The following is a 71075-nucleotide window of genomic DNA, read 5'->3' on the forward strand; positions in this document are numbered from 1 at the left end:
GACTCCCATTCCTCTGGAACTGCCAATCAAAACAAACGTCTTTAAGTTGCCTTGATCATGCTGTCTTATCACAGGGAAGTTACTACTCACCTCTGATTTATGACTGCCTGACCTTTCTTTGAGGTGAGTGACTCTCACTTCTTTAGAAGGGAAAGGAAGATCTTTAAAACAAAAAAAATTTACATACCAGGCGGTGGTGGTGGTGGTGGTGCATGACTTTAATCCCAGTATTCTGGGGGCAGAGGCAGGTGGATCTCTGTGAGTTCAAGGTCAGCCTGGTCTATAGAGTGAATTCCAGGACATCCAGGGCTACTCTGAGAAACCCTGTCTCAAAAAACAATATATTTTTTTTTTACATTTATTTATTTTGTGTGTGCATGTATGTATGTGGGTATGTACACACCGTGGTACATCTATAGAGACGTTGGTTCTCTCCTACAGTGTGGGCCCCTGAGATCAAACTAAGGTAGCCAGGCTTGCAAATGCTTTGCTATCTGAGCCCTCTTGATGGCCCCAGGAGAGGAAGAGAGAAACTGAATTTCAGTCTCATGCTCTCCTCTTGTTCTGTATCCAGAGAACATGAGGACCACAGTAATCACAAAGGCTGCAGCTCCAGGCAGGTGTGTTTCCTGAAAGGCAGGGAAGGGGTGGAGTTGGAAATGAGCCCTGTAAGAGGTGGAGGGAGATTGGGATCACAGCATGGCACCTCACTAGCTGAGCCATCTAGGTTAAATACTTCATGATTCAGTTTCCTTCTCTATCAGATGGAGATACAGACAGTGCAGTGCACCCCAAAAGTTCAAGGGCTGGGAACTAAACTACCACATTCCTATGATGTTGCTGTTTGGAGAGGTGTAGACGAAGTCATGAGTGTGGGATCTGTGACTTCATATAAGAAGACAAACCTGAGCTTACACACTTGCCCTCTAGCCACGTGATACCCCTCTTGGTGTCATGGCGTAGCAGGAGAGCTCTCACCAGCTGCAGGATCTTGATGCTGGATTCCCAGGCCTTCACAACCATGATAAACAAGTGAATAAACAAATGCATAATTATTCATAAATTGCCCAATCTTGGGAATTCTGTTACAGAAGTGGAAAATAAAGGCAAAGTTCTTTCTCGAAGACTGTCTATAAAAATTAAAAGACACAACATATATATATGCTAACTAGTGTGACCACAGAAGGCCACAGGAACCATGCATGATGAAATTCAAGGGCCATGCTGAGCCGGCCCCACCCTTCAATGGCCCTGAGAAAGCTGACCTGGTCCCTCATTGGACACTGCAGCAAGAGAGTTGGCCCCAACCCTCATGGGAGAGCTGGCCCCATGTCCTGAGTATGGGAGTATTGCCACACACACCCATATTCGGGAGAGATGGCCACACCCCACCCCACAGGCATGGGAGAACTAGCCCTGATGGCATGCATGGGCATAGTAGAGCTGGCTCTGACCCTTGCCTGAGGTGGGTAGCTCCAGGCCCACACTGGCCAGCTCACTACCACCCAGGCCCACATCTAAGGCTTTGGGTTGGCCTACTCTACATCTACCCCATCTATGACCTACTGGAGCATGTGAAGGGACTGGTCCTTTGGGAAAATATCCGCAGATTCTCCATGATTTGGAGAGGCTGTGGGATATTCTAGAGGAGTTTTGGTGAGGGGTCAGTGGTGATGGTGTACCAGAAATCAGAGGCCTTGAACCATACCAATGACCATTGTGATGAATACTTCAGGTAAAGCTGATTGGACAAGAGGGTAAGCTGTGTGACACACCAAGGCTCCCATTGACACTAAGACAAATGAGGTGTCAGAAAGGTGAGGAAGACAGAGGAGAGAAGAGGGTTTGGGGTTTTTGGGGGGGGGGGGGGGGGGGAGTTAATTTCCTTACATTATTTTGGAGGTGCTGCAAGGGTGAAGAGTGGAAATGAGGGGACTGGAAAATGAGCAGAATTGGGGTGCATGGTGTAAAATTCCCAAAGAATCAATAAAGAAATTATGTTATAAAATATGCCAGTTAATTTCCGACATCCAACAGATAAAGAATTGGAAAAGGTAGTGGTCTTGAGACAAACAATACTGTGTTCTGGGTGTCTGAGCTATGGTCCTGGAGCTTCTGTGGTACAGTACAGGAAGCTTCATAGGGGCTATCGAGAAGCTCAGTGGTTAAGAATGCTGGCCAGCAATCACGAAGACCAGAGTTTGGATCCCAGCACCTAGGTAACAAGCCAGGCATCCAGCAAGCATTGAGGGATCTAACAGACATATCACTTCTGTGAACACATGTGCATATGCTCACAGACACACATAAATAAATCAGTCTTTTTAAAAGATCGTCACATAGGAAGTTGATGCTGTTCTCCAGCTCTTGGCTCTCGTGTGGTGAGATCCTGAACTCTTGGAGGGATCTCTTCAAATGAAGATGGTGACAGCCTATTTTCAACCCATTACACCTGATGTGCTCACACGTCACTCCTGTGACTGTGTGAAAAAAATAAAACAAAACAAAAATGAAAAGATAAAATGCCATGTGAAGAATAGAATGGAATGACTTACTGGCTTACTTTTTTAATTTAAAAGGAAAATTTTTTAAATGAAAAAAAATGAGGGAACTATGGTTGGTATGTAAAATGAAAAAAATTTAAATAAAAAAAGCAAAAAGGTGTTTGCCACACAAACCTAATAACTTGAGATCAATACTCAGAACCCACACTGGAAGGAGATAACTTACTCTATAATGTTGTCTTCTGACCTTCACACATGTGCTCTGGCATGGGCATGCATATGCATACACACACACACATACACACACACACACACACACACACACACACACACACGAAATTAAAAAACTGGGTTTAGGTATTTGAATGCAGACTTTGCTACTTCTTGGAAAATACAAGCATATAATAAAAGGTCTAAGTAACCAATTTGTACTCTTAAATCAGAATGTTCTTGGATTTTTATTCAGGTCTTATCTTTAAGATAAATTATGTGTTTCCAGGTAGACACAGTAGGATTAGAAGTTCAATGTCATTCTTGGCTATATAATAAGTTTGACAAGACTCTGTACTTTCTGTTGCTATGATAAAACACCATGACTAAATGCAACTTATGGAAGAAAGAGTTTATTTGGGCTTATGGTTCCAGGGTGATAAGAGTCCATCATGGTGGGGAGGCCTAATAGTAATTGGCAGGAGCAGGAAGCTGAGAGATCATATCTTCAATCTCAGCCATGAAGCAGAGGGAACCGAATGGAACTAGAGCTGGGCTGCATAATCACAAAGCCCACTTCCAGTGATGTACTTCCTCCACAAGTCCATACCTCCTAAACCTCCCCAAACAGAGCTGTCAACTTGGAACCAAGTGTTCAAATACCCAAGCCTACGAGGGCCTTTTTCCCATTCAAACCACCACAGATCCTAGTCCCCAAAACAAACAAACAAAAAACCCCAACAAAACAACAACAACAAATCTGTAACTTCAAAATACATACTTGTGGAAAGATCAAGTTTTATCAAATGACCTATAAAGCAAAAACAAATGGTCATAATCCCTTCAGTTCACTCAAATGAAAGTTTGGATTAGATGCTGAGGGAGGGAGGGAATGACTTCAGTGTTTGGGATAGAAGCCTTTTTGTGATGCCCAGACTCCCTGAAATTATTCACCAAATTTTGTGTTCATGGGATTATGTACATTTTCCCTAGAAATTTTATCTGTTCCCTCTTGGTTTGTTTGTTTAATGTTTGCCCTTCTGGGGATTAGATTAGCTCAAATAGCAAGGGTCTATGTGTACAACTGCTGTGATCAATAGGGGAAAAAGGAGTATGTTTTCTTCTGCAGCCATGGGCATGTGAGAAAGGATTAGCCTGGCTACCTGACTTTTGCAATTTAACGGATGTATTTATGGTGGAATATTAGAGGTGACTTGTCTTGATCCAAAAATGCTAAATTTTTAAAACCTGGACTATGTTTTCAAAAATTCAAGATGCATTTTGCAAAGCAAGGGAAAATAAATTCAGGCTGCTAGCTTGGCAGCTGGTCTGGATACAGTATTTTGCTCTGTTTACTCTGTCAGGAAGCCAGTTCCATTTGATTAAATTCTGAAATTAAAATGCATGCACGCTGGAAGATAGCAGCTTCATGCTTTTACCCGTATGGAAAATGTGATTAAGGAAATGAACTCAGAAGCTGTAGCGCCAGAAGAGATCAATGCAACAGCTGTATTCAACCAGGCTCAATGGGTTAGACCTTTACTTTATTAAAATGGATGGCTTTAGCAGAGAAACTGTGTCCACATCACAGTACTGTTGTATTGCTCTGAGCTTGGTCTGAGAAGAGAGCCAAGTTGGAGCTGCCATAATATTTGATGGCAGCTGAGCAAGTGCAGATCTGTTCTCACTCCACAAAGCTAAAATTAAGCCAAAGGAGAGATAATTAAAGAATTTATATGCACAGTCTTCCCACATCAACATACTGGATTCTTTTCAAAATTGCTAGTATGTTCTAATTTGGCAGATTTTCCAGAATAAACTACACAAAAGCAATCTTGAAAGCCTGTGTGAGGCGGCAGCATCTTCCACTTTGCCTAAAGTGGAGTGGACTGTGGATAATAATTGATATGTGAAATATTGTTAGAGAGCAGATATGACTAGATAACTCACAAAAAGAATTTCACTGTGCTTAGTTATACAGTTACCATAGAGGAAGAGAGGAGTTTATTAGAAAATATTTAAATTTTGATTGCCAACTCTTGACTTTGGCTATAGAGGGCCTGTTAATGAGTTGGGGGAAAAAAAAAAACAGTAGAAGATGTGAAGTGAGTATGTCCTAAGAGATGCTGAATTAGGGGATAACCTAAGAAGAGTTTAGGCATGGGTCATCATTCTGTACACAGCAGTTGTATACATAGACCTTTCCTCTCTGAGCTGATCTAATCCCCAGAAGGGCAAACATCAAACAAACAAACCAAGCCGGGCGGTGATGGCCCATGCCTTTAATCCCAGCACTCAGGAGGCAGAGGCAGGTGGATCTCTGTGAGTTTGAGGCCAGTCTGGTCTAGATCCAGGACAGGCACCAAAACAACACAAAGAAACCCTGTCTCAAAAAACCAAAACCGGTTGGGGATTTAGTTCAGTGGTAGAGGGCTTGCCTAGCAAGCACAAGGCCCTGAGTTCGGTCCTCAGCTCTGAAGAAAACAAACAAACAAACCAAGAGGGAACTTACATTGTTCTAAAACAGGTGAAACATTTTATATTATACTTAAGAGATATGCAGAGTGAAAGTAAGTTAAAAATAATAAAGCAAGGGAATGTAAGACAATTTTGCACAATGGTTGTGTGTATATGGAGGAGATGCGAGCTGGTTATCACAGAGCGCTAAAGAGGGATTTTTAAAGCATGTTCTTTAAACTGAGAGATAACATAAGTGCATGGACTTGGTTGCATTTTACTCATTGTCATAGTTAGGGTTTCTATTGTTGTAATGTAACACCACGACCAAAAAGCAAGTTGAGGAGAAAATGGGTTTTTTTTGGCTTACACTTCCATATTGCTGTTCACTATTGAAGGAGGTCAGGTCAGGAACTCAAACAGGGTAGGATCCTGAAGGCAGAAGTCATGGAGGGGTGCTGCTTGCTGGCTTGCTTCCGCTGACATGCTCAGCCTGTCTTCTTATAGAACCCAGGACCACCAGCCCAGAGACATCCTCACTCACAATGTGCTGGGCCCTTCCCTATTCATCACTAATTGAGAAAGTGCCTTACAGCTGGATCTCATGGAGACATTTCTTCAACTGAGGCTCCTTCCTCCAATGACTCTAGGTTGAGTGAAGTTGGTACAAAACTGGCCAGTACACGCATCCTCTTTTACATGTAGTAAATACTGTATAATTCATCCTTTTAAGAAAAGAGAATATTAGGAGAAAAACCTCCATGAGAATTTGGCTACTGGCTACACTGAGACAATAAATCATATCACACAGTAACCAAGGGAATTAGCTTTGAGGTTAGGCTGCCTGATCAAATTTCAACCCTTGCTCTACCACTAAATAGTTCTGTGCCGTTGGGCAGTTTAGCAGAGAATTATTACAAGCTAAACACAGGCCTTTGCCAGTTTTACCAGCCCTCCGGCTAAGAATGGTTTGTATGTTTTAAGTGGTGGAGAAAACTACCCTAAACAACGGTAGCCTTGGAGCTGTGACCGGCTTTAGAAGTCTCTGCTACAGGACTCTGTGTGTCTCTAGGCTAAAGCTAAGCAGTGCAGCCCTTTCAACACCAGCTAACAGTCTTAGGGGCTGGAGAGATGGCTCATAGAACCCAGGTTTGCTTCCCAGCACCCAAATGGGGCAGCTCACAACTGCCTCTAACTCCAGTTCCAGGGTATCTGACACACTCTTCTGGCCTATGCTGGTTCCTGCATGCACACGGTGTGAGTAACTGCATACAGGCACACATATGTAAACATCAAAACAAAAACAAACAAAACCAACAGCTAATAGTCTAGACTGATCACAACCTCAAACTGTTCCGGACACTTCTTGTGCCATCAGAACAAGCTACAGCCTCTATAGCCATACTGATTTTCAGTAGATTTATTTTCTGTGCTGCAACTAGAATCTAACAGCATCTTAGGGATTCAGATGAAAGTGCAATTTTTTTTTCATATTTCAAAAGTCATTTAACAGTGCAATTGAGGAGCTTCCACCTAAATGTCAATTGGAAGCAATTAATCTGCAATGTAATGACAGGCTGAAAGGCAAATATCAAGAGAGGGAGTTTAATAGTATTGTCTAAGTGCTTTCCAAGCAATGAATATACTCAATTAAACCATATGCTTGGAGTATTCTTATCAGTATTTGGCAGTATCTATCTGTATGAAAAGACATTTTCAAAGACGAAATACACAAAACCTCATTAAAACTCTGTGTTAACAGATGAGCATTTGCTGCTGATTTGATGTTATAAGGAACACAACTTTGAACTCCAGGTAAGTGAAATGCTGTTCACTGCCCCCCCCCAAGAATTTAATCCTTTTAGAATTACAATAAGTTATATTCAATTACTCATATATGTGCATGTGGGGGCCACAGGCAGACGTCATGTGTCTTCCTTCATTGCTCCCTACATTATTCCCTCATGACAGAGCCTCTCACTGAACCTGGATTTTAGCTAGGTTGGCTGGTCACCATGCTCTGTCATCTGCCTATCTTTGCCCACCAGTGGTGGGTTTACAGCCCCCGTGTAGCCATGCTCAGCTTTATGTGGGTGCTAGGGATTTGAACCCCGGTCCTCATGAGTGCACAGCAAGCCCTCTTAAAACTATTGAGCTATCTCTCCAGTCCCTCAATTAAATTTCATCAGAATAAGTTTTTGGAAATTCGTTCTTTCTTATGTAAGTTCCCATTGTCCCATTGGGAACAATGAGCTAAGTGCAGGGGTGTAAATCCTCACCAGATCAGAGATAATACAAAAGTGTTAATAAGGAACATATATTGTGAGAAACAGAAATGGCAGGCAAAATCTAAGAGAGAGAGAAGAGGGAGCAGCTTGAAGGAAAATGGGAACCCTTTTGCAACGGTGATTTGGCCTTGTTGTGTGGACACGAGCTGGTCAGGTAAGAGGTTGGCATATCATTATCTTGTTAAGTAAAACATTCCACAGCACCATTTGTCCTTCCTGAGCCCAGTCATGGGAAACCAAGATCTGGATATTTGTATAAATCATTACAAGTCACTGGGCTGGCTCTAAGTATCAGAGTCTAATTGTTAAAGATAGGGAATATTTGTTATATGTTTAGCATTTTTGTTTCTACACCTATACAGGCCTTAACTTTGTCTCTTAGCTCACAATATCTGAAATATTTCCTAACTCGTTCTTTACAAAAAAATAGCCAACCCATCACAGGATGATTGTGACAAGCAGATATAGCAACCTCTGTGAAGTGGCTAGCAGCAATACAGAATGGAGCGAGTACCCACATTCTTTACTAATTGTCTATTCTGGGCATGTTCTCAATGCCTCCATATTTTTAAATAAGTATAAATAAGGAAAATGTTACCTGCCTCAAATATTCACGTGCATAAGTGTCAGCTGAAATCTTGGGTTAGGATCTAAGTTTCTGTTATAGTCCCAGAAGCAGGCTGATCGAAAATTAAGCAAGTCTTAAAGCACAATTTGCCTTAATGTTATACACATCTATTCCAGTTAGACCAAAGTGCTAACAAGTACTGTCCTTGTGGCTAGCAAGATGGCTTGGCAGGTAAGAGGTACTTGCCACCAAGTCCAATGACTTGAGTTCCATTTCTAGAATCCATCACGTACGACAGAACTGACTTGAATAGTTGGCCTCTGACCTCTACACAGCTGCCATGGAGTGTTGCATACATATGCTAAATTAAAAAAAAATACTGCCCTTGCCTTCTTGGAATGTTCCTTCTTCAGTTTTGATTCTAAGGAAAAATAGCCTGTCTATGAAGTTTTATTTATTCATTCATTAAACAAGCACTATTTCCTCATGAACATTTTTTTTTTTTTTTTTTTTTTTTTGGTTTTTCGAGACAGGGTTTCTCTGTGTAATTTTGCGTCTTTTCCTGGAACTCACTTAGTAGCCCAGGCTGGCCTCGAACTCACAGAGATTCGCCTGCCTCTGCCTCCCGAGTGCTGGGATTAAAGGTGTGTGCCACCACCGCCCAGCTTGAACATATTTTATAGGTATAAAAAACATCAGTGGTGGCGCACACCTTTAATCCCAGCACTTGGGGAGGCAGAGCCGGGCAGATCTCTGTGAGTTCGAAGCCAGCCTCGTCTACAGAGTGAGACCCAGGACAGGCACCAAAAACTACACAGAGAAACCCTGTCTCGAAAAACCAAACAACAACAACAAAAAAAACCAAAAAAAAAACCAAAACCAAAAACAAAACAAAAAAACAAACCCCAAAACGTAGGCATGTTGAATGCCTCCAGGAAACTTACATTAGATGAAACAGAACAGATTATATCTGTCCCTGGAGCTGGCTGTGAAGCATCATGACAAATAACTGAATGAAGATTGGGCTCCAAGACAAAGGAAAAGCAAAATGGAGGGGAGGTAGTTGCTACACACTTTCCCAACCCTGCAAATTCATATATTTTCCTGTTTAGCTTGGTTAAAAATGGGCTTTTACAATGTATGGAGTCTTGATTAAGTTTAATTGGTAGAAAAAGGGTGAACAAATTAGAGAGATGAGGGAAACTAGGTATGAGGCAGAAGTGAACTCGGAAAGCCACAAGTATGTATATTGGATTGTGCAATTCTTAGTCATCATGCTTCAGGGACTCTGAAGTGTTTGGGAACTCAAAGACAAAATATTTTTCTATGATTTATATATGCCTACTAAAGGAGGGCTGCCCTTAGATATTCCAGGGGGAAATCCAACCAAACCATTATTTAAAAAAAAAAAAGTATTTCCAAGAAACAACTGTACTTATCTGTCTACAGGAAGAGACGCTGTTATTAGTACACCAGTCTTCATCCTGTGTCAGGGGATCTGCAGTGACTTGTTTGTCCTCTCCCACCCACCCACCAGGACATTGACAGGTATAGGTCAATCAATCCTGTGCAGAACAGCTCAGGTTTCTGTACTTGATGACCAAATATTTGCCTAAGAACACTCTGGAAACTTATTAAAATCTTCCCCGCTCTATAATTTTCAATCTATGAGAAAGTTCAAGCTTTAGCACCGTCTCCAGTTGTTCTTACAGAAGAGGATCTCTCTGGGAGGGAGGATGCAAAAATTAAATGCACAGAGAAGCTGTCAAACACTGCTTCAAATGAAGAAAAGCGCCCCCCCACCTCCGAAGAAGCCATTGGAACTTTTAACATGCTGTCACACACTGGGCTGCCTAAGGTCATAAAACATGCACCACTGGCCAAATTCAGTGTCCTTGCATCACTTCCAAAGTAGTCGCTTTTATTTCTAGTGAAGGACTCGAGGACAGACTTGGAGAGGCACTGAGTAGCTGTGAAAAGATAGGGGAGTAAGAGGGAGAGTGTGATCTTGCTAAGTACAAGTCAGGTAAGGGAAGCCATCACGGGGACACAACAAATACACATTATGGAGATTAGCTGAAGAAGAAAGACCTTGCAAATGAACGGGGACAACCAGTAAGGTCAGGTATTGAGGAGCCATATTCAACATTATGCATTTGGTTGGCTAGAAAAAGGCAGTTTTTTACAGAAGACCAAAGATGTATTTATTTTTCAAGACAGGGTTTCTCTGTGTAGGCCTGGCTCTCCTGGAACTCACTCTGTAGACCAGACTGGTCTCAAACTCAGAGAGATCTTCCTGCCTCTACCTCCTGAGTGTTGGGATTAAAGGCGTGGGTCACCAGCACCCGTCTCCAGAGATGTATCTTAATGGGATCTGAATAAATGAACTGAATGTGTGAGACGGCTGGAAAGACACTGGGGTCTTCAGGGAGCACTCTTTTTTGTATTATTTCCCTTTCTTCCTTCCCTCCCTTTCCCTTCTACAATCACTCTTTAAATACCATCTAGTACTAAGGGAAAGTCTCATTGGTCTCCTTTTGTTACTAGTCCCTTCACTGGGCTCCTTAAAAAAAAATTGGATTTATTTTGCACAACTTTGGGGAGCAGGCTCTCTCCTTTCATTGTGGTATCCAGGGATGGAACTCAGGTTGCTCAGGTTTCCACAAGCTTTTACCTTCTTTCAGTGGCTCCACTGGTCTCCTTTTAATACCTTGAATGTTTTTAGAGTTTTAAAAAGCATGCTAACAGGAGCCCACTTCAACACAAGCTGTCCAGCTGCTTAACCCCAAGTGCTTATAAAGACTAACTCCCAAGACTATTCTTTGACTCGTGCTATAGGGTCAGCACATGCATTAGCAGCACTGCCAGGACACTCACTTTGGGAAGCAGCATAAGATAAGGTCTGTTCTTGGGAACATTTACTTGTCCATTTCAGGTAACTTCAAAGGTTTATGTTGGTTCCTGCTTCCACCGGATAGTCTTTGTGATACATTGTAACTTCGACATGTCTGCACATACTAAGAACAAGGATTTGGGCATCCACTGACGCTCCTGTAAAATAATGGAGTTTATGTGAAGGCTCTCTTCCTTCCAAAGGAAACATAATAAACCTTGTTAACACTATTACTCAACCAGAGCCTGACTCCTGATGACCATATACACACCAGAACAGAAATGAAGTCAACTCCCTTCAGCCCTTCCTTGCCCAAGTGCACTTTTAGGTTTTCATGACGGATTTTGTTTCTTCATTTGCAAATCTCAGGGTATGTTCCAGAAACAATTTAATGCCCAACCACCTCCAAAGTGATGAGTGCTTGGCCTGCCATTGTCTTTAATTACCCTCTTTCAAGCTCTACAGTGTCCTCCTTTGCTAAGGTACTAACCTTTTTTTATCATAAAATTTCTTAATCCCTACTTCCCAATGTCTAACTTCAACAGAACGTCTTTTTAGTACAGAATCAGATGTCAAATGGGCAAGACCTGAGTCCCTTTAGCCCTATTTTGCACTCAGAGTATTTGATGAAATCAGGATTCAGCTTCTTCTGAATTCTCTGGCAGCTAACTTACTGCCTTTTGAGGTGGCATTTTCCATTATTAGATAGCTCTACATTTTAGGACTGCGCTATTTTTTCAAGCTTCATTTCACTATCCCTCCCCAGGCTGAAACCCCACAGTATTATGTGGAATTCCCTCAACTATGAGTTTCGATTAAAGCTCTGATAACTTCCTTTTAGGTTTCTGGGATAGTTTGTTATAAATTATCTTCTGAAATATTATCAAGCATGCACAGAGTGATTCAATCAGCTCAACCTACTGATCAACAGCCTCTAGCACGATGCCATGGACTCAATTAAAAGTAGCTAATATTATTTATTCTGTCAACATCTTTCTTTTGGCATGATTTCTTCTCACTATATTAATCACTCTATAGAAATCCTCATCTTAACATGTGGTTCTATAACAATCACTTTGTAGTATGTGGTGATTTTACTTTATCTCAATATTTTAAGTAAATCTGAGTAGACAAGGGTCCAAAAACAAAACAAAACTCCCACAAACTTCCTCCCAATACTACTCTGGGGAACAGTATAAAAATGATCAGCCACTTAAGAGAACCATGATAACAGTTATTACAGGAAGCCATCACAACCAATACCAAAAGGCATTACTATATGCAATGAACAGCCTAGTGTGGCAATTACCTATTAGCTTCTCCATTCAGAATGCATTCATGGCTCTTGAAGCAGGGACGTGTGAAGTTTGCCTGCTGCTGGGTACACACCTATCACTGGGGACCCTTAGGTAGGGTTTCTAGTTCTAGACCAATCTAGGCAGCACAGGAAGGCCCTGTCAACTAAGTTATAAAAACTGTTCCAGGATTCAAAAAGTAAAGACAAAGATTTCAAGTGATCATAGTGAGCAGACCAAATGAGAAGCGACTCTGATGGAGCCTTAAGTCCCACCAGCATATTTTGTGACAGCAGACTCACACTAATAAACGTGGAGTCAATGACATGACACATATAACAATTCACTTGAAGTCTTTGGAAGAGTATGCACATTGATTTAACTTGGAATAGTACTTGTTTTTAGCATGTTTAAGATTGGAGTCTGGGCCGGGCGGTGGTGGCGCACGCCTTTAATCCCAGCACTGGGAGGCAGAGCCAGGCGGATCTCTGTGAGTTCGGATCTCTGTGAGTTCGAGGCCAGCCTGGGCTACCAAGTGAGTTCCAGGAAAGGCGCAAAGCTACACAGAGAAACCCTGTCTCGAAAAACCAAAAAAAAAAAAAAAAAAAAAAGATTGGAGTCTGGCCAGGCCTGGTGGTGCACGGCTCTAATCCCAGCACCTGGGAGGCAGAGGAGGTCATGTCCGTCAGTCCCACAACAGCCAGGGCTACTGAGTGCAACCTTGAGGGAAAAAATTGGGAGTCTGTAGACATTAGTAAAAAACAGAGCTGGGGGGGGGGGTTTGCTGGGGACTGGGGGTAATGTGAGGTGGTGAGAGATGTAAGGATAAAACAGTGTGATAAAGGACATTTGTTTTCACCAACACGAATTCAAGGGTAGTCTGAGGTAAAGAGGAAGGCAGTTAAGAACATTTGAATTACAAGCTTCAGAGTAATCACTCAGGGAGGTTTGTGGAAATCAGATACTGCTGGATTCTGTATTAACTGTTACTCAAGCCGGGTGTGTGGCTCACGCCTGTAAATCTCAGCACCTAGGAGGCACAGGCAAGTAGGCAGACTGATTTCAAGACCATTCTTAATACATGGCATGTCCCAGCACGCCTGGACAAGAAGACTACATTCACAGTCACTTAGAAAATCCCTCCTACATTCTTCTTGGCCCCATATGGATCGATATTAAGACATGCCCCCTAATTATGTAACACTGGCTGGCCTGGAACTCGAGCCTACCTCCCAAGTCCTGAGATTAAAGAGGGGTGTCACTTCGCCCGACCGAACTTTTCTTAGATTGGGTTACATTAACTGCCCACATCAGTGAAGATATCAGTAAAAATAAAACTGCTTCTACACCAACAAATGGTTTCAGGGAGGCCTTGTTTGCACGCTCGGCCAAACTTTTCTTTGATAGGGCTACATTAACCGCCCCCATCGGTGAAGATATCAGTGAAAAATAAAACTGCCGCTACACCAACACATGGTTTCAGAGAGGCCTTGTTTGCAAGCTAAGTGAGTGAGGGGAGGCATTCGTTCTACGTGGAGATCCGGGCTGCGAGGGCATTTCCCAACGCAACCAGACGCTGCTGCAGCTCCCTTCTCAAGAGGTCCAGCTTGACGCCAGGGGTCGGGTAAGGCGAGAATCTGCCTTGGCGGCTTCGGCTCCGGCTGCGGCCACCAACGGGCATTCGACGCCTGTCGGTGCGAACGCTGGGTCGCGCTGGCGGCCGGGGTCCTCCTGGCTGATTCGGCTCAACACTAGTAACCAGGAAGCTGTCTCCGGAGACCATCGCCCACGCCACGGCCGACGGGCTGAGATCGCCTTGGGAGGACCGGTGGGCCACCCTGTCGGCTTGATCGCCGGCCGACAGCGACACCGAGTTCTGGGCCATCTTCAAACACCGCCCGCAGTGTTTGCTTGACGAACGTCGACCAAACCGGGCCCTCGGCAGCGCCGCAGGTCACTCCAGGCCGCGTCGGGAGCAACCGTCACCAGCCCCAGCCGCCATTTTCAGCGCCACGGCGGAAGACGCAGCCGCCGGAAACGGGCGGCTGCTCCCGCACGCATGCGTAGCCGGCCTGCGGTCGCGCGCGAAGGGCGTTTACGTCGTGACGTCTGAACGAGAGGACGCGGGTCTTCGCGAGAGTGCGCAGTAGGGTCGGTCGGTCGGCTGCCTGGCTGTGAGCAGTCAGACTAGGCCCGAGACTGGAAGCGACGCGGTAATGGGGGCGGCGGCCGCCGAGGCCGACCGCACTCTGTTCGTGGGCAACCTGGAGACGAAGGTGACGGAGGAGCTCCTCTTCGAGCTGTTCCACCAGGTAAGGCGCGGGCACGGCCCCAGGGCGGCGGGGGCATTCAAGGGCCCAGCTAAGAAGCGGAGCGCGCCGGGCCGGAACCCCCGGGGCGTTCGGGCCAAAAGTGACGTCTGATGATGTGGGTGTCTGCGTCTCCATCCCGGGGAAGGACCAGGGACCCGAGGCGGAACCTCAGCATTGCTTTTCCTGTCCTGCGTACCTAGCCTTCCCTATGAGTTAATTGGTCTTTGCTTCATCTCACACGTTTCCGCTTTTCTCCTTCTATTTCCGCTTAACTTGCGTATGAAATTGCAAACATTAAAGTGTTTTGTTTTGTTCTTTTCCTTCTTCGAGACAGGGTTTCTCTGTGTAGCTTTGGAGCCAGCCCTGTAACTCACTTTGTAGACCAGGCTGGCTTTGAACTCACAGAGATCCGCCTGCCTCTGCCCTCCCCAGTGCTGGGATTAAAGGTGTGCGCCACCACCGCCCGGCTCATTAAAGTGTTTTAAAAACTCTATAAGCTTAACGTAGGAAAGCAGCATTGGCGTGTTTCTTAAGTCCGAAAAACCTGACCCATCCTGTCCTTCCCTGCTTCATGACTCAGTAGCTGGTTATATTTGATCAATCGACGCGGAAGTTAATTTTTTCAGTCGAAGAAAATCCGCTTTGTCTTGTAAATGTTTTTTTTTCGTGCCCCGAGGAAATGACAGCTGTTGTTTGCTTTGTTAAGACGTCACACAATCATGGGAGATGTAGATACAGTATCATGCTTTCTATTCTTTTAAATATTATAAATAACAATCTCGACTTGAGTCAGAACTAGAATTGTTATCCTTACTAAAAGGGAAGTAGATGGCTGGCCCTTGTCAGGACATCTTGTTTTTAATGAGATCTTGATTACATACTTTTGTTTAAAACTGTGTGTTCTCTTCTTTATAGTATTTGAGACAGAGAGACAGTCTCTGTAGCCTTGGTAGCCTGGGACTCCGAGGCTGACTTTGAACTGATCCTCCTGCCTGCACCTCTTGACTGCTGACATTACAGGCATGTGCCACCGTGACAGGCTTGCGTTCTCATTTATTTCTGAAATTCAGATGTTTTCCTGAAATTGCCGTGTTTAAGTTACAAATACTTTTCTTTGCAGGCCGGGCCAGTAATAAAGGTGAAAATCCCAAAAGATAAAGATGGCAAACTGAAACAGTTTGCATTCGTGAATTTCAAACACGAAGTGTCCGTTCCTTACGCCATGAGTCTTCTCAATGGAATCAAACTTTTCGGGAGGCCTATCAAAATTCAGTTTAGATCAGGTAATGGCTCAGGGATAGTGGCAACAGGGGGAGGGGCTTTTGCTTGTTTGTTTTTCGTTTGCTTTCTATCTTACCATTCCAGTTTTTTGTTTGTTTGTTTGGTTTTTGAGACAGGGTTTCAGGTATTCTAGGCTAGCTTCAAACTCACTGGGTAGCCAAGTCTGGCCTTGAACTCTTGATCCTCCTGCTTCTACCCCCAAGTGCTGGGATTGTAGTTGTTGACTCTGTACCAGACTTTTGTTTTAAAGATTGGGAATAGGGAGTTAATGATGAAAATACTTGAAATTTTGCTATTTCCCAGGGTGCTTTGTGATTTACAAATACTGATTTTGTTGCTCCTCTTCTGTGAGGATATGATAAAGTTTCCATTCATCCAGTCATACTTTATAGTATGGGTATCAGAATACTGTTGCCAGATTGGCTATTTCTGCTTTAAGTAGTATCTTGTTTGGAATGCTTTCTTTTTCTGCTATTACTTACTTAAAAACCTGTGAGCTAGTCTATAACAATTTTAGTGGTGGTTTGTTTTGTTTTAGTTTGAGGGGGGGTTGGTGTTGCTTTTAAGCTATTTGTCTCTTTGTGGGTAATTTAGACTGGAGGAGACATTTCAAATTGTTGATGGACTCTTTGGTTTTCAATTAGAATTTTTGAAATTACCTCATTTTAGGAAGTAGTCACGCCTCTCAGGATGCCAGTGTGTCATATCCCCAGCATCATGTTGGAAATTTAAGCCCCACATCCACCTCTCCTAACAGGTACTGTTTCTCACTCACTATTAAAGTCATTTATCAGAGTTTCGGAGGTAATGACCTCAGTGCACGATTGACTGGTTCTTTTGCACTAAATAAAATACAACTGTAGTCATATGTGTTAAAGACAGGAATTGAAACAAAAAATATTTATCCTAATGGCAGTATACTGTGCACCCCCACCCTACCCCCATCTTTTAAAGGTTAAATTAACTTTATAGTAACTTTATCCCTGATAATTTTTTTTCCCTTGCTGTTTAAAAGAACTGATTAGTGAATATTGACTACTGGGCTGAGTTAATAGAACTGGAGTGTAAATCTACCTTTGCCAATTGTACAGTCATTAGGCTCATTTCTCTTGGTCCTATCCTTTGAGGAAAGAAAGTTGAATAAAATGGTCTCTGAAATCCCTGTAGCTACTGAAGGTTAGAGATAGTCCTGTCTTTACTTAACTCAATTTGTTTTAGATGCCTCACCAAATCCTTTCCATGTATGATGTCAGTTACTGCTCGAAGCAACTATGAAGTAGGATTTATCTATCTCTACTTTGAGTGCAGAAAGTTAATTTTGGCTAACTTGCCCAAATTTGAGCTGTGTACAAGCAGTGTGTGAAGTTAAACCTGGTTGGTATGATCAAGCCACAGTATGGTACACTGCCAAGTGGAGCTTCAAATTGAGATGAACACATGTACTTTGTGGCTACTTGCTTAATTACTATAATTAGTTCTCTAGAGATGTAGAAAGTGCTTTGAGAGAGTTTTAACAGCAGGAGATGATGCAGATGGATGAGGAACTAAAAGAAGCCAGTGCAATGAAGGCAGTAGGGAATTTTGATGAAGTACATAAGAGCTAAGTAAGCATCTCATAGGGCTACAATCAAGTTTGGGGGGGATTTTATCCTAAACAGGAAGAAAGCATTAAAATAGTTTAAGTACAATGATGATTCAAAGTTTAAAGAGTTACTTGGTTGCCGTGGGAGAAGAATGTGTTAGAAGAGACACAGTGAAAGAAATACCAATTAGGAAGCTATTGGCAAGTGACCATGTGGGACTGTTGGATCAAAGTTGGTTTGGATTAAGGCATTGCCAAAGCCAGAGAGAATTGGATGGCTGCTTTGAAGAGAAATGTTGGAAGGAGGAATGATAAAAAGCAATAGTACAAAAACATTGATCTCCCCGTGACCTTTTTTGCCAGCTGAAGTCAATTAGTGGTGTAAACACTTGTCAGTTGGCACTCAAAATGTTCTCTTCAGCCACTTCCATAAAACAGTCAAAGGTATCCTAAGTGGAACAAAGATCTCCCCCTTAGAGTTTCTTGGGAGGGTTGAGTAAGTATACTAATCACTCATTTTAACTTTAACCACAGGCTAGGGAGGATTATTTTAATACGCTGCTGGCATAAAGTAAATTGTACTTTTTGCCCCTCTTAGAATCTGGACACACGATCTCCTCTGAGACCCCCAGAAAAGCTAAAGGAGAGCCCCTTGTTTTTTCCTACTTCCACTCTAATCAACACTAAGATGAGGAAACATGGTTAATTGTCCAAACCTTTTCAATTTAATGTCTCAGAAATATCTACCTAATTGCTCAAGTTAAAATTTATATCATTTATAGCTAGGTGATAAAATCTCTGAATGATGGCATTAGCTTAGGACCAATACATTGCCCTGCTGTCTCTGTCTGCAGTTATATCGGTAAAGGTAGCCATAGTTACGCAAGAGGAAAACTGTGCCGTGTTCCCAGAAAACATCATGTTCAGAACTGTGTTTTGCTCCTAGGCTCCTAGTTTGACTTCTCTAACTAGCCTTTCCCACAGTTAGGACCTGTTCTGCCTCCAGATAATCACATTCCTCACTTTTTACTTTAAATGTCTCCATTTCAGAAAGGCTGTCCTGATCAGCCAACCTAAAGTAGACTGCCCTTTCTTTCCTCCAGCATTTCAGTCATCCAACACATAGGAACAGCTGTGCTTGTCTTAGTCATTTTCGTCATTGAGAACTGCCGCACTAGTGACTGGTGTTGAGTATTTGTTGAAGGATGAGCACTCATCATTCTTGCTTTCTCTTTGCAGCTATGAAAGGACGGTGGGTAACGTGACTCCATCAGCACAGATGGTTCAGAGGTCCTTCTCTTCTCCAGAAGATTATCAGCGGCAAGCAGTAGTAGGTTTTTTTTTTTCCAATTGAGTTGCTAAGACAAAGTCATACTTGGGTTAAAGTATTTCTGTTACATCAGATAACTTTTCACTTCTCAGTCAGTTTTATTACTTTATGTCCTTTAGACATAAATTAACTTTTTTTTAAATTCTTAATACTGTGTCAAATATTTAGACTAACATGATCATTACAGTTTTAATAATTTAACATGTATCTTCTAGATCAACTTACCTGAAGTAGTTTTTGTAATACCATGAGACCTACCCAAAAACTCAAATCAGCTGTGTTTTGATGTTTCTTTTCTTTTTTGAGACAGTCTCACTCTGTAGACCAGGCTGCCCTTGAACTCACAGAGATCTGCCTGGCTCTGCCTCTCAGTGCTGGGATTAAAGGCATGGGCTACCAATGCCAAGCAAATGGTCTCTTTTTGATCAGTTTCTTAGCACTCAGATTGTATGCCACCTTCACAAAGATTTTCCTAGTGAGGGTCTAGTTCTTCATGTGTTCTTACAGTGATTCATAGTATGGTCATATTGAGTGATGTCTTTTATATTCTTGGAAGCAAGGAGTATTTTTGTTCAAGTATCTGTAAGTAGACACTCAAGATGATTGAAACTTTGGTATTGGGCCACATTTAATTACATTCAGTTTGGGATGCATCTGGGCAAGGGTGATTGATTTTGATTTTCCTTTATTCTATGTATCATTGACTGACTAAATGATTCATTGGCTTTGCTGTTAAGTCCTTGCAGTTAACATTTTTTTTTTCTTCCCTCAGATGAACAATGTTTTCAGACAGATGTCATATGTTGGGAAATTTGGTTCTCCACATGCAGATCAGTCGGGATTTTCACCATCAGGTCAATCACACGCTCATACCTTTAACCAGTCTTCCAGCTCCCAGTGGCGCCAAGATGCACTGTCATTACAGCGTAAAAGACAGAATTCTCACCCCTACCTAGGAGATAGACACTATAGCCGTGAGCAACGCTACTCTGACCATGGGTCTGACTATCATTACAGAGGAGGCCGAGAGGATTTCTACTATGATGACAGGAATCCTAATGGCTGGAGCCATGACTATGATAACAGAAGAGACAGTAGTAGAGGTGGGAAATGGCCCTCATCTCGACACTAACAAGCATTCCAAGGACATTGTTTACAGGGCCATTTTAGGCCCTTTTAATTAAGTCGTTCTGGAAGTATTTCTAAAAACTGTACAGAGTAGCCCCACAATTTTCCACCTGTCTTTGAAAAAAAAAAAAATTTGAACCCAGCAGCAGTTTCATAGAGAACTGGAACTGTGGCTCCACATTTGTTACTTCAATTACCTTCCCTCAGGGTTTCAGAAGAGGAAGGATTTTATATAAGAGAATGGGCCACCATTCCAGTCATTTCAGCCTAGGAAAGATGAACTGTATAGGTTGGTTGATTATAAAGCAAATATTTGAGTTATCTCACCCTTTTGTGTTGCAAGGAATTTCTTGGTAATGAAATCATTTTGCTGTATATAGTAGGAAACATCCAAGTTGGTAGTCTGAAATGGCTATCTGCATTTTATTAATAAATGAGAAAATAGAACTTCTCAGTGATTGTTTTATTAACAATTTATTTAAAACAGTTTATTGGTTTTGTTTGGGAATAAATCATATTTTCTAACTCAGAATTTAAGTACAAATTCTGTGGTATGCTCTTGAATTTTATCACAATTAAACATACATTATAAATCTATACTAGTTCATTCTAAGAACTTTAAAATTGTCTCATTAAATTATATTTGATGTATGACTAGTCACTCAGGAAGTTAAATATCTACATGTATATTTTTACATAAAAAGACAGTGTTGATGAAAATTCTTAGAGGAACAGCAATGTTAATACATAGATAAAATGGCAAAATGTGGGATTATAATTTTGAAATTTTGTTTAACAAAACTTTCATGTTTCAAGATCCTGTTGCTCATTCACTGCAAGTCATTTTTACGAATTTATTCTGTGAGAAATGTGGATCCTCTTTATACCACAGCATTTATACTATGTTCCTTTTTTTAATATATTAAATACATAAAAAGAGAACGTGTCTCTTTATTTTGGCATCACTGACGTCGGGGGCTATCCAGTAAGTTAGCAGTGTGCTTTGAATCATGTCGGTTCACACTTTGGTTGGTAAAGATTGTCCATCTCACAGCATCTTCTGTAGATTTGCTTTGATGCCTGGCTAGACTTCTATTACATGGATTGTGTAGAGCACTGTGAACTTGAGTTCCTTTGTCTGCTTTCTACACCCAGATGTTGTAATGTCCAGGCTCTCTGTCCTCACTTGGCATAGGTTAAGGTTTTGTTTGTTTAAAGAAATAGTTTGTTTAAGCAGTTTTATTTCCAATAAGCCTGATATCTCTAAGTCTCTCCATGGAAACTTAATACTTTATTGCACTTTAGCTTGGACTGTCATGTCAGTCCACAGGTCATCAGAAATAGTCTCGGCTTAATGGCTTTTGGGTGCAAGCCTTGGAAGAGCCAGTGACAATTCCCTTCAGTTTGACCCAGTTGAACCAGTAAACTAAATATCTGTACTTTGTAAACAGTCAGTTCGAGATAGCTTCAGAATTCAATATAGACAACAGTTGAAAGCTCCATTACTATAACCTAGGAACCTCTCCTTTATAAAGGATTAATAATACTTTATGTCTAGGGTGTACCCTAAAATCTTAGGAGTGGGGGTATTGGTGTCAGTATTCTTAAAAATAATGTGCAGCAGGGTCGGGGAAACTAAGCCATAGCGTTCCTGTTTAATTCCCAGTGGTTTTGTTCGTTTATTTTTAAGTCAATGGATGGTCTGTATCTTTTACAATAAAATTAGCATAGCAGAACTAAATGATGTAGAAGGAGAGATTTATTATAGGGATGCAAACTTACCCAGGTTTGATTTCGGATCTACTAATGAGCTGGCCAACAGACATTTGGTGTTGGGTCTGGAGTCACCATGGGTCAGTCAGACTGTCAGTTGATTGACAACTGAAGAGCAGCACTGACCAGGAAGGAACTGGAGAAGGCCAAGAAATAACTTCCATCTGTCTCATTCTTAGCTACAAAATTTTCTCTGCAGTTCTGTGCCCCATGTGATAGGAACTAGAAAATCCAAGACTTAACTGCCCACGCAGAGCTAAGCCAATCAGTAAGCGATGCATAAAGTGCCATAATGCCCATTATCCTCCAGTGTCTTCTAGATTCTAAGCCATGCCTGCTGCTGCTTTACTATTATTTTAGTTTCCTTTTTTGTAGCTGTGGCAAGATGACAGAAATGAAGGAGGAGTGTGTGTGTGTGTGTGTGTGTGTGTGTGTGTGTGTGTGTGTGTGTGTTTGTGTGTGTGCATTTCTAGAGAAATTTTCATGTGCCATAGAATGGAAGGCATAGCCAATCAGGCAACCTGTTATTTTTTGTTGGTCTGTTATAGAGTAGGAGGCATGGTAGAACAGGTCCATAGCAGTAGAAGTATATGGCAGCTCCTTGTTCACTTCATGACCATAGGGCCAAGAAGTAACTCATTTAGGAGAAAACATAGGAACCACACCTCTTTTCTCTCAACAAGGGCACTCTGAGGACTGCTGCTTTGGGGTCCCTACCTGGCCATTTTCTATCTCCTGTTCTTTAGACGGTTCTGTTTGGTCAACATTGATATTCTAAGAGTAACTTCCTAGAGTTGAGCAAAGCTCTAGTAAAGACTCAAGTTCTTGAGACCACCCTCAATTCAGATGGGAGCTGGGAGAGCAGAAACTCCCAGACCACCCATAGGTCTGACCAATTGGCTACAAAGTTTAGGGGTTTCCATTATACCTTAAGCGTTGATAGTTTACAACAAAGACTTACCTGGAATTCGGGAAAGAACTATACACAATGATACAGTTTTGCTATAGCAGAAAGGTGAAAATGAAGCTAGTCCCAAAAGGAGATGTACAGGAAAAGAACAGGGAAGTTCTCAGAAGCAAAGTTTCCATGTTGTCTCCCCTCAGCCTCAGGTTGGATCACCTTCCTAGCAAAGCAAAGCATCATGGTTGGCCAGGAAACATCTGAGCTTTACTGTCCATTCAGAATTTTTATTGGAGGGCAGGCAAGATGGCTCCGCAGATAAAGGTCCTTGCTGTGAAAGTCTGACAACCAGAGTCTTATTCCCCAGGAGTGGGCATACACCTCCACACGTGTCCTGGCCCAAACACACGGAAACACGCTAATAAAATTTGTATAGTTTCCAGCTTAGATTACGTTCCATTAAGAGGTCATCGTAATAGAGTTTTTGGCTAAGTGATTGAACCCAATCTTGCTTCTCTCGCAGGAGGTTCAGACTAATATGCAGCTCAAAGCCCCAACTCTGTAATCACATGGTTGACCTTTGCATGCTGGCCTGGTCCCATCCTGAAGGCCCCACCATGTATCACCTCAGTAGCATAAACTTTCAGGGCTCACCATTTGAAGATAGTAATGAAGATACTGGTACAACTGAGAAATTTTAAGAATTTAGGCTTTCTCCCAGAGTTAGGAATAAAAGCCCCAATTCTTTACTTTTCAACACTCACTCAATAGAAACTACTATAGGAGGGACATTCTGGAACCCATCGTTCTACCTTAGCTAAGCTGACAGCACAAAGCTACCGTGGCACCATCAATCTCTCTCCCATACCCTATTATGAAAATACTAGAAACGGGCGGTGGTGGCGCATGCCTTTAATCCAGCACTCGGGAGGCAGAGGCAGGCGGACCTCTGAATTTGAGGCCAGCCTGGTCTGCAGAGTGAATTCCAGGAAAGGCTCCAAAGCTACACAGAGAAACCCTGTTGAGAGAGAGACAGACAGACAGACAGACAGACAGACAGACAGACAGAGGACCTGGGTTAGGGAGTTGACAGGGAAAAGGAAGATATTACTTAAAGGATATTCTGTAATTTTGTTCCCCATTGCTGTGATAAGATACTTGGATAAAAGTAACTTCAAGGAGAAAGGTTTTATTTTAGCTTACAATTCCAGGTTACAGTTCATCCTTGTAAAGAAGTCAGGGCAGCAAGAACTTGGAGCAGTCATGTTATATTCACAGTTAAGAGCAGGGAGCCATGAATTAATGCATTTCTCTGCTCTTATACAGACCAGAATTTCTTGCCTAAGGAATGGCGCCATCCACAGTGGGCAGATCTTTCCACTTCATGTAATCAAGATAATCTACTAAAAACATGTCCATGGTGTAGATTGTTTTAAGGTGTGTTACTTTTGTTTACATTGCATTTGTTTCACTCTGTGAAGCTGTGTTACTTTGCCTGTCTAAAACACCTGATGGTCTAGTAAAGATCTGAATAGTCAATAGTGAGTCAGGAGAAAGGATAGGCAGGGCTGGCAGGCAGAGAGAATATATAGAGGGAGAAAACTGGAAAAAGATTGAAGAAGTAACCAGAGAAGGAGGAAGACATCAGGGGCCAGCTACACAGAAAGCCATGGAGTAAGAAATAATGAAAGGCATACAGAAATGGAGATAGGTAAAAGCCCAAAGGCAAAAGGTGGGGTAATTTAAGAAAAGCTGACTAGAAACAAGTCAAGTTAAGGCCAGGCATTCATAATTAATACTAAACCTCCGTGTATGATTTATTTGAGAGCTGGGTGGTAGGCCCCCAAAAGAGCAAAACCAAACAACAACACCATGGCCTATCCTGATCTAGACAGTTCTTCATTAAGATTTTCTTCTGGGGGTGGGAGGGGTGAAAATAGGGGAACCCGTGGCTGATATGTAGAACTGACTGGTATTGTAAAATTAAATAAAATAAAAAAAAAAAAAGATTTTCTTCTGAGGTGGTGCACACCTTTAATCCCAGCACTGGGAGGCAGAGGCAGATGGATCCCAGACAGAGAAACCCTGTCTGGGAAAAAAAACAAAACAAAAAAAGATTTCTTTCTGAGGTGATTCTAGATTGTGTCAAGTTGACAAAACTAAACAGCAGGCTGGAGAGATGGCAGTTGTTAGAGAGTATGTGCTTCTCTTCCAGAGGACCAGAGTTTGGTTCTCAGCTCCTGACTGGGCAGCTCACAGCCATCTGTAACTCCAGCACCTGGGGATTTGACAGCCTCTTCTGGCCTCTGTGGGTACCCACATACATTTGGCACACACATACATATACATAAATAAAAATAAATCTAAAAATTGCCCCCCCCACCAGACCCTAACCATTACAGAGCAGGAAGTTTCAGTTAGAGGGATAAATCTTATTGATCTTTTGCCTAGTGTGATGAGTATCATAATGTGTATTTCAAAAGTGTTTCATTACAAATAAATAGTATTTGAGGTGAAGGTGGTGGATTTGCTAGTTATCCCTATTAGATCATCCTACAATATAGCAAAATACATATAGCAAAACACAATACTGCACATACATACGTTCTATTTGCCAAAAACAAAACGTAAAAAATAAGTTATTCCTTCTCTTTTGTTTCTTAAATGTCTGAACAATTACACAGTTTTTGAGGTTTCATTATGATCTAAGTTTTGCTGTTTGCATAGTTCAATGCTCTTTATATCTTGTGTCTTTAATTATATATTAGTCAATTTTTTCCCTCAGCTTTTGACACTAAAACCAAAATAAGTTTTATCATACTACTTTTTAATGACATTACACAGATATACTTAATTTTTAAATTTTCATATCACTAAGGAGAAACAACTGGTTGGCAAATATAAAATCATCCTGCCATATTTAGCTTGAGTGTTGGTATATTAATATGTAAATGTGAATTCCTTTTTTAGAAACTAGCATTTATTGAACTGTTACTGCATGCTAAGCCACTTTCAACAGTTTTTTTTTTTAAAGGTTTATTTATTTATTATGTATACAGTGTTCTACCTGCACATATTTCTGCAGGCCAGAAGAGGGCACCAGATCTCATTACAGGTGGTTGTGAGCCACCATGTGGTTGCTGGGAATTGAACTCAGGACCTTTGGAAGAGCAAGCAGTGCTCTTAACCTCTGAGCCATCTCTCCAGCCCTCAACAGTTTTATAGGAGAGAAAGTTCTTACTTTCCCAAAGATTATATAATGAGTGGAGCCCAATTCATAGCTAATAAGTCTTTTTTTTTTTTTTTTTTTTTTTTTTAAGATTTATTTATTTACTAGTGCTGTGTCTGCATGGCCAGAAGAGGGCATCAGATCTCATTACAGATGGTTGTGAGCCACCATGTGGTTGCTGGGAACTAAACTCAGAACCTCTGGAAGAACAGCCAGTGCTCTTAACCTCTGAGCCATCTCTCCAGCCTGCTAATAAGTCTTAATTCTAGAAACTAGCTCTTTGTTTCCACACTTACTTTAATTAGGTGTGACAGCATAAGGAAGATGTAGTTTCTAACAAGTCTTGAGACTGAGAAGTCCTGCCAGCCAGCTCCTAAATAATGACACAGAGACTTATTATTAATTATCAAAGCTCAGCCTATATCTTAGGCTTGTTCTTAACTAGCTCTTATAACTTAAGTTAACCCATATTTATTAGTCTTCATCCTGCCACGTGTCTTGGTTACCTCTTTTTCACTCCGTAACTCCGACTTGTTCTTCGTCTCCTTTCTTCTCCCTAGGACCTATCTGGCATAATCTGTGTGCCTAGATTCCTCCTCCTCCTCTTCTTTCTCCCCAGAAATCCTGCTTATCTCTCCTGTCTAGCTATTGACCATTCAGCTCTTTATTAAACCAATCACAGCAACACATCTTCACACAGTACAAAAAAAAAAATTCCACAACAGTAGTTATTATGGCTTGATATTTGAAACTTGTTTCTCTTACATAACCCAGGCTGTTCTTGAACCCTATATGGCCACGGATGGCCTTGAACTCAAGATTCTCCTGCCTCCATTTCCCAAGAGCTGAAATTACAAGTGAGAGCCACCAGTCCTGGTTTACTTTTGTAAAATAAGAAATTGTAGTCCAGCAAGATGGTTCAGTGGGTAACTCACTTCATAAACTGAATGAGCTCAGTTCAATTCCCTAGCAGCCACACAAAAACTGAGATGTGTTGCAGGACGCACACCTTCAATTCCAGCACTCTGGAGGCAGAGGCAGGTGGATCTGTGTGTGTTTGAGACCAGCCTGGTCTACAGGACAGCCAGGGCTACACAGAGAAACCCTGTCTCAAAACCAACCCCCCCCCAGGGGGGGAGCTGGATGTGGTGGCACCAATCTATAATCTCGGCATTCCTTCAGTGAAATGGGAGGCAGAGACAGGTGAGTTGCCTGAAGGATCAAAGGTCAGCTTGCCTGGACTATATAGCAAGGTAGAAACAGTAAGACTGTGCCTCTAAGCAAGGTGGAAGGAGAGAACTGACTCCTGAAAATCGTCCTCTGACTTTCAGAGGCCATGGCATACACTTGGACCCCCTACCCTACCCCCTAACACATATTGCATATACAAACAGTAACAACAAAAACCAATAAATAAAAAATTTGAGGTTGTTTGATTCTGTAATTTCAATACTTTTCCTCTAAATGATAATAGAAAAGGTGGTAGGGATCTATCTACTTATGCAAGTATTATAGTTTGAGTCCCAATAAATGAAATGCAAAATTGGAGTCATTGTAATATTTTTGTTAATCTGCTTTCCATATACAAAGATGTATTGATATTCCATTTTAAAATATGACTACTTGTGTTCTTTTTAAAGTTTCTAATCCCTTAGGACAAAGAACATACTTGCATGGTTCAAAACCAAAAAAAAAAAAAGTGTATGTTGAGAAATATCACCCCCACTCTTGCGTCTTCTAACCTGCTCCTTAACATTTTCCAGCAAGTAATCAGTTCATTAGTGGAGTGGCATTCCAGTATCTCTGTGTTCTCATTTCTCCTCTCTCATCGCATTTGGTCATTTTTATGCTTAACAGTATAATCCAGATGTCTTGAGTTGTGATTATTTGAATGTAATTTTTGTGTATCTGGTAAAGAATGCCCTTCAGCAAATTTGCATAATTAAAACATCTTTACATGCCTTATTGTCTTGCTTTATTTTGATACCAGTGTACATTATACTTTCCTTTAGAAAAACAATAAGTGGAATATTCTCAAATGTTATTAATATTTCTTGAGAAATGAGAATGAGCTAGCTCCTGGTGACAAGGACAAAGGCTTTCCCCCGGATTGTTCCATTATCTTGGTAATAGCCCATTTCACAGATGGGAAAGTAGTCACTCCTTACCTATCAAAGAAACAGCACCCTAATTTTAGAAATGAAAAACTACCTTAGATTCACCAGTCTCTAACTTCCTGAGTGTGGATGCAACTTGAGTGGCTTCTTCAAGCTCCTGATGCCAGAACCTCCATGCCATGAAGGGCTGTATTACCACTGAACTGTGAGCTGATGTACTCTGCCCCCCCCCCCCAAACCTCCAAAGCAAACAAATACACAGACCTCCACTTTAATATGTTGAGTATTTATTGTGTCTGGTATAATGAACATCAACTAGCTTTGTAAGTGGGTTCTTTGGTGTTTCATTGGCTTTCCATTAGAGTAACAAAGTACCCTCGATAATCAACTGAGGAAAAGAATGGTTCGCTTTGGCACACGGTTTAGAGGTTTAAGTTCATGGTCATATGGAGCACTGCTTTGGGGTCTGTGGTAGGGTGGTGCCTGTTCCTAGGGAGCATGCAGTGGAGCCGAGCCTCCCAGCTCCTGGCTGAGATGAGACAGCAGGAGGGAGGGTTGGAGGTCTCACTATTCCCTTCAAGGCCATGCTTCCAATGACTGGAAGGCCTACCATGGGGTCCCACCTTTCAGAATTTTCACAAGCTCTGAACACCATGCTGGACTGAGCCTTTAACACTCTGGCCTTTGACAGACTTCCAGATCCAAATCCCAACAGCTTTGTAGTCCAGTGTTCCATACATGCTAAGTACTTGGTATGTGTTTTTAAACTGAAGTGACATAAAATGTACTAAAGACTTAATAAAAAAGAATGGCCATTGTATATAAGATGCACTCAGCTCATTTTATTTTTAATAATGGATGTGGGGGAGATACAAATTTAAAAAAATCATTTCTGGAACCAAACATGTTACCTCATAACTGTAATCCCTGAACTTGGGAGGCAGAAAGACTGTCATAAGTTTGAGACCAGCCTAGACTATATAATGAGTGAGACCCTGTTTCAAAGAAAAATAAAACAAATAGACAAAACTCCAACTGTTTCTGTAGCAGAAAACAAGGACAGTACATGCAATTTATGGGCCATATCCCCTTTCCCCCAGGAAAGGACCTGTCTCAGCTAAATTTACAATATCCTAGCCTTCTTCACATGGCTTCCTACAAACTCAAAAGATGGCCATAGACATGGTGTGGAAGAAATTAGCACACCTACCCACTGTGCCTAGTTTGGCAAAACTGTGTAAATCCAAATCTACTTTTCCTTTATCATTTCCTGTTTTATAATTTCTTTAGAATTTTGGGAACATGAGTGTTTTATTCATGGTAACAACATGAAATCTGTACTTATCAATGTATCAGGAACATAGTACTATAGCTAAACAAACATGGAAGTTTCCAGAAAGCCCACACATCATTTCTGTTTATTTTTGAGACAGAGTTTCCTGTGGCCAGTTTACATAACTAATTTTAAGCATTCATTCCTCCCCCACCCCCAAAGAAATACCATCGGCATGGCTTTTTGGGATTTAACCTGTTAAATACCATCACCAAAAGATGTAATTTTTAAAGATCTATTTTATCTGTTCTCTCTCTCTCTCTCTCTCTCTCTCTCTCTCTCTCTCTCTCTCTCTCTCTCTCCTCTCTCTCTCTCTCTCTCTCTCTCTCTCTCTCTCTCTCTCTCTCTCTCTCTCTCTCTCTCTCTCTCTCTCTCTCTGTGTGTTTACTGGTGCCCCATGAAGGCCTGAAGAGGACAACACATCTCACAGAGCTGGGGTTACTTCCTCCGCACGAGCAGCAAGTACTTTTAACTTTTGGGCTATTTTTCCTCCCTAAAGATGTGGAAAACAGAAGGTATTCTTTCAAAATATAAAGAAATAGTACTTCAGGGTGATAATAAGCCCAGCTGATAGAAGTTTCTATATGTGCACCCTGCTGGTGCACATCTTTAATACTAGCACTTGGGAGGCAGAGTTCCAGGCCACCTAGAGTTCTGTAGTGAGTCTCTGTCTCAACAAAACAAAAGAAACAAACAAAAACAACAAACAAACAAACCAAGTTTCTATTATGCCAGTGGAGTTCTCCTTCCAATGATTAGGGCCGAAAGTGATTACAAACTAAAAACAGTATGATTCATTAGGCAATGCTGTTATAATATACGTATCTATTCTGCGGTAAAGTTGAACATATATTGTCACACGTTTCCATATCTTTCCGTTTCTCTGGTCAAGCTTGGCCGGTTAAGTAGCTGAAATCCACTAGTAGGTTGCAGCATCCCTAAAGCTCTGATTGGGCAACAATGTTTGTCTCACAAAACCAGCTCACCGGGTAGGAATTACTGTGCTACCAACCACAAGCTCTGTAATTAATGGCAACACGGCTCTCAGAAAAAGACACAGGAGTATGTGATTCAAGACTGAGCACGTATGTGATAAAACTACCCTTTGCAGAGGTGTTTGCTACTAAGCTAAAATGTAAGCGATCCCCACAGAGGCCCCTTCCAGAGGCGGTGATGAAAACCGCAGCTATTTAGTGGGAGATTAAGGACCCTTTGATCAAAACCAGAATGGATGACAGAATCAGAATGGACGACAGAACAGGCAGAACTATTTCGGTTCGCTTTAGTAGGCTGCAAAAATTATACAAGGACATGATTTAACTTTGAAAAGTTTTAAAGGTAAAGTAGTATAAGATCTAACAACCAAAACACAGCCCACACGTTCCGGCAACCTGGAATATGAGACAAGGCTTCTACCAAGGACGGAAAAGGAACATTTATGGAACACCTGATATGTGCGAAGTCATCTTTCAGACAAGAGCCCATTTAAGGACTTCTAAACGATGATGGCGGATTTGGCCTTGTAGCTCAAAATAGCACGTCATTCTCGGATTCCAAGTAAATAAGAAATATACTCAATACGTGGAAGGGAGGGGCAGGTAAAAAAAAAAAAGAGGGGGTTATTAGTAAGGGAAAGATACATTTTAAAAAAATTCTTAGACAATCAGATTCTTTTTCGGAGTAAAACCTTTTCAAGTCCGCTGCTCAGAACTAATAAAAACTCAGGAGTGATACCTCCTGGAAACAGACAAACTTTAGCAATGGAATACAAGCCAGTCCCGTAACATCGGAAAACACGTGGCGGGGGAGGGGGAGCTGGCGGCTGGACCAAGGACTCCCGCTCCCACCAGCCCTTTCGGCAGCCAAGCGTGGCTGTGGAGGGCGAGTCGGCGCGCGGCACATTGGGGCTTGTAGTCTTCTCCCGGCACCTCCCAGTGGGTTTGCGACGTTTAGCGACTGTGGCGCCTGCGCGCGCTGGGCCGGCGGGGCTGGGGCCGTGGCGGCTCGTGCCGGGTGATGCTAGGCGTATCCCTGGGCTCCAGGCTGTTGCGGGGCGTGGGTGGCAGGCACGGGCAGTTCGGGGCGCGAGGTGTCAGCGAAGGTGGCGCAGCCATGGCGGCAGGGGAGAGCATGGCTCAGCGGATGGTCTGGGTGGACCTGGAGGTGAGAGTCCGGCTGGGGGTGCGGGGAGGCGAGCCCGGGACCGAAGGACCCACCTGTTCTGGGAGGCGGCGGGGGTTCGGGTGTCAGGTGCGGCAGGTGAGCACAGCCCCGGGAGCCCGAGCCAGGAGTTCTGCGTGGTTCCGGGACTGTGTTGGACTGTGGGGTTTCTTTCCATCTGGGTGGAGCCATACATGTGTCTTCCCTCTCCGCAGCCTCGACCTCCACCCAGAAGTGAATTTGCCTAACCCTCTAGTGTCCCTGGGCTCAGGATCAAGGGTGGGGGTGGGGACAGCGCCTCTGTGCGCCCCCCTCCCCGCATCCACCTCCTAGCCTTAAAAGACTAGGTTGCTTAAACTAGTTGGGACTCAGGAGATGACTCAGCCTTACCCCTCATTCCATAAAAGAGAAAATTGAGGCCCCAGTTGAAGATTCAAGTTACTCAAAGTGCACTGGGAACAGTACCCTTTTAATTTTAACGCATTTACACTTAGGCCTGCCCCGAGCCTCAGTTTTTTCCTTATGACAAGAGTTTAGTTGTTAACTTTTTACTCTAGATGATGATAAAGATCAGATGTTGGAACAAATAGGAAGCCTTTATAAACTTCAGATAGGTCATGTTACTGAGTTCACTTTTCTGTAAGTGTTGTATTTATCTTGTTTACTTTGCATCCGTTCCCAGGACAGGCACAGAATTTGGCATTAGCTAGCCCACAGTAAATGTCTGTTGCAGTCTCTGAGCGCTCAGAACTTATTATCCCGAGTACTTCCCAGGAAAGAAACAGCATTACTGGTATCCTAGAATGTAATCGAGTATGAACAAAGGAATCTATATAAACCTGGGCAGAACAGGTTTACAAAAGGTGGTTTCATGTGTTATATATATGCTCATTTTTACAATTTTTTTATTTTTATTTTTATTTTTTATTTTTTGCAGATGACAGGATTGGACATTGAGAAGGATCAGATTATTGAGATGGCCTGTCTGATAACTGACTCTGATCTTAACATTTTGGCTGAAGTAGGTGATGCCATGTAAATACATTCATACCACTTAAAGGGCATTGGGGAATCTAAAGATGGCTTCTTCCACTCCGATTGAAAAATTGAGTGGATTGAGGTCCGTGTAGGTTAAGGTCCACCACAATATGCTAGGATGTGTTAGAGTTGGTACTCAAACCAACATTGAGGTAGAAGCAATTATGAGGTGGAACAGAATTGATTTTTCAGTTGAAATTTATAGAAACAAAGCTGGCTGTTTTTCTGAGGGCTAAATAGTCCTGACGGCTTTACATGTGTTGGTTCTTATGACCATAAAGTTGGTTCTGTTATTAAGTGCTTATTTTACACCTGAAGATATTGGGCTACAGAAATTTGGGGAACTTGGTTAGGTATTGGGGAAGCTGGTTAAAGGACCCTCTAGATCCAGGCAGTCTGAAGTGCTCCTAACCAGTAGTCCGGCCAGTTTTGGTCCTATCAGGTGTGGTGACCTCTACCAGAGTTTTCCATCTTTATGTCATAACTTTGACTTTAATTCCACATATAGTTATCTCTTCACCACCCCATAGGGGATTAGTTCCAGGAGTCCTCTGTAGGGACCAAAATCTCATGTGCCTACATCCTTTACCTAGTGAGTACTTGGAATCACCTCTAGATTGCCTGTGGTAATTCTTCCTGTAGAATACCCAATGCAATGTCAGTGCATGTAAGTATTTTTTATACTGGGAATGATAAGAAAAAAAATCCATTTACATTCCTTACAGACAGATGAGGGTCGGTCTGAGTTGGTTGAATCCTCACAGACAATACCTATTGTTCCAGATGGCTGATTGCCTTTTCAGCTGGATGTGTGCTTCCTGCACGTCTGTGTTAGGGTCCTAGACCGTTGACTGATACTCTTCTAGACTGTGTTCTCTTAGCTGTAATAAAAATTTTGATCATGCTGCTTTTAACTGAAACATTTAGCAAAGCAAGTAAAACACACCTGTTGGCATTTGTATTTTAGCCACTCGTGAAGCATTTTAAAAGCTTGTGGTATCTTTGATTCATAGATGAAATCCCTGATCATGATATGGCCCTCAATATTTGAAGTAATTAAAAAACAAAGCAGGCTAGGCATAGTGGTTCACACCTTTAATTCCAGCACTTGGGAGGCAATGGCAGGTGGATCTCTGTGAGTTGAGACCAGCCTAGTCTGTATGGCTGGTTCCAGGCCAGCCAAGGCTACATAGTGGGGCTGGAGAGGTAGCTCAGTAGTTAAAACATGTACTACTCAATCATGAAGAGTTTGCATCCCAGTACCTACCTCTATCAGGTGTCTCACAAGCACCCAGATCTCCAACTCTAAAGGATTTGATGGCCCTCTTCTGGCCTCCATGGGTACCCCCACCAGACACATACATATAGGAATAAAATTAGCAACAAACAAAACAACAGCAAATCCCGTAGGGATGCGGTGCAAAGGGGAGTCTTGTTAGTAACGAGTTCTAAGAGGGTAGACTTGATAAACACAGGAGCTGTAGACATCTCCTAAGCCTATAGTTAGGACTTCTTTTTATTCCCTGGGTAGGCAGAGGAGATTGGGCATTTTCAGCTGGGCATGATATCACACACCTTTACTCTCGGCACTTTGGAAGGCAGAAGCAGGCCAATCTCTGTGAGCTTGAGGTCAGGCTGGTCTACAGAGTGAGTTCCAGGTCAGCCAAGGCTACACAGTGAGATTGTCTCAAAACAACGACAACACCAGCAAAAGTTAAAAACAAAAAAGAACAACACAGAACATTTAGAGATGAATCCCTGTCTTGTGGTGGCATCAGACTTATCTGGAAGAGAACTAGAGATTATTTCTTATAACAACTTCTTTAAATAAATAAATAAATCAAGCACCGAGCTTTAGGTTTGCTTGCTTATTTTTCTGACTTGGAACTTACTGGCAATAAACAGTCAAGTGTCTTTATTTTACCAGCTCTGCTTACCCTTGGCCAAAGAAGTATTTTTCTTTTAGTCTCTTGACGACCCAAAATACAGTTTTAATGGATCAGTTGGTTGATATGTACCCAGGGGAACTTTGGGTGTGCGTCCATACAGTTGCTCGTGAATGGGGGATTTGTTCGAAGGCTTAAGTCAGTTGGGTAAAGAAAACACTTAAGGGATGTCAGTTCTGTGGAAAGTATGTTTTATTCTCATGCAAGGGTCTGAGGAACTTTTTTTGTTTGTTTTGTTTTTGTTTTGTTTTGTTTTTGCTGGTAGAAGCATCCTGTTTTGCAAACCTAATTTGGATGCCTTAGTTTGCCAAGGAGCAGTCTAGAAGAGGTCAGTAGATTTACAGTATATCTTTTCTGTTCCCCAGTTTTTTTAAACATTTTTTTTTTTATTTCTCTACCGAGATTGTCAACATCTGTTTCTGTATTTGGTTACAATTCAGTTTTAGATGGCAGGCCTATTTTAGAACAGTTCTAGACTAGCTGTTGAGTTTAAGCTATAGGGGTTCAGTGGGGCCCTTGCTTGCTGCCAATTCTGACGACCGGAGTTCAATCCTTAGGAGCCACATGGTGGAAGGAGAGGACCAACTCTTGTCTTCCGACTTACACACACGCATGCGCGCACACACACACACCTTCCCCCCACATGCAGACAGAGAGAGACAAAGAGATGAATGTGTTGCACTTACATTCTTGCATACAAATAAACAATATAATTTTTTAAAAGGGTATAAGCTGTGCTGATTAAACTTGAATTCCTTTCAGTGACTGAAATCTCTCTTTACCACTTTACTAGTCATAATTGCTTGCATTAAGTAGTAGATAGTCTTCTGCAGAGAGTTTACATCAGTTGCCTGTAATTTCTTGCATTCTGTTAGGGCCTGATGAGGAAAGCTAGACTTTCTTATAATCTTTGTCTTTTGAGGAGAAACAAACATGATAAACTTAGTTCTACCTGTCAGGCTCCCTGAAAGACTCTTATTACCTGGACTGGAGGGCTGGCAAGCTGGTTCAGTGGGTGAAGGGGCTTGAGGCCAAGACTGATGACCTGAATTTGATCTCAGAACCCAACTGGTAGAACTGACTCCCACAAGTTGTTCTTTGACTTCCACAATCACGGTGTGTTAGGAGTATGTGTGCGTGTGTGCGTGCGTGAGTGCTTGCGTGCATGCGTGCACTCGCGCAGATAAAATTTAAGGACCAGAGAGATAGCTCAGCAGTTAAAGTAGTGTACTGCTCTTAAAAGGGACCGGAGTTCAGTTCCCAGCACCCATGTTGGGCAGCTCACAGCTGCTTGTAACTCCAGCTCCAGGGGTGCTGTGCCCTCCGGCCTCCAAGGATACCAGCACACACGTACACAGGCACACAAGCATATACATAACCCAAACTAAATTTTTAAAGGTTTTCTTAATTTAAAGAAATTTGTGAATGGAACTGAGAATTTGAGGGCCATTTTTTTTCTTCATATATTATTAGTTATTTCTTTAAAAACATTAATTTTTTTAAATATAAAGCTAAAACTACAGAATATAACTTTATTCGCAGTCCACATATAGCAAGCTGTTGTTTATTTGATCCCTTTCCTCAGTCCTAGCCTCTCCAAAGTATGCAGATATCAACGTGTATTTCAAAAAGAAAAGATGTTGTTGGAGTAATAGCTTAGTCGTGGGTAAAGTGCTCACTGTGTACGCAGACCACCCGGAGTTAGATCTTCACCCCTGTGTCAGATGGTGGTGTGCATCTGTAATCCCAGTTGCAGGGAGGTGGAAATAGGTGGCTCTTTGGGGACTTGCTAGCTAGCCTACTCTTTGGCAAGCCTTAGGTCCCTAGGTGGATGGCTCATGAGGAACAGCACCCAAGGCTGGCCTCTGACCTCACATGCTTGTGCATATACGCCCCTCTCCCTAAATACACACATAAATAAACACAGTTTGAAAGTAGAGTTATTTCTGTTGATGCTTACATAGCTCTGGCTGGCTTAGAACTGACCTTGCAGACCCAGCTGGCCTCAAAATCAAGGAGATCGGCATCCATTTCAGCCTCCCAAGTGCAGTGATTAAAGCTGTATGCACCATGCCCAGCTTCTTTTGATTTCCTTGATGACTAATGGCCTTTCCCACCCACAGGGTCCCAACCTGATTATCAAACAGCCGGATGAGTTGCTGGACAGCATGTCAGATTGGTGCAAGGAGCATCATGGGAAGGTAACATTACCAAATAACAAGATTGCTGCTTTGGGGATCGGTCACAAGCTTGTTGCTCGCACATCTGAATCCTGTGCCCTTGGTGGATGGTGTTATGAAAGGGTTAGCAGAAGATGGCTGGGCAAGCCTGGGCAGCTGCTTGCTTGTTCACTTTTCATCTCTGGGACCTCTCGAGATCACCTTCTCCTGAATGTCCTCTTTTTTTTTTTTTTTCTCTTCTACATTCAGTCTGTCGCGAACGCATTGTGGAATTTCAAGTGTTACTCAAGTCAGTCTTGTGGATAAGGTTAGACCTCGACCCACAGAGAAGGGGGACTGCTGCTTTCCTGGTAGTAGCTGTCTCTTCCCGGAGGGTCTAGCCTTGGACTCTGAGCGCCATCTTTTCTGACTGTGTAGAAGTGATATTAACAATCGGGAACATAACTTAATTTGGTTTGGATTCTTTAAGAAAGAAAATTGGTGTAAAGATGGCAGTTTCAGTTCAAACTTGAGCCCCACCCCCCACAAAACTGGTCCAGCTGTGGTTATATTTACCGGTTTTAGAAGTGAAGTTTCATTTCGGATGCGTTTGAAAACTGACTTCATGTGTTTCTGGTGGGGGCTGGGGATTCTCTCTTGCAGTCTGGTCTTACCAAGGCAGTGAAGGAGAGTACAATTACATTGCAGCAGGCAGAGTATGAATTTCTGTCCTTTGTACGACAGCAGACTCCTCCGGGGCTCTGTCCACTTGCAGGTAAAATCCAATCCTATGTATATCTTGTAGATAGTCTTCTATAGTAATGGTTCAAGAAACCAGAGAGTTCCAGAGTTCCAGAGAAACCAGCTGAGACCATCCTTGCCTTCCACCCACCCTGATTTGGAATACACGTCTCACTTTTGTGTATCAGTGAAATGGCTTGGAACTTGATCTGAGATCTGAGAAACACAGACGAACTCAGCAAAAATTCCCCCCATATTTTTATTATGGAAACAATTCCAAATGCACAGAAAAGTTGGATTTGGTCATCGTTAACCTTTGTCACGTTGGTTTCCCCTCTATTTTTCTTGCTGCTTTTGGACATTTGAAAATAAACTGCAGGCTTTGTGATACTTCCCTTCCTAAAGACCCCCTCAAGCAGCTCCTAAGAGTCAGGACGTTTTCTTATGTAACACAGTATTATTGTTGCATTGGAAATCATTAACATCATTTAAGAACATCCATGGTACCTTGCCCACATTTGAAATACCCTAAAGTGTCTGTTTTGAGCCCAGATTTAGTCACTGCTCATATATATTTTATTTGGTTATTTCCTCTCTAGCTGGTTAGTCTAAAGTCATTTACCTATCTCTCCCTACCCCTGCTCCATCCCTGAGACATTGACTTTAAAGAGACCAGGTCTATTACGCTAAGATTTTTAAAGGGTTGACATTGTCAGAGGGAAGGTAATGTTCTGTGAGGGTGTGTTTGCATTTGTGTATGTAAATTGGTATGGTAACTTAACACTTTCAATATAAAGAAAAGTTTTGGCATTATATACAAGAGCATATATTGTATAAATGTTTTTTTTTTTTTTTCTTAGCCGATGCGGCTGATGTCCATTTTAGAGTTCTCATTTAAAATCCAGTGTTTATAATATAAATTATTGTATGGAAACATGAATATGGATATGATTTGTCAAAAACATTGGAATGTAAAATAAAGGTTTATCTACTATATGATTCAGTTAAATTTTTAGTGTTAGTAGTGTGGATTTTGTGACACTGGGAACAAGTTTGCACATCTGGAATGAACTTGAAAAGTAACAGATTTAAACTCTTTAAGTGGATGGAAGGCTAGACGGTCATTCTGCCCACGAGAGGCCGCTTACGAGTTTATTGTGAGCTAGACTGGTGACCTGCTGGAGAACCCATATTTACAACCTAATCCGAAGTACTCAGATTTGATGGAGACATCAGTTTTTAGGAACTGTTTGAAAAAAAAAAGTTCACTTCCATTTCAGATATGATCTATGAATGTTTATATCATGCTGTACGCTGTTAGAAACGCGCAGACGCGGTATGCTTCGTGTCTTTCTAGGGAACTCAGTTCATGCAGATAAGAAGTTTCTTGACAAATACATGCCCCAGTTCATGAAACATCTTCATTATAGGATAATTGACGTGAGCACTGTTAAAGAACTATGCAGGTAAGGGCTGTATTTAGGATCCATTCTATTGCCTCATGGAGCATGTTTTAATGGAGACTTTGTAGAAAATAATCGAATAGAATCGAGGGTGCTGAGTGGGTGTGTGTCTTCCTCGTCCCAGTCTCATTTGTACGGGTCCTTGTTTATTCTGAGTGGTGAGGCGTGGGAGAAATGTCAGAAGTCTTCCACATAGATTTCATTAAGCCAGAGAACCTGTGCATTGGCTTCCCCTCTGGGAACACGGGCACGAAACGCTCTTGAGTCGCTCAGTCTTGTGAGTTGACAGAGGTGTAAAAAACACCCTAAAAATAAACTACCTAGTGACTCGTGTGATGCGTGCGGATGCAGGCAGAGTATGAGGGGGCCGGGGAGAGCTCGGCGTGCTGGAGGAACAGGGAGAGTCAGAAAGCTTTATCTAGCACACAGCCTTTTCAGTGAGATTGAAAGAAGTTTGAATGAGGAGAGAACATTCCTGAATGCAGGCGGAGATAGGAGGATGCTAGGGAATTGGAAGCCAAGACAAAATAGGCACCGGGATGGTGGGATGCAGCACAGGTGGAATGTTTGCCCAGCATGCAGGAAGTTCTGGCTTGTAGCCCCCAGCGCTGTATACACAGGATGTAGTAGTGCACACCTGTACCTCCAGCCCTGGGGAAGATGGAGGCAGGAGGATCAGGAAGCCAGCCTGGGCTACATGAGACCCTGTCTTAACAACAACAAAAAAAGATGCATGTTAAAATAAATTACAGATTACTTGTTAATGCTGAGGTGGAAAGCTTGACATTGGCAAAGGTGAGACCCAGGCTGGACCATAAAGGGCTTGTGGGCCCGCTCAAGATGTTTGATTTCATCTAATAAGGGATGCAGCTCCTTTGAGAAAGTGTTAATGGAAGGATGCGGACAAATTGTATTCCGCTTAGAAGGTGGCAGATAAAGTGATAGAAAGACGTGTATCCTCTCAGGGACTAAGAAACAAGGGAGGAAACTGGCCATGGGGTCCTCGGAAGGGAAAAAACGTTCGCCAAGGTCAGCAGGCATGATGCTAGGTGCCTGGATGAGGGGGCAAAGAAAGAGACCCTCGAGAAAGGGGTTAGCAGCATTCCTGGCTGAAGCAGCTTAGGTGGACAGAGCAGAGACTAAGAGGAAGGAAGGGTTGCATTTGAGGATGGGAGTGGAGGATGTGTGGTCTTCTATATATTCCATTAGAAGTGCCTGCTGGGTTAGGTGGAGATGCCCAGCAGGCAGTTATATACGTGGGACAGGAAGCGTGGCAAGGGCTGGGCTGTTAGAGACTTAGGAATCCTCTATATTGACAGACTTGTTTAAAGAGAGTTTCTAGGGTAAAGAGAGGAAAAGCCTTTTCCAGTGTTAATTAGTGACCTGAAGAGGTGGGGGATGTCGCTCAGTTGGTGGAACCTTGCTTAGTCTGTGGGAAGCCCTGGGTTCGATTCCCAGCAAGGTGCCTGTTATTGTACTCCTCTGGAGGTGGAGGTGGAGGCAGGAGGACCAGGAGGACCAGGAGGACCAGGGCAGCCTGTGCTACCTGAGACCCTGTCTCAAACAAGCAAAAGCCAGTAGATAGATGACTTGAAGGTGATTGCTCAGTGTGCTTGAGACGGCTTCCTTTGAGAGTTTATAATTTTTACTGTGTATAGACGCTGGTATCCAGAGGATTATGAGTTTGCACCGAAGAAGGCCGCTTCTCACAGGTAAGATCGGGACCTTCCCATGAGGGCTGACACACACTTAACCCCAACCTGACTTCTTAAATAATAACCTCTCTTCTCTATTCTTCCCTGGGCAAAATCAAGTCGTGGAAAGGTAACTTTTCTACACTAAGAGCCCCAAGGATTCTGGCTAGGTTTCTCCATCCTGTTCTCAGCAGGGTTCTATCTTTGGCTTTTTTTTGGGGGGTGGGGTGGGGTTGTTTTGTTTTGAGTCATGTAGTCTGTTACAGTCTTAAAACATGGTTTGGAAGTAAGATGAAACAATTTGTGTGACCTTTGTAGAAACTAGCACTGTTATCTCTCTTCTCACAGAGGATGCAGATATGTGGCCATCAGAAATTAGGACACTGTAGCCGGGTGGTGGTGGCGTACGCCTTAAATCCAGCACTCAGGAGGCAGAGGCAGGCGGATCTCTGTGAGTTCGAGGCCAGCCTGGTCTCCAAAGCGAGTTCCAGGAAAGGCGCAAAGCTACACAGAGAAACCCTGTCTTGAAAAACAGGGGAAAAAAAAAAGAAGTTAGGACACTGTAAACTTTTGTATCAAGCAGTTGTCCTGCCTGGATACTTTTGCTTTTTGGTGTGTCTTTGCTGGCAACTTCAGGCACACACTGTTTCTTTTCAATTTTGAAGCCATTTAGAAAGAAAAGCTGGTTAAGGGAAGCATTTGGTTTACTGATTTACTTAATTGAGATACTCTGTAGTGTACAGTTCCAGGCATCACAGAAAGACCGGTCCCTGAGCTAGAATGGCCTTCTATTGTGTCCACAGGGGGCGTCCCCAAATGATAGTGTACCAATTCAGGTCTAAGATATTTTATCAGAAACAATGGAGGTTTAGAATTTTTTGAGTTTAGACTTTTTCAGATTTTATTGATTTCCCTATTATATTACGTGTGTGCGTGCGAGCAGGCACTCGCATGCATGTGTGGACATGGTGCATGTGTGAAGATGTAGAGGCAGGTCTTAGGAGTTGGGCGTGTGGGTTAAACTTGGGTCATGAGGCTTGGCAAAGGTGTCTTTATCCTCTGACCCATCTCACCAGCTCCTTTTCAAGTTTAGGAAGCTGATGGTCACCTCCATTGTTCACCATTAGTCCCCTAAGTGGATTTGAAGAAGACTGGCCCCCATAATGCAATAGACATTGCTGCAAAAAAAAAAAAAAAAAAAAAAAAAAAGTGGCTATTCCCACAAGATGCATAGCTCACAACTGTATGTAAACTTTTGCCAAGTTTGGGTCCAGCTTTGCCATACAACAGGGTCTAACAATACTTTGAGATTTTGGTCTCTTTTCGAGTTCAATGTTGTGATGAGGGATTATGCATTGTTGGGGCTGGGGAGATACTTCAGTTGGTAAAGCACCTAGCTCACCACCATAAGCACAAAGACCTAGGTCCCACCTCCAGAATCCATGTGAAATGCTGGGTGGTGCACGCTCTGTTCTCAGCGCTGAGGCGGCAGAGAAAGGCCGCATAGGGTTCCATGGCCTGCCACTCTAGCCTAGTTGGTGAGCTGCAGGCTAACAAGAGACCCTGTCTCAAGAGTGGGATGGCGTCCTTAAGGATGACGGCCTTGGTTGACCTCTGACCTACAAATGCAAACACATATGTGAAAAAAATGTGATTATGTGTTGTTATGTAACCAGAGGGGATATATGTATGTCTGTATATCTCCAAATAATATTTCATAATTTATTTTTGACAGTATCATGCATATTTACAATGAATCTCGATCATATCTACCCCTGACTCCCACCCTTCCCATCATCACTTCATCCCCCACTTCCCGTCTCCTTGAAATGTCCCCTTCCTACCTTTATGGTTTTGTTTGTTTGTTTTTCTTGTGTGTGTGTATTGGATTGAGACAAGGGCTCTCTGTGTAGCCCTGGCTGTCCAGGCATTTGCTGTTTAGCCCAGGCTAGCCTTACACTCACAGAGATCTGCTTGCCTCAGCCTCCCGAGTGCTGGGATTAGCAGTGCACACCAGCATACCCATTTTCCTTTTCTCTTTTGTATAACTGAGTCCAGTTAGTGCTGCCTGCTCACACATGTGGGGTCACCTGCCACGAAGAAAAGTGACCCTCACCCCAGCAGCCATTGCTTGCCAATAGCTCTTCAGCTGCGGGCGGGAGGCTCTATTTTATAGAGTTTCAGTCCTCTACCACTCCTATATGATTTAGGAAAAATGAATTATTACCTTTGCCACAGAAATGAAGGTCTTAAAACTCCGGCAATGAATACTCTGGAAGAGGCCCTTGGCCCACCACAGTGTGTTGATTTACTTGCATACAATTTTAATAATCTTGGTTACCTGATTTCTCAGGCTCCAACAGCTGAGAAACAGCATGTCAGAGAAGAAAAGCTGTTAGGTGGAGGCAAGCTGCCTCTGATCATAGCACACATTACCACAGAAAGGAGGCAGAGCCTCCTTTATGGCTAGGTACGGTCTCATCTGATGATTGGCGTTCATTAGGATGATGGAGACATGAGCTGCGGGGAGTATGTAGGTATGTTCTGTTCAGGGACATCCCTGAGTATTACACAGTGTTTCCCAAGCGCTGGTTCTTGGGCTGCTGGTAAGTATCCCATGAATGTGTTGGTTACATTGTAGAAATATAGTATGTGTAGTACAGGTTCTTCTTAGGAATTCATGTACATATTAAATTAGACAATGTTTTAGAGAGAACCTCAGGAAGGAAATGATTAACCTCGCTTCTTCCTAAAGTCATTTGAACCTGAGATCCCCTCCACCCCAAACACATCCGAGTCCTCTGAAACAAAGGGGATTTTCTAATCTCCTGCATTTAAAACATAAAATAAAGCGAACACCAGCACGGGTGACTTAGGACCACTGAGGTATGCCACTTCTTTCCGTACCAGCTGTGGCGCTCACACTAACTAATGCGCGTTCCCAGGTCGCTTGTAAGAAGTCACGGTTTTCATCTCCAGTGTTTGGGACATTTTTTTTTTCAGTGTGGTGTGTTTGCTTGTAGGGCACTCGATGACATTAGTGAAAGCATCAAAGAGCTTCAGTTTTACCGAAATAACATCTTCAAGAAAAAGACAGACGAGAAGAAGAGGAAAATTATAGAAAATGGGGAAAATGAGAAGACTGTGAGTTGATGCCAGTTCTTAAGCTGCACAGCCCGCCTAGTTCGTCAGAAGCCACTTTAGTGTCTCTCTCCTGCTGGTGACTCGGCAGAATGCCTTTTCTAAAGAAAAAAAAAAATTCCACTTACCTTTGCATCTCCAGACTCCTTAAGCAGACAAGACCTCACTATTTCTTCTAACCTGCTGTTTCTGGTAGGACACAGCAACAACTCTAAGCTTCAGGCCACTCCCACCCCCTCAGTCCATATCCGCATTTGCTTATAGGCCATTCCTTTTGTTTGAAAAATAAATAATAAATAAAGCTAGTTCTATTGAAATGCAACCCTTTCCGTACCATCTGTTCTTTAGTAATTCCGTCGTCAGGGAAGGTTGTTCCTTCAAGTAGTGTGGCTAAGGCTTAAATCTCAAAATGCAGCTGGATTAAGGTGTGTGTTTCAAACAGGAAGTGAACGGACTCTGTTGCTTTGCACATCAAGAGTAGGGTGAGGAGTTGGGTTGTAAGAGGATTTGGGCCCGTCATTATCCAGTTAACAGCTCTGGGATGGACTACTCTCCAGCGCGTTAAGAAATCCAGGTAAGCACACAGGGTTCTGTAAGCAGTCCTGAGGCTTTATTGGCTAGAAAATATGTACAAGATAGTCACTGTGTTGGGTTTATAGGCCAAAGCGAGCTTGTGGCCTTAGGTCAGTAGCCAAGGAGGGATTTCAGTATGCATATGTTAACTCCCCCATTTAGCTTGTCAAAACCACAGGACTGAAGTGACTCTTGCCAGTGGGGGAAGTAGAGTCATCTGTAGAACTGGCCTAGTTTCTTTGGGCACCTCATTCTGACAAACAGTTCCTAAAGGCTATTAGACTAGGGAAAGGCCTGGGAGTGGCCTGCCTCTCATCGAGAACCACCCGAAAGAGAGACTTTTATGATGGTCTCAAGTTACATCATTATTCAGTTGTACAGTTCTTGCATTAGCAGAGTGGTGTGGTCCTAATGTGTGCTAGTTACCCGTGCAGAGCGCTAGGCTGTGGATTTGAGTGATTCTGATGTCTCCATCTGGGAAACACTTCAACCTGTGCCGAGTTGTATTTCCTAGACATCCTTGGCGAGACAAACGGAGACTTTGGTGCCAACTTCTGCCAAATGAACACATTCAGCCTCAGGTTCGCATAGCTAAAGAAAGTGTGAGGAGCTGGAGAGGTGGATCGATCGATGGTTAAGAGCACTGGCTGCTCTTGTCGAGGACCTGGCTTGATTCCCAGCACCCATATGGTGGCTCACGACCCTTTCTATCTCCGGTCTCAGGGAATCTGACATCCTCTTCTGGCCCCTATGAGTACAACATGTGTATGATACACAGATACGTGTTCAGGCAAACACTCATACATATAAAAATAAATGTAAAAAAATGTCTGAGTAGATAAAGGGGGTGGAGACGTGGCTCAGCAATGTCCAGTGTGCACAGCTCTAGCAGAGGATCTGAGTTTGGTCTCCAGCATCCCTGTTGGGTCGCCCACAGCTACCAGTTGGTCCAACTCCAGAGGACCCTTTCTGGACTCCGAGACTGCTGTACATAGACACACATGCAAAATTTGACTCAATCAATGGTTCTCAACTCATGGGTCATGACCCCTTTTGGGGTTGAACGACCCTTTCGCAGGGGTGGCATATCAGATATTTACATTATGATCCACAGCTAGCAAAATGACAGTTATGAAGTAGCAACTGGAATAATTTTTTGGTTGTGGGTCACCACACCATGAGGACCTGTATTAAAGGATGGCAGCGTCAGGAAGGTTGAGAACCACTGGACTAGATGAAAACTTATTTCCACAGCTGTATGTGACCTGCGTTATTTCTGTTCTCTGAGATGGCATATGCCAACATCCATGTTTTGGAAGACGAGATTAGGTAGTATAGTTAAAAATAGGGCTTCTGTCTCAAACTCGGGATTCGAATTCAAGGTCCTGCTATACTGGCAAGTTCACTTACTGGAACCTCAATTTCAGGGTCTGTAAAGGAAGATTAATGATACCCAACTCAAAAGGTTGCTAGAATGAAGCTGAATGCTGTGGTTAGAGGGCCAAGCTCTGTGCCTGTGACACAGTACGTGCCCTTAACGATAGCTTCCTAGTACTGCTGAGGGAGGCTTAGTGTTTCCACCTAAAATTTGCAACATGCTCTTTGCTGTTACTTTATCCTCAGAAACACTACAGATTCTAACACCAGAGTAGGTGCCACGGCGCCAGGAACCAGACACTGCTGATTCAAGCAGGGTTTCCCCACCCACAGTGACCGTCCGATGTCCTCATCAGTTTTAACTATTTGAACCATAACGTTAAGTTAAAAGCAAAGATAAAACCTTCCCGGCATTAAGTCTTTGTCACACTAATGGCCGCCTTCCTGACTAAGTCTTGTTCTGCATCTTCATTGATTAATAGAACCCTGCCATCCTGAAATAAAGCCTGTGTTACACCCAGTGGAATGATTGGCAGCCCTGGCCTGATGCGCGTCTGCATAAAGACATGATGGCTTGATGTTAGTTCATCACTTTTCACTCTGCTTAAAAAACAAGGAGTTCTATGGATAATGCTGGCCCTTTGGGTTTCTTAGGGGATTCCTGATGCTGTGAAGTCATTTCTGTGACATGAACTACAGCGCAAATTGGTTTAAACGTAACTCCAGCTCAAAAACCTGTCAGCATGTGTGCCTCGCAGAGGCGGCTACTCCTGGGGCCTTTCACTGGTGGCTCTGTCCGAGGAGTGATTATCCTGCAAGCTGTATTCCTGGGGTGATAAGGTATACTTCCCCTGCTGAAGAATCGGGGTGGCCGAAATGGCACCAAGTGATAATCTCCTTAAGCACTGCGGCCATTATACTGTGTGGCAAGAAAGAACCCCTTTCCCCCAACAGTGTCTTCATGGAGAGAAGATGCCCCTATATTCTCATTTACAAAACAGTGCATCTGTTCAGAAAATAAAACCAGCCCAACAAAAAGCTGACAAATACATACAGAAATTAATCTTTGGCATTTTTTTTTTAAAAGACAGGGTCTTGCTATATGGTCCCGGCTGTCTTGGAACTTACCCTGTGGACCAGGCTGGCCTTGAACTCAAAGAGCTGTGCCTTTGTCTACTTTCTAAGTACTGCCAGTCACCAGGCCCACCAGAACTGGACTTCTTACACATGTGAGCTGTAAAGGAAAACATGATAGCGAGTCACATCAAGTACAGGTTTGTCACATTGATCACACCGTGGTTGCGCACGAGTGTCCCAGGCTCACCCAAATAGCCCCAGATTTTGGAAGATTAAAATGCAGTAGAGACAGTAGAGAATTGGTTGTTGCTACAGTAAGCCATATACAGCAGATTGATGATGGCAAAAGCCGTTATATTCTATATCTGTGGATGAGGGCAAAGGCAATTAGGCTATGTACTTATTGCTATATGCTGTGTATCTGTTATGAGGATTAAATTGTAGAAATTTAGGCAAAGCCTTTCATTTTTTTGTGGCTCGTTTTAAAACCAAAGAGAGTCCGGTAAAAATGTAAACGAAGAGATGCTCTCTGGTTGAGCATTTGCTGTCAAGTAAAGGGTGATCAGCTTCCAAAGGCCTGCAGAGGTAAGGATTTGTCTGCATCCCACTAGAAAACAGGCCGATTCAGTGTGGCAAGTTGAACATGGAGGACCTGAGACTTGGCTTAGTCTTTAGAGTCATTTAGTGAGCTTAGTTTTGTACACAGGTTGGTTATTTCGGATACAGTAAACAAGGGCATCTCTAAGGGAACACATGCTAGAAAATGGGGAATTTGAACTTGGAGCAGAAACAGTGTTCTTGTGCAGATGAAAACACACCATGAACAAACTTCCCATGAGCAGCCCACCAGGGTTCTTAGGGATCCAGGACACATCACACAACTTGGGTTGTGTAACCCTACGGCTATGTTCTTGTTGCTGTGGATCAGCACACTTAAAAGTGAGAGAAATGGGAAATTTCATTACACTCGCTCACATCAAACATGCAGAATTCATTATGAATCCTTTCCAGACTGATCCTGTCTTAGGACCAGTATGTAATGGTAGCAGCCTGCAGGAACTGAACATGCGGAGCCTGGCTCGTGCTCCTAGGAAAAGTTACATCCTTTTTGATTCTTGTCAAGAAGAGGAAGCAGGTGAGTGGGGGTTGGTGGTGGTGCTTTTCTGTCAGTGTCCAAGGGGTTTAGGGGATTGATTTTTTGTTAACAAGATGAGGAATGGTTAGCAAAATCCCATTCTTCAAGAGGGTCCACCCTCTTCACCCACTGAGGTGGAGAAGGTGATGCCTCTGAACTGTGTGTATTGGATAGTCTAAATGAATTCCATTTTAGTAGCTTACAAATTATATGGAACAATCTAGTTACAGACATGTATAATATGTAATATCTTTAAAAATGTGTGTGTGTGTGTTTGTGTGTGTGTGTTCATGCACACACTTTCGTGTGTGTGCTGCACATGTACTTGTGTGTGCTGGTGCCCCATGAATATGTGCAGAGGCCAACAGAAGCCAGCTACCATCCTGCTTTATCAATCACTCTCTGCCTTATTTCTTTGATACAGGACCTCTCACTGAACCTGGCAGTCAGAAAGCCCCAGAGAGCCCCCTGTCTCCACCCCTCACAAGGCTTGTGGCAGTTGCACATATGACCACATTCTTGCACACACAGTAAGCACTCGTACCCACTAAGCCCTTTTCCATCCTGCGTGTCTTATTCTTTCTTCTCTTTTAGTTGTGTTCTGTTAATCATTTTTTTTCTATGCATTCCTTGTCATCTTAGAGGTTCAAAGATACTTTCTTATCTAAGTCTGTGTTTCTCTGTTGTGAAGCTCTGTGAAATAGGTTCATGGGATGGTCAGGCGTGTTATGTACATCATTCCGAACCAGCAGAAATGGAGACACAGGTAGGGACATGGAAGGACAGCTGAGGACACCAGGGAGGTGCTGGAATGCGTGCTTCCAGAGATGTAAGTGCCGTTCTGTACCCCAGGGTTACTGCTTCCTAGAAAACCTCATTCATCTTCAGTATTTGCTTTATGCAGCTTTGGGTTTTAGCGGAGGTAAAACTCTGCATCATTTGAATAGTCTTTGCAGCCTCCACTTTGCCAAAGAAGGATGTTACAAACACCGTCTGCTGCCACCACCATTTCACAGATCTATTTTAAAACAAGTGAGGATGGGAGTTCAGAAAGATGGAGCAGGTACTTTACATGGGATGAATTTAATTTTGTGAAAATTCCATTTATGCCCCTTTTATTCATTGTGCTTTAAACTGACTGAAAAAAAACACAGATTTAATGTATACCCACCAGTCCCCAGGTTGGAGTTTGGGACTTATGGATGTGTTTATGTCTGGGATATCTGTCTAAAACCCTCTCGTAGAACAGTAACTATATGCTGTATCATCATCATTTTATTTTTTTACTACTACTACTGCTGCTGCTGCTGCTATTATTATTATTATTATTATTATTATTATTATTATTATTATTGACAGGATTTCAGCTGTGTCATCCTGGCTGGTCTGGAACTTGCTGTGTAGACCAGGCTGACCTGGAATTTAGAGAGATCACTTGTCTTTGCCCCCTGAGTGCCAGGATTAAACATGTACGCCACCACACCCAGCTATTTTAAAAATTGTTTTCTTCTTTGACAATTTCATGTGTATATATACTGTATTGGGGGCCATTTTCACCCCCTACTCCCCTTGCTCATCCCTCTCCCACACCCACTGAACTTCCTCTTCCCTACAAGCCCCCCTCCTACTTTCATACCTCTGTTGTTTGTTCTTTTGTGACCCACCGAATTTAATTCAGTTGCTACAGGATTAAATAAAAATGGCCCCTCCTCCCCCATTTATGACGGAATATTGAATAATGTGTCTTGTGCAGGTCTTCTGCAGGTAACGGTAGCTACTGCGAGATCACGAGTGCAATGGCCCCTGTCACCTCCATAGATTACTGTTGTCTTCATGCGCTAGTCATTCAGCTCTGTTTTTGCCCACTACAGAGTGAAAGGACTGGGAAAGCATCTTCATGGTCGTCTAACTGAGATGTGATTGGTGTGGTAACAATCTGGGAAACAAGTGTCTTAAAAGACTCTGTGTCTTCACATCTGCTGGTGGTCTTTCCAGGAGTGTGGCAAATCCCTTAGTGATCTAAACTTTGTTTTTGTAGGTTTGACATTCTGAGGTGACCGTCCACCATAATGTCTTTGATATTTTAAATGTCGACTTTCTGAATCTGGAGAAGGACAAGGCCCCAGTTGAGGGTGTGGGGCGATAGAGGGAGGGGTTAAATTATCTTGGGGTTTCAAAATGTTAACTAAAAAGTTTTTAAAAAGTTTTGTTTTTAATTAAATCCTAAATTTCATGTTGGCTTTAAGAGCATACATAGATGTTTTCTGTGGTAAAGAACAATTTTTTAAGACAAGCATAATGTGTTTTTATACACTGAGTGACTCAAAGACTTGGAAAACAGGGTACTGTAGGCTGCTGATGAATCATCCTAAGTTCATATGAAAGATTTGTCTGTGCTTTGAGAAATACATAGCTTGAACTATTTAAATGGCTACTATACATAAACATTTCTGGAATGTGATTTAGTAGATACTAAGAAAAGAAGATGAAGGATTCACTGTTTCAACTAGTTTTAAAATTTTCATTATTCATATTGATGGCTTAATTGTTGATTGTTCTAGTAGTAGAGTGCTCATTAACTTTGTGTTCTGGTGGGCAGTGTGTGCATACAGAGATGCAGAGGTGATGGCACCTGGTGGTGGGCAGTGTGTGCACACAGAGGTGATGGCACCTGGTGGTGGGCAGTGTGTGCATGCAGAGGTGCAGAGGTGATGGCACCTGGTGGTGGGCAGTGTGTGCACACAGAGGTGATGGCACTTGGTGGTGGGCAGTGTGTGCACACACAGGTGCAGAGGTGATTGTACCTGGTGGTGGGCAGTGTGTGCACACAGAGGTGCAGAGGTGATGGCACCTGGTGGTGGGCAGTGTGTGCACACAGAGATGCAGAGGTGATGGCACCTGGTGGTGGGCAGTGTGTGCACACACAGGTGCAGAGGTGATGCACCTGGTGGTGGGCAGTGTGTGCACACAGAGGTGCAGAGGTGATTGTACCTGGTGGTGGGCAGTGTGTGCACACAGAGATGCAGAGGTGATGGCACCTGGTGGTGGGTTGAGGGAGATCAGAGGCCTCTTCTGGACAGCAAGTGTGGAGTTCCCCTAGGAGGCGTATTAGTCTGATTCAGAAAGCTGTGAAGAAGGGTGGGGAGTACAGACAGCGGTGGCCTTGAGAGAGTGCTGTGTATTCTGGAGACTCCCAGGAAGTCACCTGGTGGAGCCTAATAAGTGAGGGAAAGGAGACTTGAGATTCTACTGAAGAATTCTGTTGACTTCTATTCTATTGAAGTTAATGAGTTCTGCTTCAATTCTGTTGAGGCAAATTCACGATGACGAATAAGCGGATGATAGGCCGTCTGGTCAATTGAAACACTAGAGTGTCTCAGAGGGTGTGCAGACCTTAGGTTCCATGTTAGAGGCCCAGAATTCTCCTTTGGGGAGGGGTGATCTTATTCCAGCCAAGCACACAGAAGCCTGATGTGTGATTCAGGATGCTTACTAGTTTACAATGGGAGTTTCCAGTGTGTGTGTGTGTGTGTGTGTGTGTGTGTGTGTGTGTGTGTGTGTGTGTACACATGAATGTGGATGTCAGCAGTTGACATCAGATGTCTTTCTCAATTGCTCGCCACTTAATTTTTTTTTGACAAGGTCTCTCATTGAACGTGGAGCTTCCTGATTTGTCTAGGCCGGCTGCCCAGGGAGCCACAAAGATCCACTTGTCTCTGTCTTCCCAGTACTGGATTACAGGTGCATAGCATTTAGCCATCTCTTTTGTGCATTCTGGGATTCTCACATCCTTCTGTTTGCATGTCAGGCCCTTTCCTGACTAAACTCTTATCCCCAGACAAAGAGTTGTTTCGACATCAAGTAACTTTTTCCCTGTTAGTGTCCTCAGAGCTAATCCAGAGTGAAGATGGAAAAGACTCAGGTCTGAGTGGGTATTTCAGGGGAGTAGAAAGGGAAAGGGGGCTAGAGTGGGAGACAGCGGCTGATGAGCTGTAGGGGTGGGGCTGGGTCATGAAATGTTTAAGCTGGCTTTTCGTGCGTTATCGTTTATGGCTCTAATTCAGTGTATGAAATGCCTACTACCTAGTCTCACATTAATTAGCAAAAGCAGCTGAAGCAGAGCCTGGACAATGGGAGGGACAGGATGGACAGTGCTTCTCAGCAGCTGTAGTCCAGCAGTCATTCATGGAAGGTGCTAACCATGAGAACAGCAGGGGACGCTTGATTTTTAAAAATCACAATATTCACGCAAAAGGTCGCCCTAGAAGGCTGCCATTCTGAGGATGCTTCTGTGTGTGTGTGTGTGTGTGTGTGTGTGTGTGTGTGTGTGTGTGTGTACATGTGCATGTCATGGTGTGAGTGTGGAGGTCTGAGGACAGTTTCCAGCAGTTTCCACCATGTGGGTCCTGAGGATTGAACTGACATCAGGCTTGCAGTATTTATTCATGTGTTTCTACTATTGCTATTTTTTTTTTTAGACCTTGTCTTTCATTTATAGAGGAGAGAGTATTTATGTAGAAGTTTAAAGTATTTTTCATAAGTTTGGGTGTTTTGCCTGCGTGTCTATCTGTGCACCTGTGGAGGCCCGAAGGGAGTACTGGATCTTCAGAAGCTGGAATTACAGATGGTTGTGAGCTGCCATGGAGGAACTGAACATGGAGCTTTTGTAAGATTAGCCTGTATTCTCAACGACTGACCCATCTCTCTAGACACCTAGAAGTATTTTTAATATTGAAATATAACATTGTATGAGTGACAAGAACATCCCCAAAATGTATGTTCATTATAATTTTTAAAAATTTTATGTGTATGGCTATTTTGTCTGTATGTGTATCTGCGTGAGATGTGTGTGCCTGGTGCCTGAGGAGGTCAGGGAGGATGTCAAATCCCCTGGGAACTGGAGTTATAAGTTGCCATATTGGTACCTGGGAATCAAACCTGAGTCTTCTGGAAGAAAAGCAAGTGATCTCACCATGGAGCAATCTCTCTAGTCCTGCATGATTGTTTTTGACATTTATTTTATTTTTATTTATGTGCATCTGTATGGTTTTTTAAAAGATTTATTTATTTATTATGTATACAGAGGAGATCTCATTACAGATGGGTAATGAGCCACCATGTGGTTGCTGGGAATTGAACTCAGGACCTCTGGAAGAGCAGTTGGTGCTCTTAACCTCTGAGCCATCTCTCCAGCCCATCTGTATGTTTGTATGTCATGTGAGTGCAGGCTCACACAGAGGCCAGAAGAGGGCATCAGATCCCATGGAGCTTGGATTATAGATGGTTGTGAGCCACCTAATGTCGTGAAAGAATCGAACTCAGGTCCTCTGGAAGAGCAGGAAGCACTCTTAAAGGTGAACATTTCTCTAGCCCGTGATGCTTTTTTGGATACTGTCTCACCATGTAGCCCTGGCTAACCTGGAGTTTCTTATGTAGCCCAGCCTGGGCTTCAAATTCACAGAGATCCACCTGCCTCTGCCTGCCTCCTGAGTGCTGGGATTAAAGTTATATACTACCATGCCCGACCTATGAGTTTTACAATAAATGTAAAAATGGGGTCACTTAAAATTTATTTGTAACAGGGCAGTACAGATGGCTCAGTGGGTAAGAGCACTCGCTGCACAAACATGAAGATCTGAGTTTGAATCCTCAGCATCTACATTAAAAAGCTATGTGTGGCTGCAAACACTGTCACTCTAGCACTGTTGGGGGCGGGAACATGTTCCTTGGGACTGATTGGCTGACAGCCTAGCTGTAGGTTCAGTAAGAGACCCCGCCTACTGGGAATAAGGCAGAGTGGTAGAACACAACACAAGACAACATCCTCTTTTGGCCTGTGCACTTGGGTGAATGAGTATGTGCACCTGTACACATGTATGTGCATATACCATACACATCACATACACAAACATATAAAATACATACTTATATTTTTGGATACATTTAAAATTTTTCCAGTAGTGTTTTATTTTGTTTGAACTCCTGAGAATTCCCCTTAAAACAAGTATTATTTAGTAGATTGTATTTTAGTGTTCAGGTGTATAGTATTGCTCCATCTATTCTCTCTCTTTTTCTTATAGCAGAGTTAGATTCCCCACACATAATCTTTATGCAGGTAATTTTTATGACAGTTATTGAATAAATTTGTTACTTGTAGCTTGAAACAACAAAATGTACTTAGATGAATAAAAAATACCTTTATTGAAATTCCTGCAGTGAAAATAATTTTGAAACTGCAATTTGAAACTCTATTCTATTCCTCCCTTTTCCTATTATAGTCTTGATTTTAGTGTCTCTATTTTTGAAAGCCCAAGGCTCCCTGGTACTATAATCATCCTGGGATCATAGACTATGATTTTGTGTTTAGATGTGTTATTTGGTGTTAATTTAGACTACCACCGACAGTGTGCAAAGCAGCCCATTTCCTTGTCCTTTGGTGAACAATACTAGAAGATATTCAAAGATAATTTTTGGCAACTTAAGAGGAGATACATGTTTTTCAGTTATATCTATTTCTTTACTTATAAACTAGGTTTAGCTTTTTATACACTTATTGTCCAATTGTTATTCTTTGTGAATGTTTTGTCTTTATTAATTTTCTGTTATAGAAGCAATGTCTCTTTTTAAAGCATACGAAACCTATCTATATATTTAGGATACCATCATTCCTTCTTGCCAACCTATCCCCAATGCAACATCTGCCTTTTAATGGCAACTTAGTCTTTTTCTTTACATTTTGAAGGTTTCTTTTTCACTCGTGTGTGTGTGTGTGTGTGTGTGTGTGTGTGTGTGTGTGTGTGTGTTCAGGTGCCTGAGAAGGTCACGAGAGGGTGTTGGATGTTGGATTCCCTGGAACTGGAATTACAGGTGGTTGTGAACTGCCTGACCTGACCACAGATGCTGGGAAGCAGCAAGTGTCTCTCACTGCAGAGTCAACCCTCCAGCCCGCTGACTCGGTCTTTTTTTTTTTTTTTTACCATGGTACCCCATCTTTCTATCTGACTGTCAACAGCAAAAGTCTCCTGCTTTTCTCACTCTATGTAGAGTCTTCTTTTATTACAAGGCAAAGATGATTTTTTTCAGTGGCACTTGATGTAGACTGTGGAATTGAGTTGGAGGCTTGAAACATCCCAGGTAGTCAAGGCAACTTTGGAACAATAGGTGACTCTGGACTAGACTCATGCTTAAGATGCAGTGGTGACCCCAAGTTTATATAGATCAAGAACACACAACCTTCTGACTCCTTGTGAAAATCTGATCTCAGGTGACTTCAATACACTTCACAAAACTTTGTCCAAAGACATCAGGGCAAGCATTTGTCTTTAAGTGAGAGGCTAACATTGATATTTGTCAAAGGTCAGAGCTTCTGTGGATATACAGGTTGCTAGAATTTTTATTGTAAAAAAAAAAAAAATTCCACGTTTGAAAAAAAAGTCTTAGTTGCTACCAAGTTTCTAAGTGTCTTAATTAGGGTTTCTATTGCTGTGAAGAGATACTATGACCATGGCAACTCTTTTAGATGAAAACATTTAATTGGGGGCTGGCTTATAGTTCAAAGGTTTAGTTTATTTTGTCAGGTGGGAAGCCTGGTGGAGTGCAGGCAGGCAGGGTACTGGAGAGGGGCTGAGAGTTCTACATCTGGATCCTCCAGCAGCAGGAAGGAACAATGAGCCTCTAAGCCTGCTTTGGGCTTCTGAAACCCCAAAGCCCACCCCCAGTGACATACTTCCTCCAACAAGGCCACACCTACTCCAATAAGGCCACACCTCCTGATAGTGCCACTCCCTATATGGGCCTATGGGGGCCATTTTAATTCAATCCACCACAATAAGCATATTATTTTTCATCTTTTTTCCCCCCCCCTGTCCTTTTGCTTGGCAAACTAAATGTTTTCTTTTTGGGGAGAAATTTCTGTCATTGAGGAAATCTATTCTAACACTTACCATGAAGTGCTCACTCAGCACAGGCTTCTCCAAGTTCTTCAACTGCTTAACATGATCCCAAAGGAATGGACTGTTGCAGGGTTCTGAGAACAGAGACACAACACCAGAGGCCAAACTAGAACACAAGCAGAGCCACTCTGAGACATTAGCGACGACGACGACGACGACGACGACGGCCTGCTTGTGTCTCTTGGAAGAGGTGAGCAGTATGCTTCACATTGTGGGAGACCCCACTGATGTCAAGAGAGCCTGTTCCTTTGAGGCATGAGAACCACAGATGAGGGCAGGGCAGGAAGTCCTGTGGTGCAGTGGCATCTGGAGAGGCTGACCTGAGCCCAAGGGCAAAGTCTGGCCAAACCATGCGGTGTTCTGTAGGGAGGGGAGTAGTTTACCTGGCTTTTGTGTGGCCCAGTGGCCACAGATGGCCACAGAAGGGAGAAAGCCTCATGACCACAGACCTGATATTAAACAAACGTGGTCATCGTTTCTAATTGGTTTTGCCCTCTAGGGGATATGTGGGCATGTCTGGAGACTGTTTTGGTTGGCACAGCTAAGAAGGGGGCTACAACCGTCATATAGTGGGTTCGGGCCAGGGATTCTTGCCAAATATTTTAAAATGCAAAAGCTACCCCCCAAAAGAAAAAAAAATAGCAACCCCTAGATGTAAATAATGCCAAGACTGGGAGACCTGGTTTTATTTTATATTTTAATATAAATACATTACATTTTTTGGTTTTATTTTGTGTTTGAGTGTGTGTGTGTGTGTGTGTGTGTGTGTGTGTGTGTGTGTGTGTGTGTGTGTAACAGTACATGTGTTGGGATCACAGAACAACTTGTTGGAGTTGGTTCTCTCCACAAACCAAGTGGGTCTCAGGGATCGAACTCCGGACGTCAGGCTTGGCAGCAAGCACCTTTACCCACTGAGCCCTCTTGCTGGTCCTTGTTTGAAATGTTGAGCAGATATTAGCTCACTTAATCATCATAGCAACTGTATTGAGAGCATCTCACGTTTCAGGGGAAGATGTCAAATGTCACACATTCAGTGGGGAGAGCAGGCCAGTGGGAAGCTGTGATGTGCACAGTGCAGTCACTCAGGGGAGGAGCTGCCAAGACAACAAAAATGGAGGCGGAGTGAGTTTTCAGAGAAGAGAGGTGTTTTAACAGATGGTATAGTTCATGATCAACTTTAGTCACTAATTAATATGTGAGCACCAACCACTGGATATGGAATGAATAACTGAAATATAATAGTATTTTTTTTTTTTTTTTTGGTGTTTCAAGATAGGGTTTCTCTGTGTAGTTTTGGTGCGTCCTGAATCTTGCTCTGTAGACCAGGCTGGCCTCGGAACTCACAGAGATCTGCCTGCCTCTGCCTCTGGAGTGCTGGGATTAAAGGTGTGCGGCGCCACTGCCTGGCTAAAATATAGTAGTATTTTAAGGAAGGCTTTATGTACAATCTGAAGGAACTCTGGCCAGCTCGAGCGTGGCAGGCATGGCTCTGGCAGGCCTCGCCCTTCTCTCCCATTTCCTGTCTTGCTTAAAAACTGTTGGATTACATTCCTAAAGCTAGCCACCCAGGTCTGTTCCCGTATTTGGACACTTCCTCCTCCTGAGGCTGACTACCAAGGTCCAGCTATCAAAGTATTGAAGTCCAGCAAACAAAAGCCCCCTTTGGCTCACCTAATTAATACACCCAATTAAAATTAAACACCTCATCCTAACACAGGGTTTTCCATTTTACTTTTATAAACCACCATTTGCCTATGGGCCAGGTTTGTCTCCTCTCTAACCAGAGGCAGTCCTTTGTTCCACTCTGGGACAAATACCCCGACTTCTTTCCCTTCTCTTCTCCTTCTTCCTCTTCCGCCGTCTCCTTTCTTTGTCCTTATCCCTGCCCCCTGTCTCTCTGGGGCAAATAGATCTCCTTTGTGCTGTAACATGGTCTGGGGGTTCTGAACCAATACTTTTCCTTTCACAATCTACGTATAATAAATGGCGATAACTTAAAGAATCAACTTCTATAACTTCCTAAGTCTGTACCTGTGAAAACATTGCAACGGTCAGGATGGAGAACATGTCCAATGTGCTAGACGTTTCTTCATGACTATTTATAATCCTTCCTCCCAGCAAGTGCCTCACTTGTCCCCCGACTCCTGGTCAGCTATCTTCTCTGACAAATCATTCCACCTTCATTGACCCCACAGCTCCTCACTGCAGCGACTGGACTGCGGCTTCCATCCTGTCCCCGAATGCAAATGACAAATGATGTTAAGGGGTATCTCAAGAACCTATTCGCCATCCACAGACCTTTGCTATCTGCTCAGATATGTTACCTGTTTTAAAAATTGACTTCCGCGTTAGCCAGGTTCTCCAGAGAGACAGAGAAGTAACTGGGTAAGAGGAGAGAGAGAGAGAGAGAGAGAGAGAGAGAGAGAGAGAGAGAGAGACTTATTTAAAGAACTGGTGTCATACTGGGTCAGGAGCTGATGCACAGGCTGCTTCTTTCTTCTTTGGGGGGACTTGCTCTTTGAGGTCTTCAGCTCATTGGATGAACCCACTCCTATTACAGAACAATCTGCTTTACTGAAAAATCTAGTGATTTCAAAGTTACTCAAAATTCAACAGTACCTTCAAGACTATGCGGAGACTATGACGTAACAGAGTCAACATGTAAGAGGAACCATCACAACCTGGTTTTTATTGACTTCATTCTTTTTTTTTTTCCAACATTGTGTGTGTTGGGGGCCGGGGAGCACAGCATGTGCCCTGGTGCTTGTGAGAGTCAGAGGACAACTTGCAGAAGCTGATTTTCTTGTCACTCGGTCAAAGCTGGATCTCTCTTGTTTCCGCCCAGCAGGGTAGCCAGCCAGAAAGATTCTGCACAGTTCTCCCGTTTCTGCCTCCCATCTAGGAGTCTGTGATTAATTCAGTCTTTTTACATGGTTCCGGGTATGAAGTTAAGGTTGTCAGGCTCTCGTGGCAAGCACATTTATCTGCTGAGCCATCTCACCAGCTTGGCTCCAAAGAGTAAATAGTGCCAGCCTCAGTAAACACTTATGTGATCAGTCTATAAAGCATGTCTTCTGAATCGTTGGGGCCTGATGACTCTGAAGAAAGTTCATGTTCCCTAGGAACTGAATATCACAGAAGCAAAACCAGAAAACAAATGAGCCCCTGCAGTGCGCATCCTGTCTCTCTTGGACTCTTTGAAGGTCGGCTGGAGACGTGTTTTATTTGCCGATCTGTTGTAACAAGATGTTGTAAACCGAGTAAGCTGAAACATAATTTGAGAAAAGATATTTATTTTATTTGTATTTTATGTATGTGTGGAGGGGGTGGGAGAGGCAGGTATGTGTATGTGAATGCAGTACCTATGGAAGCCAGAAGAGGGGACTGGATCCCCTGGAACTTAGGTGGTTGTTAGCCACCAGATATGAGTTCTGGGAATCAAACCCCAGTTCGCTGCAAGAGCAGTACTTACTCTTAACCATTGAGCCATGTATTGGCTCTTATTGGTTGTCAAGTTGACCACATCTGGAATGAACTACAATCCAGAAATGGAGGGCACACCTGTGAGAGATTTTTTTTGCTTGGTTTGAAGTAGATGAATCCATTTCTAGTCCTGACCTTTGAGGTAGGAAGACATACATATGCCTTTGATCTTGATCTTGAGGTGGAAAGACACACCTTTATTCTGGACCACACCTTCTGCTGGAAGTCTATATAAGGAAACGGAAGAAGGAAGCTTTGCTCTTTGCCTGCTTGCCCTCACCTTGCTAGTACATCCATTCCATCACTGCCATTGGAGCCTACTTCTTTGGGGTTCCAGCATATACAGAAGACCAGCTAAGACACCCAGCCTTGTAGACTGAGAAACTACTGGATCCTTGGACTTTGTGTTCACAGCTAGCCATTGTTAGATCAGCTGAGTTGTAGTCTGTAAATCATTGCAATAAATTCCATATATATATATATATATATATATATTTCAAATGCCACACACTCTAAATATTTGATTAATCATCTCAAACCACCACCCCCACCACCCCAAATCACAGTTGTCACATCATTATTCTGTCTTAGGCTTTTCAAATACTTTTTTTTTTTTTTTTTTTGGTTTTTTCGAGACAGGGTTTCTCTGTGTAGCTTTGCGCCTTTCCTGGAACTCACTTGGTAGCCCAGGCTGGCCTCGAACTCACAGAGATCCGCCTGGCTCTGCCTCCCGAGTGCTGGGATTAAAGGCGTGCGCCACCACCGCCCGGCCAAATACTTTTTTTGTTCTTTCTTTTTTCTTTTATTTTTGTGGTGCTGTAGATTGAACCCCGGTTCTTGTGCATGCCAGGTAAGGCAAGCATGCCACCACTGAAGTACTTTTTATAGCTTGGATACTACTTTTTTAGGTGGTAATGTAGCCTTGTCTCTTTCATAGAAATCAGTTTAATATATACACATGTAGATAGATAACTAGATGGAAGGATGGGTAAATAGATAGATAGATAGATAGATAGATAGATAGATAGATAGATAGGGAAATTCATTCTATAAGTTCTGTTCTAGAGAACCCTGGCTAATACAAGCCATCTCTTCAGCCCCTGTAAACACAGTGTGTTGCTTTCATTTGTGGAATTTGGGAAATAAAAAAACAGGGATAACTCCACTTTCTGGCCCTAGCAAACCAGATTGGCCTCAAACTTCACAGTGTGTCCCAAGCTGGGTTGTAGGTGATTCCCTGACCCCTGGCTTCTAGCTTTAGTTCTTAAACGCCATCATTTGGACACTTCAGGATACCAAGAGAACAACTAGTCAAGACCTTAGTAGGCTTTGATTCCAAGTAATCATTAATGTGCAGTGATGTTCAGCTTCTAACCCCATAGCTCCTTCCAGCAGGGCAAATTACAAGGGACAACTCTTTCCCTGTGCTGACATGACCTCACTCTGAGAAGCCAGGCCATTCCATACCTTTTCATTTGCCCCTGAAGCAGGATGCTATTGGCCCTCCATAAACTCCAGGGTTGTATTTTGTGGTCTTATCAAGCAAAGGTAGGGCTTTTCACTTTTTATTGTCTAGGGATTCCTTTTCTTTCTTTCTTTCTTTCTTTCTTTCTTTCTTTCTTTCTTTCTTTCTTTCTTTCTTTCTTTCTTTCTTTTTTTATTTTTGAGACAGGGTTTCTCTGTGTAGCCTTGACTGTCCTGGAACTCTCCATAGATGAGGCTGGCCTGGAACTCATAGAGATCTGATTGCCTCTGCCTCCCAAGTGCTGGGATTAAAGACATGTGCCACCACTGCCTGGCTTGTCTAGAGATTTCTAAAGAGTACTTGGAGACAGGTTTTAATTTGTTGAGGGACTATCACAAAACAGTGTAGACTGCATGGCCTGTGTATTGCTTACATTTCTTTAAAAACATTTAGCTTTATTTATACTTTGTGTTTAATGAATGTTTTGCCTGCTTGTATGTACACCACGGTGTGTGCCTGGTGTCCACAGAGGTCAGAAAAGCATGTCAGATCTCATAGCATTGGAGTCACTGAAGATTACAGGCCACCATGTGGGAGCTGGGAATCAAACCTGGCTCTTCTGGGAGAGCAGTCAGTGCTCTTACCTACCAAGCCATCTCTCCAGCCTCTGTTGCTTACACTTCTGGAGGCTGAGAAATTCCAAATCAAGGTGCTGACTGATTTGGCGCCTCAAGAGTTCTCACTGTCTGGGTGGCAGTTGAGCCTTTTTGCTGTGTTTTTAGGCGGTGGAAGGGTGGGTGCACCAGTGCCCACATAGCTCTTAAAAGCACTAATCCTAGACTCTAGAGCGCCACCTAATGATAGACATCTGTCAGAGCTTTTAAAGACTTCCTCTTCCCATGGCCCATCATGTCATCCTGTTACAGCAGCCTTGCTTGTTCTGATTCTGAGAAGGGTCTTTCGTTCTTTGTTTTGTTTGTTTCTCCTCAAATCTATTTTCAAATAACTCCAGTACAACCTTCAAAAGTTTTTTAAAATTAACTTTTAATGTATGCAATAATTATACATATTTATAGGGCATACTATGATATTTTGGTACATGTATATAATATATGATTAAGTCAGGGTAATTAGTATAACCATCACCTCAAACACTAATGAGTTCTCTGTGTTGGGAAGATTTCAAATCATCTCTGAGCTGTTTAAAAATATACAAAAAAAAAAAAGATTTTTCCCTATATACAAACTTCTGCACTATACTTATTTTTCCTCTCTAACCATCTCCATTAGTCAGCTTTCTGCACTAGGAGGCAATTACCTTATTCAAAAGGTTTATCCCAACTCACAGCTTTCGAGGTGACCATCTAAGATGAAGGAGTAGAGACTTTGTCTGGAGCTCTCAAACTTATTTAAAAGTTTAAAGTTCAAAGTCTCTTCTGAGATTCATGCAATCTCTTAACTGTGATCCCCTGCAAAAGCAGAATCAAAAAGCAGGTCACATACTTCCAACATATAATGGCACAGGATATACATTACCATTCCAGAAACATAGGAAAGGGAGCATAGTGAGGAAATACTGGACCAAAGCAAGACCAAAACCAGCTAGGCAAACTCCAAACTGTATTTTCATGTCTGTTGTCAAAACGATCTTCAGAGCTCCAACTTGACTGCCACATACTTGTTTTTCTTGGGCTGGTCCCACTCCCTGTTAGCAGCTCTCCTTGACAGATCCCACGACTCAGCATCTCTAACATTTTGGGTTCTCTAAGGCAATCCAGGCTTCAACTCCACAGCTTCACACAATGGCCTCTCTAGGCCTCCATTCAGGGACACTCCTGACACATGCCTGGCCTCAGTGGCTTTCCGTAATCCATAGTCTGTTTCATCTAACCTTAACTCTAAGCCAGAACCACATGTCCAAACTGCCAAGTTCTGCTGCTTGTTGGGGCTGGAACGTGGCCTCCTTGTTCAATTACATCTTCACCAGCTTTCTGCTTTTGAATGTTACCTTTACTGCCTAAGCGTGGCTGTCCTGAAACTTGTTTTGTAGATCAGACTGGCCCCAAACTCAGAGATCCACCTGCCTTTGCCTTCCCAGTGCTGGGATCAAAGGCATATGCACCATCACATCCAAATCTAAGCTTTTCTTTCTTTCTTTCTTTCTTTCTTTCTTTCTTTCTTTCTTTCTTTCTTTCTTTCTTTCTTTCTTTCTTTCTTTTACAATACTATTCAGTTCTACATAATAATCACAGATTCCCTTGTTCTCTCCCTTCCTGTCCCCCTCCCCTTCCCCCCAGCCCACCCCCCATTCCCACCTCTTCCAGATCAAGGTCTCCCCCGAGGACTGGGATCGACCTGATAGACTCAGTCCAGGCAGGTCCAGTCCCCTCCTCCCAGACTGAGCCAAGTGTCTCTGCATAAGTCCCAGGTTTCAAACAGCTAACTCATGCAACGAGCCCAGGACCTGGTCCCACTGCCTAGTTGCCTCCCAAACAGATCAAGCCAATCAACTGTCTCACCTATTCAGAGGGCCTGATCCAGTTGGGGGCCCCTCAGCCTTTGGTTCATAGTTCATATGTTTCCATTCGTTTGGTTATTTGTCCCTGTGCTTTATCCAACCTTGGTTTCAACAATTCTGGCTCATATAAACCCTCCTTTTTTTTTTTTTTTTTAAAAAAAAAAGATTTATTTATTTACCATGTATATAGTATGCTTGTACATCAGAAGAAGGCACCAGATCTCATTATAGATGGCTGTGAGTCATCATGTGGGTGCTGGGAATTGAACTCAGGACCTCTGGAAGAGCAGCCAGTGCTCTTAACCCCTGAGCCACCTCTCCAGCCTTTTTTTTTTTTTTTTTTTTTAAGATATATTTAAAATCTAAGCTTTTCTTTAATTCCCTTTCACAAGTTGTAAACTTAGCTGGTGGGAATCTTACCCTGCCACACCCGCGACTGTGTCACCCGTGTGACAAATGCTGATCTGGCGGTCTCATGAGGAAGTGGGACACGTGTCTCTCGAGGCCACCCCCCCACCCCCCATCCCCGAGCAATGGTTGGCAGGACTCCTGCTTCTTTCTTCTTTCCTGACTATAACAACCTCCCTGTGCCTGGACTCCCGCAGACGCTCGCTTGACGTACCTGATAACTCCTCAACTCTTACACCAGCACCGCCCCCAGTGATTCAAGCCCTTGGGCAGATAGCACAAAAAACCCCTACTTCAGTGGGGGAACACTCATGGATGGATTAGAACAGAAAGAGCTAATGATTCAGGTTCCCACAGATTCTTAGGAAGAAAATGTAAGAGTAAAAAGATTGTTAGGTAACCCTCACTCAGCTCGTGCAAACTCACAAGAAAGAGAACTTAGGAAACTGGCAACTCCCACTAGAATGGTTAAAAAGTACATTCAATACCGTATTCTGTAAAGGAAATTACCTGAGAACAAGTTTTACATTATGTAATTTAGTTTGAGATAACACATATGGCGAAAGAGCATGGAGGAGCCAGGCACCAGGTAGGGCCATAAATCAGGAGCAGCAGCAAGAGCCGCCACAGCCTTTTAACTCTCTGCGTGGCGGGGGTGGGTGGGGTGAAGATGGCTTTTCTAAAGAGGGGGGCAGAGCGAGACAGGCCCACAACTGTAAGCTAAGTGGGACCTCTGATGATGCCAGGCAAGAGGTGAGCCTGGGCATCATTTTGATTTTAAGTTGGTTTTGGGATGTAGCCAAGGACAGACAAAAGCTTGTGATCACTGTGCTGTGTGTCTGGCTCCCTCATGCTGTGATTATAGGTAAAAAACGACCAGATAGAGTATTTGTGGTGCTAGGAACTGAGCCCAGAACTTTGCATGTATGAGACAAGCACTCTCCCACTGGACCACATCCCCAGCTCATAAAGCTATTATCTGAGTCCAGGCAGGAATACCCATTCTGTGGTGATACTGTGTATCAAATAAAGCTTGCCTGAGGATCAGAGGACAGAACCAACCACTAGATTAAACATAGAGGCCAGGCAGTGGTGGCACACACCTCTAATCCTAGCACTGGGGAGACAGAGATCTGTCTGGATCTCTATGAGTTCAAAGCTACCCTGGACTATATGAGATTGATTCAGTCTAGGAAAGAAACAGAGCCAGGCAGTGGTGGCACACACTTCTAATCCCAGTATTTGGGAGTCACACACCTTTAATCTCAGCACTTGAGATCTCATGCCTTTGCTACCAGTATTTGGGAAACACACATGCCATTAATCTCAGCACTAGGAAGTGAAAGACCCTAACCCTTCAGGCTTACACTCCCCAAGCCCCAGGAAATGAGAAACTAAAAAAATCTAGTTCCAAGGGCAAGCTGACTCAGCCACTGTTCAACCACCCCTGACACAATGTAACAATGTAAAAAGATTTCTGTTAAGAGATGTGCTCAACTGTGACTGGGATAGTTGCAAGTGTTCCAGGAAGGACCACTGTGACCTTTGTGTAAACTCCACTACCGCCCTGATACTCCCCTCCCCCTTGAGGTTTGAGGAAGAATGTACCTGTTGACGTAACTGTACCCACTCTGTGATCAGACCATGATCTTGTGAAACGAAATTGTATGGGAATTGTAACCTTATGGCTTTTGTGGGTTTTTCCTTTAAAAGCCCCCATGGGGCTGCAGTAAGATGCGACTCTTGCTCTCAGGACAAGAGTTTGCCCATCTGTACCGATGCTTCAATAAAAACCTCGTGCTGTTGCATCAACTGGACTGGAGTCTGGATTCTTGGGGCGCCCACTTGAGACCCTAAATTTTGGGGTCCAACAGAAGGAAGTGAAGTGGCTGGGCAGAAAAAGACATGTAAGGTGTGAGGAGACAGGAACTAGAGTCCTTTTGGCTGAGGATTCAGAGGCATTCAGTCAGAGGATTCGTGGAGGAGTTTGTGAGGTAAGAAGTGTCTTGTTCCTTTGTCTCTCTGACCTTTCAGCATTTACCCCAATATCTGGCTCTGGGTTTTTATTATAACACCATTTAGGATTTGAGCAACACCATTCTGATTTAGGCTCACTGGTTTACATTAGCATTTGTTATCTGCAGCTGATAGAATCCTCATCAACATAGTGATCCAGTGGCTTAAGTATTTGATTTATTGTGGTTGAAGACCTTTATTAGATTCCCTTAATGGGTCTGAAATTCACTCTTTAGCCTCTATACTTGCTATGAACAAAAAAATTTGCCAATTGCAATTTTTAAAATTTAAGTTACTTATGAGCAGTGTCCCCTGTAAAGAAAACTAATTATGTTTATTACAACAAGGGGAAAGAATAAGCAAGATTTGTGGGGTTCTACTGGGAAATCTCTCTCTGGCAATGACGGCTGCTCTCTGTTTTAATGTTTCAATTAGAAAACAGAGAGGGACCTGTTTCAAACAAGATTAGTAACTAGAATTATGATTAGATTCACCAAGACCAATTTATTTCTGTCACTGGGGATGAATAGGAGGAAAAGGAATCAGATCCCCTATGCTGTTTGTGTCCTCAGAATTCGGGTTCCATGGCTCAGTGCAGGTGAGCTCCAGGCTGGGTACAGGGGTGGGGTGTGGCAGGAACGGAAAGTGAAGAGAAAGCGTTGAGATTAAAGTATGAGGGTCGGGGAGATGGCTGCCTGGGGAAAACACTTGCTGGGCAAACATTGAGGACCAGAGCACAGATACTCAGAACTCAGAGCATCCCAGGGCTGGCTGTATATGACCGCAACCTCAGCACCGCAGAGACAAGCAGGTTTCTCTGGCTTGCTAGCCAGCAGTGTGGCTGGGGAGAGACTGAGAACAATAATGTGGAGAGAGATTGAAGAAGATACAATGTAGCGCGAACTCTAATTGGTCTTAATAAAAACCCAGAGTCAGATATTGGGGTAAATGCTGAACAATCAGAGAAGTAAAGGAGCCAAAGTCACTTCTTACCTCCATGACTTCTCAGACCGGAAAAAAGGGGGCCCGAGCTCCTGTCTCCGCCTGCCTTATATCCCTCTCTCCCCCCAGCCATATCGCTTCCTGTCTGTCAGTACAGACCTCTAGAAACCTCTATGGTTAACGAATGGCCAGCTCCACCCTCTGATCTTTAGGCAAGCTTTATGTGTTAGAGCACAAACAAAATATCATCATAACACTCAACATTGACTTCTGGGCATCTTGAATGCCTATGTACACACACACACACACACACACACACACACACACACACACACACACACACGAGGCATACATGCACCCACACACCCATGCATACAGGGATCTACATAGGAGAAAAAACACAAAACAGGAAGACTGGAATACTCCCTCTCTGGCCACTACCACCAAGGGCTACCTGTAAAGGACGACATGCTCCCACAAAGTCCTTGATGCATACATATGAACAAGGCAGGCATTATGTAAATGGCCTACAAAGCATCCTAACTCTTTGGCTCAAGACCACTGATCATCGATCTAGCTTTCTGGTGTACATCCGATCTCAAAAGTGCTTTCTTCATTTAAAAAACTGCCTCTATTTCTGCCGCTATCCGTGATCCTGGTCACACCTTTGTTTCAGGCTACAAGAACCCCAAAGACCCAATGGATGCTTTCCAGACTCCAAACCACATGCACAATAGGGAGAAGATCTCACACTCTCGACAGAAGGCCGAACACACCAATGGTTTGCTCTGGTATTGCTCTAGTGTTTCCTGGAAGGAGAGATAGTAGAGGCTTCTGATGGGTCTCTGTCTATTGGTGTTCTAAAATTTCCACCATTTTGTTTAAAAGGTTTGGAAGAAAGCCTGGCACAGATTGAAAAAAACTTATTTCAGAGCGAGGTTTCAAAGCATACGACAATGGGCTGTTGAGATGGTTCCATGAGTAAAGGTACTCGCTGCCAAGCCTGATAAACTGATTTCAAACCTGGAACCTGGAAGGAGGGACCTGATGCCCTCAAATTGTCCTCTGACCTTCCTATGTGTGCCCACCCCACCCCACCCCCAAACAAATAGATGTGAAATAATGTAAAGATGTGGAGATGGAAGACAATTCCATTTAGAGCACTGGTGCAGTGACCACGGGCTTCTAGGGAACAAGGCTGCAATGGTAGAGCTTCCAGAAGGGCACGTGAGGAGGATTTATATTTTTAATATGTTTTGGTGACAGGGGACGTGAATATTTTATAATAATGAAACACAAATCTAAAAGATGAATAACACCGACAACATAGAAAGATCACAGTTAATGACTTTCAGAGAACTGAACTTAAAATTTAAAATGAAAATAGGAGAAATGTACTTTTAACAGCTTTGGGAGGCAGTAAATCCACCCCGCAGAGTGGAAATCTCCCCCGAGGTAGGTAAGTGAAAGTTCCCTTCCTAGAGTCATTGCTGGTGTTTAATTCAGTCTGTTTGCAAATTTCAGAAATCTGTGTCCTTTCCAAAGAATAATTGCTGGGAGCTAAGGACTTTATCTCAATATTGCATTTTTATTCACTTTTCACTTTATAGCTACCCTCCCCAACCAGTAAACCAACCAAACACACACACACACACACACACACACACACACAGAGAGAGAGAGAGAGAGAGAGAGAGAGAGAATGAAAATCCCCACCCACTCACCCAACCAAACCAAACAACAACAAACCCAACCAAAAAACCCCACGTAAGCCATGTTTAACAGCAGAGTATTGTATATCCCCCTTTCTGTATGCAACAACTTTCAAAACCATCAGCTGTCTCTTTCTCCTTCCTTGGCACCAGAGGAGGAAGCTGGCAGATCGTGCTCCTCTTTTGTGTCCCTTACTGACTAATGACGGCCAGGCACTCACTCACTGAGCACCTGTCCTGTGTCAATAACCATGAGAGGTTGAGTGGGCGTGAATATAAGGGTAAACTCGTCTTCCGTGTTTGCGCGGTCCTCTACCCACACCCACTGCAGCTACTCATATCAACACTGGTGTGTATGTGTGTTCTCTCCACCACTGAGGCAGGGGTGAATGCAGCAGTCTCTCCAAACCATGGCAGTTGGCTGACGTTCGGGCCCACACTCAAGACATTGGCATCAGCAAAACTGTGGTTTAAAGGCTGGGCCAAGTCACTGCAGCTGTCTGTGAAGTCTAGGTGTTGCTCAATGCTCAAGTAGTAATTTTCAAATTGCCTTTATTTATTTAGATATGTGGAGGAGGGCAAGAGGGGTGTGCCACATGTACCCCTGGAAGCCAGAGGGCCCACCTGTGGGATCTAGTTCTTTTCTTCCACCGTGTGGGTCCTGAGGATCTAACTTGGATCATGAGTTCCTTTACCTGCTAAGCCATCCCACTGGGTCCCTCAAGAAAGAATTTTTGAAAATGAGTCTAAGAAGCTCAGTCCCTTAAGCAAAGGAATCTAGAATACACTTACTCATTTGGGATCGAGAACATTTTTGTCATTACATCAATTTTATTTGGAACATTTACAAATAGCCATTCTCTCTTCTTGTCTCCTCACGAAACAGCAAACTGTGATTCTTTAATCATCTTGGCTTTGAAAGCTGGTATAGGGCTTCTTAGTTATTAATATGTTTGTCCACCACCACATCCATAACATGCAGGCACTTCGCATTGTCCCGTCTGACATTCTTGTATCTCACCACATTGTAGTCTGGATCTGGGAACTTGATAATTTTGGTTCATCACTACTTCCTGTGTGCGTGTCATCTCATAAGAAGTGTTTTTTAATTGTGTGTGTGTGTGTTTGTGTGTGTGTGTGTGTGTGTGTGTGTGTCCTGTGTGCCAGTGCCCAAGGAAGCCAGAAGAGTGCATTGGATCTTTTGTGTCTGGAAAGACAGGTGATTGTAAGCTACCCAGTATGGATGCTGGGAGCAGAAGTCAGGTCCTTCGTAAGAGTAACAAGTGCTCTTCATCACTGAGCCACCTCTTCAGCTCCAGGAACACTCACCCATTGGTTTACATTCTAGAGTCTCTATCATAAAGCATTCAAGGTCAAAACTCGAGTCATTTCAAATTCAGTAGGAGGGCTGGTGGGATGGCTCCATGGGTAAAGGAGCTTGCTGCCAAGCCTGACAACTCAGGTTTGATCCCTAAGTCCCACATGATGGAAAGAGAGAAGCCCCATACAGGCTCCATATTGAGCGTGCGTGCGCGTGTGCGCGCACACACACACACACACACACACACACACACACTAAATGTTTTTTTTTAATTTAGTAGGAAGCACAGACATAGTAGTTTGAACTCTGTACATCTCACTCAAATTCATATCTCAAGTTATAAAGTTGTTGTTAAGCTATCAGAATATTACATCTTTCCTAACTTTAAAGAAAAATGCTTCTACACACAATATATCACCAGGCAGTGTAAGTCTGACCTGGAGTATATTAAACTGTGATGGCTTCTTTTGAATAAATGAAGAAAGTAGACCTTTTTCTAACAACCTTTGTGGACTCCTGGTAATCGTAAAAGTAAGGCATACAGTTAACTCTAACAGAAGTGCCAGCAATATTCTGTGAACCACCCACTGCATGAGCCATTTGAACATGAGATAGCACACAAGGAAGGGGTGTGTGTATTAGGTCACATGGAAACAGTACTCCTTTGGAACATACAATTCCTTCTGGAGCATTCCTTCTCTCTGGGATGTTCTTTGGCCTCTGTATTTGCCTCCCTGCACTCTGTAGATATCATTTCCTCTAGGACACATTCTCTGGATCCCCAACTGTACGGCAGGTGACTCCTGGGTCCCCTGGCATCTTTCTGTGATAGGTGCTACACAAGATTGCACTAGCTCACTATTTAGTTGTTCTGTCTAGGTGCTCAGTAAAGGCGGGTAGGGACCACGTCAGTCTTGTTGAGCTCTGTGCATCTCATGGCCTCCCAAGTAATAGCTGTTGATTAAATACGACTTCAATGAATGAATGAATCTCAGAACAGAGCCTCACCTTCCTCATAGCTACCTCAATGTCTTCTCCACCAAGGCATTTCTGGCTCTCAGCACATAACCTTAGCACAATCAAGGTGACTGTAAACTGTGTGGAAGTCCCAGGCTTCCTGGTCCTTAGTTGACTTTCATTCCTTACATTGTAAAGTCAGCCTCTGTCCCTCCTCCATACTCAGAAATCAGAACATTAAAGAACGTCCCGGGCTGGCGAGATGCCTCAACGATTAAAGTGCTTGCTCTGCAAGCCTGGTGACCCGAGTTCGATCCCCACAACCCCAGCCCATGCAAAGGTGGACAGGAAAGAACAAACTTCGCACACCTGTCGTCTGACCTCCACATATGAGCTATGGCACATGTGCCCATGTCCAGTCTCAATCTCTCCCCCTCTCCCTCTCCCTCCCCCTCTTTCTGTCACACATACACACATACATACATACACGCTTACATTAATAAATACAAATTTAGAAAGCAGTTCAAATAATCATCCTCATTATGAACACAGAACTTCGTTTCCAGTTCATAGGTGAGTATGCTGTTACTTTGAGT

General features: G+C 43.1%; 3 protein-coding genes across 7 annotated transcripts; 2 read left to right on the forward strand and 1 right to left on the reverse strand.

Annotated features, from left to right (window-relative positions):
- Positions 1-13571: 13571 nt before the first annotated feature.
- On the reverse strand, positions 13572-14320 carry C7H11orf71 (chromosome 7 C11orf71 homolog). The gene has a single exon (XM_028864849.2). It carries the CDS (start codon positions 14098-14100, stop codon positions 13744-13746), a length of 357 nt encoding a protein of 118 aa, XP_028720682.1. The 5' UTR covers positions 14101-14320; the 3' UTR covers positions 13572-13743.
- Positions 14321-14355: 35 nt separating this feature from the next.
- Rbm7 (RNA binding motif protein 7) lies at positions 14356-20790 on the forward strand. 3 transcript variants are annotated; one of them, XM_037207518.1, is made up of 6 exons: positions 14361-14527; positions 15443-15547; positions 15648-15810; positions 16478-16565; positions 18630-18720; positions 19493-20790. In XM_037207518.1, exons 3-6 carry the CDS (start codon positions 15750-15752, stop codon positions 19850-19852), a joined length of 600 nt encoding a protein of 199 aa, XP_037063413.1. In that variant the 5' UTR covers positions 14361-14527; positions 15443-15547; positions 15648-15749; the 3' UTR covers positions 19853-20790. The 3 variants fall into 3 exon arrangements, with proteins under 3 accessions (XP_028720680.1, XP_028720681.1, XP_037063413.1); XM_028864847.1 differs by lacking the exon at positions 15443-15547 and having other exon boundaries at positions 14356-14527; XM_028864848.1 differs by lacking the exon at positions 15443-15547 and having other exon boundaries at positions 14356-14527; positions 18630-18724; positions 19493-19599.
- A 10339-nt stretch (positions 20791-31129) lies between these two features.
- Rexo2 (RNA exonuclease 2) lies at positions 31130-43865 on the forward strand. Of its 3 annotated transcripts, XM_028864844.2 has the most exons (7): positions 31138-31364; positions 32299-32382; positions 36469-36546; positions 37168-37279; positions 38603-38711; positions 40367-40420; positions 43426-43865. In XM_028864844.2, exons 1-7 carry the CDS (start codon positions 31218-31220, stop codon positions 43553-43555), a joined length of 714 nt encoding a protein of 237 aa, XP_028720677.1. In that variant the 5' UTR covers positions 31138-31217; the 3' UTR covers positions 43556-43865. The 3 variants fall into 3 exon arrangements, 2 of the variants coding, with proteins under 2 accessions (XP_037063414.1, XP_028720677.1); XR_005091958.1 differs by lacking the exon at positions 37168-37279 and having other exon boundaries at positions 31131-31364; XM_037207519.1 differs by lacking the exons at positions 37168-37279; positions 38603-38711; positions 40367-40420; positions 43426-43865 and adding an exon at positions 36775-37161 and having other exon boundaries at positions 31130-31364.
- The last annotated feature ends 27210 nt before the right edge of the window (positions 43866-71075 follow it).

This window comes from Peromyscus leucopus, chromosome 7 (assembly GCF_004664715.2).
Source record: "Peromyscus leucopus breed LL Stock chromosome 7, UCI_PerLeu_2.1, whole genome shotgun sequence".
NCBI classification, from domain to species: domain Eukaryota; kingdom Metazoa; phylum Chordata; class Mammalia; order Rodentia; family Cricetidae; genus Peromyscus; species Peromyscus leucopus.

What these genes read in the sequence shown, in the direction of transcription:
- Rbm7 (XM_028864847.1), top strand. Translation starts at nt 14,432, where the DNA reads ATGGGGGCGGCGGCCGCCGAGGCCGACCGCACTCTGTTCGTGGGCAAC. An exon ending in CAAAATTCAGTTTAGATCAG is followed by an intron (nt 15,811 to 16,477) that starts GTAATGGCTCAG and finishes ACCTCATTTTAG; the next exon opens with GAAGTAGTCACGCCTCTCAG. An exon ending in ATTATCAGCGGCAAGCAGTA is followed by an intron (nt 18,721 to 19,492) that starts GTAGGTTTTTTT and finishes TTCTTCCCTCAG; the next exon opens with ATGAACAATGTTTTCAGACA.
- C7H11orf71 (XM_028864849.2), bottom strand. Translation starts at nt 14,100, where the DNA reads ATGGCCCAGAACTCGGTGTCGCTGTCGGCCGGCGATCAAGCCGACAGG.
- Rexo2 (XM_028864844.2), top strand. Translation starts at nt 31,218, where the DNA reads ATGCTAGGCGTATCCCTGGGCTCCAGGCTGTTGCGGGGCGTGGGTGGC. An exon ending in TGGTCTGGGTGGACCTGGAG is followed by an intron (nt 31,365 to 32,298) that starts GTGAGAGTCCGG and finishes TATTTTTTGCAG; the next exon opens with ATGACAGGATTGGACATTGA. An exon ending in GGGGCTCTGTCCACTTGCAG is followed by an intron (nt 37,280 to 38,602) that starts GTAAAATCCAAT and finishes GTGTCTTTCTAG; the next exon opens with GGAACTCAGTTCATGCAGAT.